Source organism: Magnolia sinica, chromosome 5 (assembly GCF_029962835.1).
Source record: "Magnolia sinica isolate HGM2019 chromosome 5, MsV1, whole genome shotgun sequence".
Classification (NCBI taxonomy): Eukaryota; Viridiplantae; Streptophyta; class Magnoliopsida; order Magnoliales; family Magnoliaceae; genus Magnolia; species Magnolia sinica.
In genome coordinates, this window is record NC_080577.1 from 25,103,669 (window position 1) to 25,170,585 (window position 66,917).

Sequence of the window (66,917 nt, forward strand, 5' to 3'; positions counted from 1 at the left end):
ATTAAAACATGACGGCATGAATGGTTCAAAGACGAGTAAACAGTAGTATTTAGAAAGGTTATGAAGTTCATCCCAAGTCAGTTAGGTGAAGGCACATGGATGGTAAACCCCATGGTCAAACACCACAACCAAAACCTCCATGTCAGGGGCCTACTTATGTCACAACTAGTCTAGTTACACCCAAGCACGGACTCTCCTTCTACAGGACCTCCTATGGAGAGATTTCAGCAATATGCGTGTCACATCATCATATCAGTAACATAGATCTTATCATAAATGGGGAGTAAGAAACAATGCATATATTTCTATCAGAACACATTAACTGAATTAACATAAGATACATGACATGAGTGGTTGAGTTGTTCACCTAGGTAGTTCAGAGTATATAATCAATAGGCTAAATAATAGTAAGCATGAGAATCATTTTGTTAAATAGATAGGTCAAGTGAAAGCAGTCCATTTCCACACACAAATTATCATTAGTCCAACTAACCATTAAAATTTACAAAACTACTATTTCTGGTCTAGTTAGGGATGGAAAGCTTAAGGGGAGGAAATCATCACTAGAAGAAGCGTAGAGTGCTCCTAGATGCGAGTTTTCTTGAGAAGATAGTGAATTTACACCACTTACGTAACTCCCTGTACAATTTCATTTATATTAGACAATGAGTCACAAAGTTTAATACATGAGGATAGGTGGAGGGTTGGAAGGCCCTAAACCAAGGTTGTTTGTGCTGTAACCAAAGGCGATCAAGCCTACCAACATGTGCCCCCCCATTTCAATGTAAGCTGGGCCCAATCAGGGCCCACTTCTGCTACGCCTAATCAGCCCAAAACTAGTTATGGTGGCTCGGTTTGGCCTGAGCATGACAGCCCCTGTTGCATACTCAGCCCGTAGGGGCTAGTGTGGGGCCTGCCGTGCATCAGCCCACTACCATGGTGTGGCCCACAAGTGTTGTGGTTCAGCCCATCAGGAAGTGAGGCCCACAACATTCATGGTGAGGCCCATAGTATTTTGAAAATGGTGCGGCCCAGCAACCGCTTACATGGTGTAGCCCACTGAGCTACAAGCTCAGGCGTGGCCCACCAACTGTTTTACATGGTGCGGCCCACCAACTGTTTTACAGGGTGCGGCCTGCTGCTTGTGCGGCAGGGCCCCCTATGCATCAAAATGTGGCCCATCGAGAGCATTCACCTGGTGCGACCCAGATGTTACACATGCGGGGCCTGAAGAAAATCGGTTTCGGACTGCAACTTAGCAACAGCTGAAGGAGACCGGTTTCAGTCCACTAACGTGAGACCCCTCTGCTGGCCGATTCCCATCTGATACAGAGCCCATTTAGGGCTGATTTTAGGCCTGTTTACATGGCCAAATAAGGCCATTTTCTGCTCCAAACAGTGTTTTCACACGGGCTGTTTTTGATGCTAATCATGGTCTGTTATTGGTCCTGGCATCACTCAGTCTGTGGTCAGCTGCAAGGCTAGGGTACGGGCTTGAACCAGGGACTACTTGAGACCTGATTTTAGTCCGGATCATGGCCCACTTGCTGGCCACTTTCAGCCTAACACAGAGCTTGCTCAGGAGCCATTTTACTGCCACAGCTTCGGCCCATAATTCAGCCATTGATTGGCCTAATCCTGGCCAGGAATCGAGCTACCATGCAACTGTTTTTAGCTCACATTGTTGCACTCTCTCGACCAGCTTTTAGACCCCACATACAGCCACTGTTTGGTCAGTCAGTTAGCAGTAAACAGGGCCTGATGCTGCCACCATTCCGACCTGGAATTCGTCCCTCAGTTGGCGCGATTCCAGCCCAAGACATGACCCTACACTAGGCCTGATTTTAACTCAAACAGCATCCGTTTTCAACTGCCTTGACAGTTCATTTTTTGTCATCATTTCGGTCTAAAGTCGGCCATTGATTGGCCTGATTCTGGCCTGAAATAGATGTCATAGATGGGTTTGATTTCAGCCCCACGGCATCGTCATCACATGGTCTGTCTTCAGGCTGGAGCAGAGCCATCGATTGGCTCAGCTTCAGTCCAAAACGGGGACCTTATCCTAACTGGTTTCTCACTCCGTGTAACAGCCATTGATTGGCTTACTCCCGGACTGAGACTGGGTTGCCCTTCCAACCTTGTTTGGGTCTGATCATAGCCATCATTTGGCTAATTTCCAACCCGAACTATGGCCTCTATTTGGGTTTGTCACAGAATAATAGTCCAACCTTGTTGTTAAACCGAGTCTCAACCATCACCTGGCCTGGCTTTGGTATAAGCAAGGGTCACTCCAACCTAGCTGAAAGCTACTGCTTTGGTACAAGGAGATGGAAATAGAACGAAAATGGTCACCTAAGCTACTGCTCCCACTCTTGCAACAGAAGGAATCTGACCACCTTCTCCCTCGACCGCGCTACTGCAACAGGGTGTTGGACCTCCCTGTTTTTCCCTTTCTCTTTTACTCTCTTTCTTCCTCTCTTCTTGGTCCGAATCCCTAGGGCTTCCGGCTCTATATATAGCCAGGGAGGAGAGGATTTCGACGGTTGGATGAGGCCCATCGGACGGTCGGCAGCCGACTTCCAAGAAGGGAAAGGTTCCCACACTCTTTTCTTGCTGCAGGCGGGTGTTCAGCCTTTTTTGGCAAAGGATAAAACATCCCTACAACGATCGGATAAATGGGATTACCTGATCGTTGTGATCTTAGGCCACCCAGGTAGTTACTGATGGGCCCACCATCTCAAATGTCAGCCGCACAGTGGATTCCGAATGGTCACACCCGATTTTTCTCATCCCTATGCATGAGCCCGAAAGCTTATACTGTTTTGGTTGGACCGGGCCCGTGGCAAGATGGACGGTTTGGATGATTCAGAAAGTAGCCATGGTGGGCCACTTTGGGGTCGAAAACTCTCCCTGTTTGAACGTAGTTTTGGTGAGAGGGAATGAGTTTTTTTTTCTCATATTTGAAAAGAGCTCGATCAAAGCTCATTTGACCGAGCCAAAAGTTCTAGTGCACGTTGTGCACAAGTGTAGGGGATGCACACGCACAATGTGTGCGGTTCATCGGGATGGTCCCAGTGAATCTGATTAGCTCAATCATTTTGTAAGCAGTCGTAGGGGGTATTTACCCAATTTCAGGGTGGACCCGAGGCCCAGGTGGGCCGTACCACACGTCCCAAGCTCTGTTTAGCCTGATAACTGCTGACCCGATGGTTGAATTGGTCTAGTATTAAATTTCGACGGTTTATTGGGGCCTTAGAGTGAAATGGGTGCTTTATTGGCTATTTACTAGCCCTTGAAGATTGTTTCACCGCCTATTGCTATAGTTAGTTGAGTTGGAGCTATTCTGATTTGAGGCGTCTAGGCAAGGTTACCTTCTAGACTGACATGGGGTGCATTCCAGCTTCTGGGGCCTCTGATAGGTGGCCCTTAGTGGTGCTTGGAAGTCTCGTCCTGCATAAGTTATGTTCAAGCCAATTGATTAATCCAATTTAATTTAGGTTGATGTGGGTTTAAAAGGTAACACCCGTGTACCAAAGGTACGGGGTGTTACAGAATTACATTCACAACGACACAATATATTTCGTACATAGTACATTGTCACCGAAAAGGTTTGTGATGTGATTATAGACAATGGTAGTAGCGAGAACATCGTCTCAAGAGTGATAGTGAACAAGTTGCAGCTACCAACAATAAAACATCCTTCCACGTACTCAATTGGCTGGATAAAAAATTAAACGAGACCAAGATAACTAAATAATGCACTGTCTCATTTTTAATTGGTAAAAATTATAAAGATCAAATACTTTGTAACGTGGTTGACATGAACGCATGCCATATGTTACTCTGTCGACCCTAGCAGTTAGACCATGATTGGACCCATCGAGGACGAGACAATGTCTACGTATTCGTTATGGATAGTCGAAAACTAATCCTTGCCCCTATGGCACTAAAAAACCACCCCAAAGCCTCTAAAGTAGAGGAGAGTTCCCTCCTGATGATTCAGGATTTCGTGGAGGAATCCAAGGAAATCGGCGAGGTTTACGCCGTAGTGGTGAAAGGCAAGGAATCAGAACCCTCAAATATTCCTCCAAGTTTAAGACTATTACTAAATGAATTGAAGGAAGTTTAGCCTGTAGATTTACCCGATGGATTGCTCCCCATGAGGGACAACTAACATCACATAGACCTCGTCCCTGGGGCTAGCCTACCCAACCGCCATCATTATTGGATGAGTCCGAAAAAGTGTGAGATACTTCAGAGGCAAGTGAAGGAATTGATCCGTAAGGGTCTCTTGAGAGAAAGTATGAGCCCATGTGTTGTACTAACATTATTAACGTCAAAAAATATGGAAGCTGACGCATATGTGTCGACAACCGGATGATCAACAAAATTACTATCAAATATCGGTTCCCAATACCACGGTCTGACAACATGCTCGATATGCTAGAATGGGCCAAAGTGTTCTCTAAACTAGACATAAGGAGTGGTTACCATCATATTCATATCTGAATCGGTGATGAGTGGAAAATGATTCAAGACCAAGGAAGGATTGTATGAGTGGCTTGTCATGCCCTTCGGTCTATTGAACGCATCAAATACTTTTATGCGTTTAATGAATCAAGTTCTAAAACCGTTCACTAGCCGATTTGTAGTAGTATCTTTTCATGACATACTAATATATATCTAGGATGAGACGGAGCATAGGAAACATCTCAAATAGGTGCTACAGGTCCTACAAATTAACAAGTTGTACCTCAACTTGAAGAAGTGTAGCTTTTTAATAGATAGCATATTGTTCCTATGATTTGTTGTAACGTCCAAGGGCATCCATGTGGATGGTGAAAAGGTGTGAGCTATTAGGGAATGACCAATCCCGACAAACGTTTATGAGGTGAGGAGTTTTCATGGTTTGGCGACCTTTTATCATCGATTCATGTGAAATTTTAACACAATAGTCGCGCCTATTATAAATTGTATAAAAAAAGGACCGTTTCAGTGGACCGATGAAGCTGACAAGAGCTTTCATGAAATCAAGCTTCATTTGTCCATAACACCAATCTTGGTGCTTCCTAATTTTGACAAGTTGTTTGAGGTCGAGCGTGACGCTTCATATGTCAGAATTAGAGGAGTATTATCACAGGAAGGTAGGCCGGTAGCTTTCTACAGTGAGAAGCTTAGCGAAGCCCAAAAGAAGTGGTCGACGTATGAGCTTGAGGTGTACGCAATTGTTCAGGCATGCGACATTAGTGGCATTATCTTATTTAAAGAGAGTTTGTTCTGTATATTGACCATCAAGCATTAAAGTTTATTAATAGTCAGACTAACATGAATCGTGTGTATGCTAGATGGGTTGTATTTTTACAGGAATTCACGTTCGTTCTAAAGCACAAGTCAGAGTAGCAAAACAAGGTGGTTGATGCACTTAGTCGTCGTGCACCACTACTTGTTATGATGAGCAATGAGGTGGTCGGCTTTGACTGTCTCAAAGAACTGTATGCCGAGGACGAGGACTTCAAAAATTCTTGGATGGAGTGCCAAGAAGGTCATCCCAATGACATTTATATATAAGAAGGTTTCCTCTTTAAAAAAAATTGATTGTGCATACCCCAAAGTTCTTTGAGGGAGCAGATTATTCAGGAGCTACATAGAGGTGGCCTTGGTAGATATCTTGGGCGAGACAAGATGCGAGCTCTTATGGAAGAGCGGTATTACTGGCCATAATTGGTATGTGATATAGGAAAAGTCGTACAACGTTGTCATAATTGTCACACCTCCAAGGGACAATCTCAGAATACGGGCCTCTACACCCCTTTACCTGTGCCTGACGGCCTTTGAGAGGATTTATCTATGGACTTCATGCTTGGTCTCCCACGAACACAACACGACATGGATTCGGTATTCGTGGTTGTAGATCATTTTTCTAAAATGATGCACTTTATCCCATACAAAAAGACCCTCGATGCAACACATGTGGCGAATCTATTCTTCAGGGAGGTCATACGGCTACACGGGGTCCCCAAGACCATTAATTCTGATTATAACACGAAGTTCATTTGCCACTTTTGGCGGACTTTGTGGACTTGATTCGATACATGACTTCAATTTAGCAGCACCTACCATCCACAGACTGATGGGCAGACCGAAGTTATGAATTACATGTTGGGGAACCTCCTTCGCTGTATCTTAGGAGAAAAATCAAAGCAGTAGGATTTGGCTCTGTCTCAAGCAGAGTTTTCATTCAACAATATGGTGAACTGCTCGATAGGAAAATCACCGTTCCAGATAATTTATGAACGAGTGCCTCGCCACACACTTGACTTGGTTCCTCTGCCCAAGCTCCTAGGCATGAGCATTGTAGCAGAACGTATGACAGATAGGATCATGGGCATCTATAAGGAGGTGCAGATTAAGCTGCATGCCTCAAACGAGAAGTACAAGAAATAAGCGGACAAGTATCGGCGACAAAAAGTGTTCGAGGTGGGCGACCATGTTATGGTCCATCTATGCAAAGAAAGATTTTCGACTGAGACGTACAACAAATTGAAGAATAAGAAGATTAGACCGGTACCAATCATCCGAAAGATCAATGACAACGCTTACATTATTGATCTTCCAGATGACATGGCAATCTCACGGACTTTCAACATCGCAGACCTAACCGAGTATCATGAACCAGAGTAGGACGAGTTCTTTTGAAGTGAAGGGGATTGATGTAGAGCAGGTCATGGACATTTTCATGGCCAAGATGAATCAGAGAAGGCCCGGTCGATGACAAAAGTGATCTAGACTGTCAAACCTTAGATCAGGCATATCTCGCAATCCAGAATGAGTTATCGAGCGTAAAATATATGATTTTGGGGTAGAACGAGCTACTTTAGGCACCAAACCCCGCTACACTAGGTTGCACAAACTGAATTTGTGAAATACCCTCCCCACCCCTACCCCCTGGATCGACGGTCGTTTCCCTATTTCAATTATGTTTTTACTATAAACAGTAAGTTTTAGTTTGATTATAATTATTCATCTGTTGGGCTTTAGGAGTTGCGCCCAATGCAAAAAGAGCTTAGAATAATTAGGAGAACAACTTGGTGAAGCCAAATAGGATACTTATTATTTTTTGCTGAAAACCTTGCGCACTAGTAGACACAAAGACTGTTTTACTATTTATAGTACGTTGTGAATTATAAGAGTTTTAGTTATAGTTTGCTTCTAATTTCTCTCTCATTGCTTGGTATCCTTATTTAAAGGGTTGTGAACTCGTTATTTTAATTTATAAATTAAATTATGAATTTATTAGAATTTATTTCTATTCTTCTTACTCTCTTTCCTCATGGATTCGAGAAGTCTCTGTAAGGAGTCTAGAGAAACTCCATGCATTCGAAGTAGTTATCCTTGAGGGAGACAGTGATCGACCTCATCATGTTCATCCATGCAAATTTCTTGGGGTTTTGGCCATATAGGGTGTGCATATGATGCCCAATCGAGATTTCGACTACGTCGAAACTCTGTCTGACTCAAGATACACCCATCATCGAAGTTGCTAAAAGACAAAGTAGGGGTTAAGATCGGGGACATCTAACATTCCCTTTTATAGAAAAGGGGTGTCTGTTTTTTCGTTTTTCCTTCCACATCTTAAGTCAACTTGCGTCCCATTCCATATAGTTTGAGGACATTCGAGAACACACACTCACTCTTTTATTTTTCTACAATCTTCCTCTACTACCTAGATTCTCTTTTTTATTTGCCTATCAAGGGTCGTAAACCCTACACAGTAAGGCTAGGTGTTATTTTTTTCATCTATCTAAGATCTTAAACCCTACGTGGTAAGGCTAGGTGTTGTTATTTTTCTTTTGTCTACCAGGGATCTTAAACCTCACATGGTAAGGCTATATGTGACATTACTGAATTTCTACTAAATTTAAAAAAATCGATAGATCCCGTAAGGCAGAGACCGCACCAGTGCCTAATCCCTTCCTTTTCTGTAACTAAAGCCCTCAATCATGTCATAAAATTCAAAACCTGAGTATCGTGACCGTGATCCCGAGTTTTAGGGTATAAACTAAATTATGCACATTCATCAAATATCCAAATAAATTAACTATTTAATCTTTCAAACTAAAATATTGAACTTAAAATTTAAATTTAAATTCAAAATCTAAATTCCACTCTATTGCTACTATCATCAACTCTCACCTAAAAGTCTCTCTCTACTTGTCTTATTATAGGTGTTTAATTAATAATATTAAAATAAAACTAAGTTATAAGCAGTACTTTAATATAAGTAATTATCTAAGTACTCGGCTTCGACTTCTCCCTCCTCTTGTAACCCTGTAACTTGTAATAGTTATTTAATTGGGTAAGCTAAAAGCCCAGTGAGATCATATCCACCATAGTTGAATTCCAAGGGGTGTATTGTCATGCCTTGAAATTCGAGTACCCGAATAGGATAATCAAAACCCGAATCTCAGGCCCATGATCTAAATTCATTAGGTTTTTTAATAAAATATTCACAATCATTCATATCTTGATACAATCACCGTAATGAAAATTTGATTACAACCAAATGTCTATGATTACTAAATACAATAATATCAGCAAAATAATTATTTGTGACACTAGATAAATCACTCTAAATTTTACAATACATTAGTACCTGAAAACGTAAACTAAGCCTAACACATCTAAGCAAAAATGGAAAGGGTATGCATGCTCGAAGGACTTCAGCCTGGTACCTAAAATGGTTAATTAAACAGGGTGAGCTCAATGTCTCGTAAGGTCACTTCCATCCCAAGTTGGAATTTACATGTTAGTAACATAACACATTTCAATATATATGTGTAAAGATCTATAATGAAAGAAACTTAATGTATCATAGAATAAATTTAATTTGAGACACGTGCCATATAAATATATAAATTTGAAAAGACAAAATATAATCATCCTTAAGTAAACTTGAAAGTAAATACCCATGATGATCTTTTAGCGGATGACCCTAAGCAAAGCACCATGTGATATCTTTTAGGGAATGACCCTGGGTAGAGCACTGTGTAATATCTTTTAGGGGGTAGATCAGGGCAAGCAGAGCACCCATATGTGTATCTTTTAGGGAATTACCTAAGGCACATACCCATGCCGATCTTTCAGGAATAACCCTGGCTAGAGCACTCATGTAAGATATCTTTTAATGAATTATCCAGGGCAAAGCACCCATGCCAATCTTTCAAGAGTAACATCGGGTAGAGTGCCCGTGTGTAATATCTTTTAAGAAATTACTCGTGGTAAAGCACCCATGTTATGAATCATATGATGAATCACATAACTCCCCAATATGAAAGAAAAGATCTATATTTCATATCTAGCAGCATGAGTACGTACGACATTCTAATATTTAGAAATCATCATCTATAAATGCAATGTAAAAAATGATACTATATACCAATTTAATTGAATTCAACGTATTCACTCCTAGCACATGGAGATAAAATATATATACTAACACACTTGAAACTTTTATAAAATATACATCACGTTAAAAGATGATAGCATATGCTAAATACAATCGAAATCTACACAATAATAATATCAATAAGAACAACAAAATAACGTAACTTGTATATGACATTAATGTGGAAATCACGTAAGATTCAAAACAGGGCATGCAACAAACTAAATAATACATTATCAACATCTTGTAACAATAACCAAAATGAAAATGTATGCAGTGTTAATGTGTAATTCATAAGAGGGAGAGTACCTAATCTGATGTGCAAAGGGTCTGATCTATTACTAGAATTTATAGGCGTACGTTCAAGGTTCGGCTTTAGTTACATACAGTTGAACGTAGTTATACGAGAGGCAACTCACTGTGATACGGTAAGTAGTTCAAAGAGAAATGAGTGAAATTTTCTATATGAAATCATATATAATGATAATACATCTATTATTCTAGACTTTTGATCTTTTTAAGTCGAATGTGACTAAAATAACATAACTCACTGAGTCAACTCAGTGGGTTGCTACAATCTATACTAAGCTAAAGATCTATTCTGAAATCAGAAAGTGAGGCTAAGGTTTACCTGCAAAACAATGTAGACGGGGGACTGCTCAATCCCAGGATTGATCCGGACTCAAGACTTAGTAGGTCGACTAACAAGTCGACTCAGTCGATGCGCCTTCTTCCTTTTTCTTCCTCTTTTCTCATTCCATTCTCTTTCTTCTTCTTTTCTTTCCTTTTCTTTTGCTTTTCTGTCTTTTATGTTGCTTTTCTTTTTCAAAAATGCACTCATCAATGGAGGCAGAAATGACTCAGATTAACTAAATGAGTCGAACTTAATTCTACACCCGAAACTCTCTCCCTTCCTCCAATGGTCTAATCTCTCTCTTCTCTTGTTTCTTCTTTTTCTTTTCTTTTCTCCAAATAGTCCAACAATGGAATGAACTCAAGGTTGATCTGATGTGACTTAATGAGTCATGACCCATCCTCTCTTTCTCTTGATTTCTAATTCATTTTTTTCTTTTTATTTTTTCTCTAATCCCCCCCCCCCCCTTCTCTCTCTCTCTCATTGATGAGAGGTTTTATACACCTTGCTTGACACCTCTCTCTGCCTTCTGGAATCGGTAGAGCATCAGGGTTTTCAAAAGCATTACGTTAGGGTTTCCACGACGGGTTTCTGGTTTGGATTACAATACTACATGTGGATGTAATCTGGGTTGATACTATGTGATTACATGCTAATAAGGTGGGCTACATAATAATCATTTTGATTCAGGAATCGAAGTCCCATATTGTTTGGATGATGGTGGGTTTTAAATTGAGAAGATGAGATGTGGTGATATCAGATTCTCACACGATGGGCCTTTCTCTATTCTATTACTTTTGGACGGTCATGATAATCCTTATGGAGCTAATGGATATTGCAAATCTAGTGTCGAGATCGATTTAATTGGTGGTTTTTAATGTGGGAGGTGTCTAGAGCTTTACACGAGTCAAACCGAGTCGAGCTTGGCACAACTCAACTTGGTTCGTCCAGTAGCTAACCCCAGCTCAAACTCGGCTAGGCTCGGCTCAGTCAGCAGCTCAGGCCAGTTCGAGCCAATGCGTGATTTTCTCAAACACATAGAGTGCACCTTCAATTTCTCATAGTATGCAAAACAGCAACAATAGTTTATAGGTATTTCATCAAACATTTGGCAAGCAGCATCAAAATCAATATACGAGGGTAGTTTTATCATGTAAAATTTTTTAAATTTTTTTTAGTGATTTGTTTTGTACATACCTTCCTCACCACCAACCGATCCCACAGAGAATGTATGCACTTGAAACAACGCTTCATTGAGTCATTTCATCAAACACTTGGTGAGCAGCGTCAATATCAAAACAACCAAGTCGATTCGAGCTCGGATAAGCTCAAACTCGACTCAAAAATTTTTCAAGCTCTAAAAATCAGCTCGAACTCAGTTTCGAACTGAGTCGAATCGAGCTTTTTCGAGTCAAGTCGAGTTGAGTAAGTTAACTAAGCTAACTCGGTTCATGTACAACTCTAGAGTTGTTAACTATTACATGCTTGAGCGGCTGAAAATGCGTAAGATAGTTGTGAAATGAGGCTTCCTGATTCGCTGGTGATAGCAGAGAGTGTTGGCAAGACAAAGATCATTGGATGAAGGAAGCAATTTAGAAATCGGATGGCTAAGATCATTTGACGGCTTTACACAGTGGAGTTACTACGAGAAAATGGAGGGGATCTAGTTGCGAACAAGCTTATGTAGTTGACTTCAAAGATGCAGGTTACATGCGCAGATTGCAAGAGATTAGTATAGTCCACTAGATTGAGTTGGTAAAATCCAATATGTCCATCTATTTCTTCAAGTCATGATGGGTTAGTAACTAACAAATGAAGCAAATCGAAAACTCAAGTGGGCTACATAACGAGAGGTTACATGGAGGCCTAATATAGATGACCGATTCGAATGGAACAGTGGATCCCTCTATGATGGGCGGTTGATGGAAGTGGGTTAATTGCGTCTATTGATGTTGCGTTGAGGGAAGAAGGTTGTAGTCTCGGTTAATCTTGGTCAACGCGCTGGCTGCTTTTTTTCTCCTTTTTTTTGAGTTGATGGGGTAATGATCCCCACATGAATTATTTATGAGAAGTCTACTCCATCTAACTGTTTTGTTCGATTAGATTAGGTCTTAGGGTCCAAAGTGAGGGAGATCTAAGACTTAGGTGGTTACGGTTTGAATGAGTGAATAAAATGATAATAGTCATTAAAACATTTGAAAAGCCCACTATGATAAATGGTTTGAATCAAAGAGTAGATAGTTGGGCTTTGATAGGTATAATAAACAATTGGGTTGGATGATTGGCTTTAGATGGATCGTTGTCATGTGTTGAATGAATGGACGATTGGTTTAAAGGATGGATTGATGTATGAGCTGGACGGCTAGAACTGGATGTTTGTGTTGAATTTAGGTCGTATAATGTATAGCTCGATGGTTATGACTATAGAAGGTTGTCCAGTTTCATTTTGTGATTGGTTAGATATGATAAGAAGTCGAGATGATTGGATAGATGAATGGTTGGTTTTGAGAGTAATCCAATGAAAGGGCTTAAATTAGATTTTTCTATCGATCATGTAATGATGGAATGATTTGGACTTAAATCAAACGATTGGATTTCTTAATAGGTCTGTGAATAACATTTTAACAGTTTAGATCAATGTTATATTAAGTGGGTTATGATGTGTAGGCTCAGGATGAAGGTAAGATATATATATATATATATATATATATATATATATGCATGTACACGTGAGCATCCATGCATACATACATTCAACAGTTAAGTAGGTTTATACATGAGTGGTAGGTGGGACTAACGAGTCAGATTTGCGAATGGATAAATATATGAATGTTTTTGATGATCTTAAGGTTGGTTTTTTATGATCGGACAATCTGAATGGTCGGATGCCTTTACCTAGTAATGAGTGACTATTTTAATAGTTGTTTTGGCATTAAATCGAGCATACGTAGATATATTAGACTTAAAAGTTAGCACAAGATGTGTGTATGGGTCTAAGAGTGCGTTCGTGAGCTTAAGTTCGAGTGTTATTTTCCTAAAAATACAATTTCTAATTGGGACACACGCTAGGATACACACTTGTATACCTATATGAGCACTAAAATTTCCAGGGTATTACATTCTACCTACTTTAATAAACATTTCATCCCTAAAATTTAATATTGTTACTACTATATTCAAATTGAGTGGCATAGTGAGTACAGGTGTCAAGAGTGTAAGTGTACCTATTAATATGTATGCATATACGCATTAAAATAATATAATTATAATCATGTATATCAAGGGTTCACACCAAACAAACAATGACACATCAATTACTACTTTCACAGAGTGATGAATGTATGTATGCATGAATGCTTTGATGAATATAATAAAACATTCATACACATGTATACATGTGCACTTAAATCTCAGGTTGTTACATGTACTATATAAAACAATTCTATAACAGATAAGAATTAAACAAAATATCAATGGAATAATGTCATTAATGAAATTCATACGAATGTGTCATGAATGAACCATGAAGCTATGATGCCATGAGTGCAATAAATAAGAAATATTTCAATTCCATCACAACTAAATTTAATTAACCAATTTTTCACAAACTCGCATGTCTTTAACATTAAGGACATGTCGCAAATCAACCATGCTCACCTAACTAGTTTAGTAAGTTATGTACTCAAATTTACATTAACTAGGATATCGTACGACTATGACATTAAGAACCTATCGTAAATCAACTGTACTCAATCAATTTGACGAGGTGGCAAATCATTCATGCACGCTAATGCGCAAATCAATCATGCTCACTTATTCGCCTGAGAAAATTAATCATACTCACTAATCCAATATAACAAATCAAGCATGCTTACCAATCTAATAGAGCAATAAGATCACACATGGCTCTAATATTAAGAACTTATTATAATTTAACCATACTCACCTAATCAATCCAGTGAGGCGGCAAATCAACTATGTGTGCCAAAAACCAAATTAATCATGCTCAAGATCCATCGTCCAACTAAAATCTAATTCTAAATATCCACAATTATCAATTCCATACCAATTACCAGATATTCCATGATGATATAATCAAATCAATTCCTAAGTGATCGTAATACAATCATTAATTCAAGTTCTAGCATACCATAATCATGATTAATGTAATATCTATGAATAAATAATTTAACAAATAATCCATACTCATAATAATTCAAAAGAGTAATTAACAACGCAACGAACTAACGCTAGAGGAGATTACAATATAGTTCAATAAATTATATAAGATTGGAATTTCAAGAGATTCACAACAAAAAGTTATAAATTCAAGATGTTCAATCAAAGAGGATAGCCCCAAAGAAAATGGACAATGCAAAAAACATACCCGAAATTTTAGAAATCAAGTAAAATAAGTTAAGGAAAGCCTATAAGTCAAATAGAAGTGAAAATTAGCTATTCCAAAAGTGAAATGACTGAGCCTAAAGTAAAAGGGATATACCTGAGGCAAAATATAAAGTCAATGTATATCAAAATCTAACTCACGAGAGAGACAAGACAAGATCCCTTACCTAAGATCTTATATCATATAACCATTATGCTATTTAATCAAATACGAAGCCACACACGTTAATGAAGAAATGTATTCAGTCAAACGTGTGCAGTTAGGATAGTACTGACATGCTAGAGTTGTACCTGACTTAAGTTCGATTAAACGCTGGTGAGCCCAGGCACTGAGGTAAACCGATTAAGACCGGATATGGGAGATCGATTGCCTTCCTAACCACTGATTATTACAAGGATCATGTGATTTGTAATGAGATGGGTTAGTACTTCTAAAAGGGTACTTTTTCCTTACGTGAAGGACTTTTCTTTTAACGATGATTGCAAATCTTATATTCCTCAATAGTGTAGTAATGGATGGAAAAAATTAAAACAAAAGGAAAATAATATCGATTTTATTATTTTGTATTTGAAGCTCAGTACAATCAGCAGATGAACAAAATAAGCAGAGAAATAAATAAATGGGTAAATACTTGCAATTGCATATATGGACAAACAATCGATGCGGATAGTTAGTAAGATATGACCGAGGTGCGATATTCCAAGTTAGGACTCGGTAGATCGGGGATCCAACGATAGAAGGTTGTAAATATTTATACTACTCCTAAGCGTATATGATGGCGCTAAATAGCAATGATCTAAGCTAACCTAAGCTCCGGATATTCTACAACATGATCGAATAGAAGTAGAGGAATCTTAAAGCTAAATTAGGATACGGAGCGTTACGTTGCGTAGAGAGATTATATCTAGTGTAGACCTTAAGTTCTTCATCATGTGCTCCTTATAAAGCTTAGGAGGTGGAAAACCCTTTTAGGTTTCCTTACTGGTTTAAGATCTTTGATGACTAAGAGATCCTTGAAGGTTATGGTACAAAATCATTTTTTGATCCTCCCAACCTGGCCATAGAGATCTTCAAAGGTTACGGGATCAAATTATGCTCATATCTCATTATCAGCATGATTACAGAGATCCGTGGTGGTTATGGGATCAATCTTGGAGGACTCAAATTCCTCACTGTGTCTTTGATTTCCTTCCATTTTGAGAAGAATCGGCTTCTCGAACATTTGTAGTTGTCACGAAAGCACTTATCGTCTCTAGGAATGACTCTCATTTTAGCAGGATCGTGTGAGATGACATTGTCGAGTATATTCAGATTGTGATAGGATCCCTATCTCGACGGGTCTTTATAAACTTATCAAGTACACTGTTTCGACCACACATGTCACTCGTGCTAGGGATATGTGTCACTCATCATAGTGTCTTATTTATAGACGTACGCATGGCCCTGTGCCATTCTTCTTTTGGCAAGTGATATGCCACCAAAGGATATCGAGCAAAAGATATCCTCTATACAAGAATAGGATTTCGTCCATAATTTGTCCGTAGTATCGACACAACAATGTCTCATTGGTCTAAATGGATGCAACTTGATAGGTGTAAATAATAACAATAAACTTGAAAACTAAAACTGAAGAAATTATTTTAAAGTTGGAGAAACGTTATCGAAGCATGATTTAATCAAAGTAAAGGATGCAAGGATTAAAGTAAAGTGAAAGGAATTCAAATTTAGAAGCCACTCATAATTTAATGTTATTAGCCTAAACTCGAATTGAATTCAACATGACTCGGCTCTAACTTGATGAGTCAACTCAATAAGTTAGCTTAGTGCATGGTTTTTCTTATTTATTTCTTTCTCTCTCTCACCACTCCCTCTCTCTTTTGTTTCTCTCTTAGGTTACTATGATTTCTCTTCTTCTATCGATGAGACTTTTTATAATCTCTCTCAAGTTTCAAAAATCACATTCGGAGGAGTTTTGCCCGATTCTTACTGTATTACATAAAGAAACTTTCACACCCAATTGTTGATTCTTTATGACTATGTGTTGTGCCTAATCTTAGTTAAGATTTGGTGATAATAAATTGATCATGTGGGCCTCTCAATGAGCGGATTGAATCTTGATTCAATAGTCATACAAGAAGTTGCGGTTGAACTGTCTTGATGAAGAAGAAGACCACAGGTTAATGGTAGATCTTCACATAACGGGTTTTTTAACATTTTGTTGCTTCTAAGCAGTGTGGATTTGTGGGATTAATCTCGAGGACAATTTTTTAAAGCTTCAGAGATGTTCAATGGGTTTTGTGATCGAACAAGTCTCTTCGTCACTGCAAGTTAGCGTGAAAACTAAAAACCGGACATAAGGAATTTCAATCATCTCGATTGGTTTAATATATTGAGCAACGACAATGGATCTCATACTTTTGATTGGTTGGATTTGAATATATTTGAAGATGTCTTCTATTGTCATTCTAATTTCGAAGCGGATGTTGGTTGACCTATCTCACTGTAGAACCAATGTTCGAAGGGGTGCTAGATGATGAAGATTAACTATTTGTACGGCTGTGAATTCTCTAGTGAACATCTATGATTTGTTGAAAATCAATTCTTCTATTCACATATTTTTCCGATTCGAAAAACTCGAGAGATCCCATTCAACTACTGGCAAGATTCTTATGGATTTCTATTTTACATGCATGCATTCTAATTCACGCATTTGATCAGTCATAGGTGAGTTAGTAGTTAATCAAAGAGTCTCAATATTCAGTGGCCCACCATCATGTGGTTTGGATTTTCCGCAAGATGATTTAAATATGTTATCATTAATCAGAAGATTTTTAAATGATTAGATTTGGGATTTAACGGCCGAATCACCTATAAAATCACAACAAATAGTCCATGAGGTTCTTTGGGGTTATTAAGGTGTATATATATAGTCAGACTTCATGATCAATGGTCAGATAATGATTTTTTGGGTATGCAGTTATTGAATCCATTTTGATTTTGAGAAGCATAAAATCTGTAGGATTCTTCTTGAATAATCTAGGAGCTTTATAATCAAATCCAAACATAGTCCGATGTGAAAAATAAATTGACATCATCATTTGGAGTCACATGTGGATCGTCTTTGTTTGCTTTTTAGGTGGGTCATCTAGAGGATATGATGAGAATCATAATGAACAGTTGATCTTATGACTTAGATGTCAAGATTGACAATATATGGTTCAATTGGTTGAATAAGTATTAGTTAAAGTTTTCATCGTGATCGAACTCTCATAATTATATTTTCTAAATAATAGTGTAGGGTATGATCATGGACACTAAAAAAAAAAAAAAAACTTTAGATGATCAATGGTGCATTTGTAGCCGTTAGAATCAAACTGTAATAATGTAAATACTCATTAGTGTATTAAGGTCAAGATGACAAGTTTAAAATATGGATGATCAGATGTTAGTGGCTTAGATGGATTCTTAGTCTATTTCATGAAGATGTGATGGTCCAAATTAAAAGTCGACAGTTGGATATCTTTATCAGTCCATAAAGAATATTCTCAATGGTTGGATTGATGATTAATCGACTGGAAAAAAAAAATTTAAGTGTGGTATGGTTAGATGGTCGTTTGTGTACCTACGTGTGTTTGGAAATTTTCAAGTTATTATACCTTTACTCGGAACGTATGGTCGCAAACCCACCACAAGAGTTACTTTATTTGAGGAGTCTTGCCACTCTCCAAACTTTAAGCGATTTTATGGTTTTTAACCAACCGTAGATCCCGAGCTTCATTTCGCTAGTGGCAACTCCAAGTCAAAGCAATTTTCTATCTGAGTTCGTACTATAGCCCGAACAACACTAATAAGAGCCAACAAAAAGGAAAAGCCAAGGAAATAAGGGCATCCGCTCACATAGGGGTGTTCACAATAGCCAAATAAGAAAAGTTTTAAATGGCCCTACACGGCCAATTCAGAAGGATAGAAGAAATCTATCATTTCTCAATAAATGCAAGAGGTGGCAGCTTTTTCTAGAAAAGTGAGCCTATAATGAAGAATAGTGCACGGCTACCCTTGTCATCCTTTCTAAGCCCTCTTGGAGTTGACGCCTCTAGGAAAGGATTTCCACTATAGCTTGTTTGAGAAAGGCGCATGCCTTTTGAGCACATTGCCCTACTCTCTCTCTCTCTCTCTCTCTCTCTCTCTCTCTCTCTCTCTCTTTCATTATTCCTGCATGGTCAAATTTTGATCATTGACAATCTGAATTTTCCAATGAAGCTCCTCAATATCGCCACCATATCTTCCCTAGTCTTCTTGCATCCTTTAAGCTTATCCCTTGAATGATTTGTTGTTCATTAATCTGTCGTCAAATCATGTCTGCTCGTAAAAGGTGTCTCTAAATTCACCAGAAGAAGTGATCACTTATTTTAACACATTTATCAACATATGAGAATCAGCGCCCAAGTCAGCAATGAGGCAATTAACCAAAGAGGGGACGTTATTAAGAAGTTTGATAGATAACATGGCAAGAAAATCGTGCCGTAAGAGGATCATCTAAAGGAATCTGGGCTCTAACCCTGAAGAGGAAATGACACCCGCCATTGATTTTACTTCAGAGGATGGAATAGACAATGAAAGAAAGTACCAAATAAAAAAATGACACAAAAAAAATAAAAAAAAATTAACCAAATGATGTAATGGGCAAGAAAGCTTCGACAAGAAATAGTAAAGAACACAAAGCTTGCAGGATAGAAAGGAACTTTGCTAATAGAGTTCGACTTATAAAGTTGTTGCCATTAATTTTTACGCTTGCAATCAATGAAAGAAATCATGACAGATGATTTTCAACGCAGAAAGCTATATATGGTTGTCAAAGACCAATACCATGCCACCATGTGTCATCTGTCAACACCAATCAAAATTCTTATGATATAACATCTCTCTGTACTCCTTGAATACGAGAGACGTGGGGGCACTACTTACACCTAACATGTCACAGCCAAAACCAATGAGCAAAATGCTTCCACATGTTGGCACGCTCATACGAAGGCATGGAAAGGTACTTGCGGAGCAAACAAATAAGATCGTGAGGAACTCAAATACCTCTCTTTAGGAGACGTGTGTCACATTAGGAATGTTAAGATGTATGTACAACCAAAACTCTAAAAATCAGTCAGTTCCTAGCAACATGTAGCAATCAAATATAGGTTGTATGTGCGTAAAACATCTTAGAGAGCATGTGTAACTCTGCAAGGTTTAAGTAGTGACATCCAATGACACATGACCAAATTTAATTAGCCACACACACCTAAAAATCGCGAAGTGGTGCACTGAGAGGAGGAAACTATATGGAAATAGAAATGTGATCATACATGGTAGTGCAATGGTTAATTGGCCCCATCTCAAAAAAGAAACATATCAAGCTAAGGCATCTAACTTATCGAACACAGATTTTGAAAGCTAATGAACTCTACGTAAGGCCACCGCCTCATCCAAGTTTATAAAAGTATCACAGAAAGAAGAGTTTGAAGCCCTCGCCATTCCAATCAAACACAACCCTATTTAGTTCAATAATACATATCAATCTTTCATCCCTTATAGATGTCCATCTTATCCCAACTTAGCTTAGCCTAATTTAGCCTCTCCAATTCTATCTAGCACCATGTTGCCACAAGTATAGATTAATTAGCGCAACTTAGTTTATTTTCCACTATTGTCCAATACATCACAGAGCAATTTACTTAAATATTCATGACCTCGTCATCGGATCCCCTCTAAATTCACAAGTCACTGCTTAATAATTCCTTGGTCACATTCTGCTTACTAAAACCATGACGGTCTCTCAACCATCCAAGTATGAAAGATCATCTAGATCATGCTCGTCTTACCCACTCAAACCGTTATCAGTAACTTTTTCTGTTTAATGTACTTTTATATGGTGATTATACTACATCTTCATTTAAATTAATAAAATCAATATTTAGCCTCCAAATTCTTGTTTTTCTTTCTTAAAGTTATTTTTGCAGAGAAATGCAATCAAGTAGTCACTGTTTTGATAAAAGTCCTCATCTTTAGGGTTTATAAAATTAAAAATTAAAATTAAAATTAAAAAAAAATCCATATGAAGGGCAAACCCTTTAATTCATAAATTACATTGACCTCGTTATGAATCGATTGATTAGTCAGGCCAATCTTCACAAGTCTAGTCTTCAATCTAGCTATTTTGGAGCCTAGGTCTCAAGGTGCTGGGTTGAATTCAAGTCAAATATGACCCTGGCACGTCCAACCCATAATACTCACACATGCATAAGTAAAATTAAGCAATTAGTTACAAGTGTGGCCTCATGTCCAAAGTGAATAGCAACATATCCAAAAATTCGGTGGCCCTACGAAAGCTCAATCCCCGCCGTTTCCTATCATATGAAACATGAATTTACCCCATTTTCGAGGGAGCATATTAGGTGTTACCCATGTAACACATTAGTGGGTGTTACTCTGGCCGTTGGGCCTATCTAAATGAATGTGTTATATATCCATGCTGTGCATTCATTTTTTTCTCATATTATTTTAGAACATGGGCCCGAAAATTAAGTAGATTCAAACCTCAGATGGACTGCACCACAGGAAACAATGGTGATTGAATGCTCACTATTAAAAACTGCCTAGGCCCCACTGTAATGTTTATTTGCCATCCAACTTATTGGTAAGGTCAAACAGGTCTGGATGAAGGGAAAATACAAAAATCAGCTCGATCCAAAAATTTTATTGACCACAATGAGTTTTTAATGGTCAATCACCATAGTTTCAAGTGAGGTGGTCTACCTGAGGTTTGGATCTGCTTAAATTTTGAGATAAAAATCTTAAAATGAGATGGAGAAAAGGGTGGACAGCGTTGATATACAATAAATTTATCAAAGTGGGACCCATACGGTTAGGGTAACACCTAATCCGCTGCCATCATGCCTAATATGAACTTGAAAAAAACAAATGGAAGGTAAATTTCTATAAACGTCACGGTGAGCCCCACCTAACTTCCGACCGCACGACGTTGTATGCAAACATTAACATACAACACTTTCATTCCCACACACGTGTGAGTGGCGGACAATGGGGCCGTAGGATACATCATAAAGATCATGCGGGACAAAATTCATGGTGGTCCAGCATCAAAATCAGTGCGTATTGGATTGTCCGACTCAACATACATGTGTGGGCCTCTTAACGAGGGGTTGTTCCGATTTTATCCAGGTGACCATCATACTCTGGCACACCATTTCACGGCTCAGATGTTAAACCAAACCAAAGCGACACATCTACAGAAAATATAAATGTTGTATGTGAGAAACAGCAACGGCTTGGGTGAGCGTCTCTCTGTTTTCAGTATGACGGTAGATAACGAGAATGACTGGTTGATTCGCGCGCGAATAGATGGAAATGGAAGAGGTGAATCGCTCTATTTATGCGGTATCAAAGCCATTCATCGTGTGGGTCCAAATGTGAACGTGCGTATTCACCACGCGAGTGAAACGGCTCACACGCTTACCCACCACACGAGTGAACCAGCTCGTCTGGGCTGCCGCATGGCAGGTGGCCCTACTTGATTAATGGACTGACACCACCAAAATAGCCTAATCTCCTCAAAATCCTACACGACCGGGCCCACCTGACATCACGGACCGTTCATCAAGTGGGTCCTAACATGGTGGAAGGCCCAGCGAAAATGAAGTGGGTTCCATCCACCTGACATCATGGACCATTAATCAAGTGGATCCCAGCGCAACCATCCGATTAGAATACTTTCATATGTTGAATGCGAACCCTTGCTCGTTACTTTTCAGCCGTCCATTGGAAGGGCAATCCACAGAGCGGCCCCACTTGAACAGTGCAGATGTCCTGAACTGGAGTAGGTACGGGTGCATCCAAAAGCCAAAATATCTTCTCATTCCAGCGGTGGGCCATTGTACAATACCAACTAGCGCAGCTCCTGATTCAAGATGCCAGCGTATAACATTCCCCCACTAGGGTAAAGTGGAATCGCATGCATTATGAAGGCAGACAATGTGCATTATCAAGTGTCCTAAGGCTTCGATTTCGTACAAGTGGGGCATATGCTTCTGCAGTCGAACATTATCTGATGGTCCCACTTGGATGCACGTAATAAATTTCCATCCAGCAGGTAAGAAGAAAAGGCCAAATATTCTATAGCCAGACCTGGGAGATCTTTGTATGATGACCCATCATATTAATGGTCTGGATCACTAAAGTGGACCCCGCATACGAAGGATATCATGATTCCCAAGCAACGGGTTGCTATATAATGACAGAACAGCATCCAGAATTACCATGTTCATATCGTTACAACATCTGTGACCCGACCTGGACCCTTCATCTCGCAAAAAATTGCAAAACGATTTTCATCACAAGTCGAGGGACTGCAGTTTGCAAGCAGCTATGGACTCTAAAAGCCAGGCATGGCCCACCGCCTGAGAGCCAGTTTCAGCAGCAATGGCTTCTGCTTCTTCCAACCTCTGCTGTACAACTGAAGATAACTGTCCTGATTTGCATTCCTGTGATGGATCTAAGCTATAAATAACTAAGGTTGATGTAGGAGTCGTTCTTGTACTGGAAGTCTGTGGGACCATATCTTTTTTCACTAGGACAGTACCACCTGCTGCTACCACCAGATCCTGAAGGTATCCCTTGTACGAGGGCATGAAGTCCCCACTGAAATAGAAGTTTAGGCCACTGAATAACTTGGGTGCCTGCACAAGTGAACAAAAAGAAAAGCTCGATCAAGTGCGTCCGTCAATTAAAGAGGAAATGGGCCGTATGGCCTGTTCAGAGCTATACTGGGCTGTACTCTGTTGAAGATCAAAGCCCACATCTGGGCCTAGGCACAAGTTTTGAGGCCTGATTGGGACAGGCTTCGGCTTTTGGACATGCATAAAAGCCTGAAAGACCCGACTCAACATTATCTGGTGGACCTTGGATAGGGCTGTCAGTGGGCCACGCTTGAGGTTGGCTTCAGCCTAGATTTTGAACTGCTCAGGTTGGGCCTTTTCGAACTCTTGATTTTGCATGGCCCAATCCAGGCCCATTACTAGCCTAACCCTGGATGGTCAACTCACAGGCTGCACCCCACCTCAACCTAGGCTCATATTTTTAGTTTATATACTAGGCTTGGATAAGGCCTGGCCCAGCCCATTTACACCCCTGTATATATGATAACACATTCTTACGTCCATGATGAATCTGATTATGGATGTAAACATATGCATTCATCTATTCTTAGTTTCCAACAAAACTAGGAATGCTTGTTCAAAGGAAATAATGTGCTTTAAGTACTTGTTTAATAGATATGTATGCATTTGAGTGCTCCCTCAGGACACCATACATTTATAGATAAGATTCAGGGGCTAATTGCTCTTTAGCACTTTATTCTCCCCAAACTTCTTCTCTTCTTCATGCTGTGAGACAATTCATGCAAGGTCCTTGTTCCCATTATCTTAAAGCAGTACACTGAATTCTCTGATATCTCAAGTTTTCTTGGAAAGAAGCTTCTATACTCTCTGACCATTGTCATCTTAATGTTAGTACCAACTGTGATGCAGACTAAGTTGGATTTTCTCATGATTGACAGTCACCTATTGCACATTTTTTGGAGGCAATCATGTTTCATGAAAGAGCAAGAAACAGCAATTGTCACTTGTTCCTCTACCTAAGAGGAATATAATTCCATGAGTGCCACATGTGAAGTTGTTTAGCTTCCATCTCTCCTTAAGTATCTTGTAATTGAAGGCTCTAATCCCATTCTGTTTTAATGTCACAATCAAGCAGCAATTCACATTGCCTCGTATCCTATTTTCCATAAAAGAAGCACATCAAAGTTGATTTTCACTTTGTTCGTGCAAAAAGAGTCTTGCCTAGGTTGCTGTCGACACCTCATGTTCATTCCAAGGTTCACTTGGCTGACTTTCTCACTAAGGCCATTCATTCTTCTCATCTTCATGATATTTTGAGCAAAGCTGGGCATGTGTGACATTTACGTTCCAGCTTAGAGGGTGTTAGAGAATTTGCTTGAATAGATTTGAATATATTTGGGTGCTTCCTCAAGACACCATATTTTTTTGCATTACGTTTTCTAAGGTCTAATAAAATAAGGTTAGATAGCTAATTGCACTCTAATACATCCAAAAAATCTCCCCTCTTCAAAATGCATATATTAAAAGAACATATACATGAGAGTGAGAGAGAGAGAGAGAGAGAGAGAGAGAGAGAGAGAGATACCTTCTCTATTACTCTGATTCTGCTATTTTTGGGGCCATCACAACTACCATGAACATCACTGCTGATTTCATAAGGCTCTTCACAGACAGGATGCTTAGCTTCCATGCAAGCTTTTATCCCTGTAGCAACAACTTAAATTGCATCAGCAACATTGGAATAAACAGGAATGAAGTAAGATTTTTCAAAACAGTCCCAAAAGGTAGAGAAAGAGGCATGCTAAAATGAGGAAAACTTTGATATCCCAGCAGAGTATGATGGTTGATGCACAGGAACTAAGAAATTGTACATGAGAGTCAAATTAACCTGTCCAAAACATAGACCACTGTTTAAGTAGATCATAAACAAAAAAGTTACACTGGTTTCGCTTTTCAACTGGCTGATTGATGATCTAATTGACAGTTGAAATGAAAAATAGTCAACAGCCCAAATTCAACCAACAAACATCCATTAATCAAAGGGTAGAATCATTCTGTCAAGCTGATGTTGGAATTATTACCCATCTGCAGCAGATACTACAATTTGTAAAATTGCACAAAGAATTGGATACTAAGGCTATGCGTGAAAGCTTGGTGTAGCTATGGAATGGATGGCTATCCTAGAGGGGGGGTAATTAAGACCAAATAATTCTTTTGTCAATTAATACATAATCACTTAAATTAATATGCCAATTTAAACTAAGGCAATTAACTCTAAGGCTTCTAAGCCAATAAAAGGTCCAATCACATAGACTTCAATAGATATGACACTCAAGCAAGATATACAATAATGTACATGTGTGTGGGATGTGCTAACTATTCAAATCATAACATTCATCTAATCATGCATACATATAATTTATTAATCAATCGCATAAGCATAATTAAACAAGTTCTTAAACAACAATCTCAAACACAAGCATATATAGTGATTCGATTTCCCTACTCCACTCCCAGAGGACGCGCTACCCCTGAGTGTACCGGATTTCACTATTAAATGTCTTAAATTAGATTCACCTCTAACCTTTACAGCCCTATACAAGAACCCCTCTAACGTATACTCTCGTCAGCTCCTGCAAGAGACTTTAGTTGGCTTCATCTTGGCTAACCAACAACCTCAGTCCTAATCTATGGACCTACGTTTACTCCCGCCGAAAGCTCTCACGGAGACTAATACATACACACTAATGTACAGTAAATTCAACCCTACACAAGAGGGTGTCCTACATAAGACCCTATCGAGTTTGGGTTAAAAACTCTTACGCTCAATCATACACAAAGAGAGTATGAACTCACTAATTGACACTTGTTGAATTAAACTATTTTGGCACGTCGTCTCGAGTTACTTGATCTCCTACAACTAATGGAATAATTGAAATCCTAAAAGATTCACCTAAAAGGGTCTTTTAAAGAATTTAGACAGATGATATGCCAAGAAGATTGAATCTAATCTCGAGAAAATGGTGAAGTTCAAGCTCATTTTCTCATAAAAGGTTGGAATCCTCATTAGAATGTTAAAGCTCATTAATGTTAAAACTCATAAAGATGACTTGAAACTCATGGGATTAGAGTTCTGGGATGTGGGATATCAATGTGAAATAACATAGCCTTCCATTGCACCAAAAACCCCTCATTTTCCTTAAGAACTGAATGCCCTTTTATAAAAAACTGATTTGCAACAACTAGTTAACGGCTCTATCGATGGGATCGAAAGATCCTCCGATATGATTGAACAATCCGTGGATCACATCGAGAAAATCCAAAACTATATCTATTGGGTTGCTAAACTCATTGTTCGATCAGATCGAGTGGTTCTTCGATTCCATCAAGTCCCATCGACAACCTATTGATGGGATTGAAGAGCACTCAACAACTGTTGTTTTAGGCATACAATTTCACAACAATTTCGCACATCTTCTTACTTTACTTAACATGTTCCGATTAGGCTCTTAAGGCTAAAGGATGATCAAACAAAGTTTATCTATTAAGCCATAATCATCTAGAAATTCAAGGATTATTTTGGATCAAAGTTAGAGTCACCAAGACACCTCATATACTTGTTATTTGCTCCTTGATGCTCCACGTCCTCTTGTGTCTTCGGTCTTCAACTTCCAATGGCTCAACGAACCATATGACACATGGACTCACAAGATTGACAGACAAGGTGCATAAGTGCACTAACAATTTGAACAATTCAATTAGTGTTAAGTAAGCTGTGTACAATTTCCAAGTGTTTGCATATCAAATATCACTCTACAAGAATATCAAATAACTTCTTGACTAAAAAAGTATCCTAGGAGATGAGAGCCACTGATGTAAACCATACTGTATCTCAACTGACTAAAATGTTCAACTAGGGTACCTAGGCCCCTTTAAATTACTATAATGTTCAGCTTGAGGATACTATTTTTTTGTAATGACGACAGGGTGTCCCCGCCCCTTTTGAGGTGAGACTATTCCATGTGGATGCACACAATCACATGCCAACCATGTGCATCGGGTAATCCACGGGGAGGGGAATCAAACTAGAGCAAACCCACAACCCAAGCCATTCGCCCAAACCGTGATGGGTAGAGGATACTATTATCTCAACTGACTGTCTACAAATAACTGATGTGCCAAGTAACTCACAAGACAAATAACAGGATAACATGAAAAAACAACAAACGTTATCATATAATGGCCATTCTCCCAGCAATTTTGTGGTTGGCTTTTACTTGGTAGACTGGCAAAAGTTTTATGATCACTGCCCATCAGGCATCAACCTTCCTGTTTTACCCGACCACCAAACAATATGCACATGTGGGAAGTACTCAAAGAAAACAGTCCATGCAAGCATGTGGTAATAATCAATACAAATGCATAAGTTTGAAATATCCATGCAACATAGCTGGGATCAAACTCAAGACCCCAGAATTGGAGACACTTGAATTGTAACAAACTAGGCTAAGTTTCCATTTTTACTCACGACAAATTGATCCCACATCTGGAACAATCAATAACGTGTTAGAGCAGTGCAAGTGAAAAGAGCTTACAATCAATTTTCAAAATCCACCTTCCGTTCAAGATGGCCATGAGAAATTTCAGAGTTCTGCTGCAAGCACCCATATCATCAGCAGCTGCAATGACATGGGTGACATTCGTATTCCAAACCTTTGTGACAGTTGCACCAGTTAAGCTTGCAAACTCAGACACTAAATCCTGCAGATTGGTCAGAATAAAGGCAGAACAAAATGTTTAGATATTTGGATCAACATATAACAAGGGAGGTGCAACTAATCAGCATAATAATAGTTTTTAGACAGTATTTGCATTTTCTAGCAATTCTTGGAAGAAACAGTGAAACTTCAGGATTCCATTTAATCAGTATAATAATAGTTTTTAGACAGTTTTGCATTTTCTAACCACAATTTTCCTTCTGTTTTTTTTCTTTTTTTTTTTTTTTTGGGGGGGCGGGGGGGGGATGTCTTTCTTTTCAACCAAACCATTTGAGTTTTACAAAGCACATAACTTTTGTAATAATCGGCCAGCAAAGTCAAGTATTAACTTCTAGCCACTGCAGATGAAATTAATATCATCCAGTCTTGCGGTCCGCATGACGTAATTCTAATCACTGATCATTCTATGTAGCCTTTTGCAGCTAAACTTTTATCTACCTAAAAAATGACCAACAAATCTTCACTAGATCAGAAAAGCTAGTGCACTATTGTTATTTACACATAACCATTGGCATTTTTATTTTGGGTGACATGCCTTCATCATTTCAACAAATTTTAAAATATTATATAATTTAAGGGATATAAATTAAGAAGATAGTACTAGGAAGCCAACAGCAAAATGAAGCTTTTACTTTTCAGTTAAGCCTTGAAAGGCCCATGAATACTTCCAGTTTCAGCATTGCAAGATTGCTAACCCAGCAAAAGAAGTATCACTCAACTCTGACTCAATAAGGATTGGTGAAGCTCTAGATGTTTGTTATTTTTGAGACTTCCTAGTAGAGAAACCACAAAAGAAATTACAGAACTGTGCACACCAAGTCTAGTAACCCAAGTAGATCTCATATATGTAGATCCAAAGCCTGACATTTCAAGCATACCTTCTCGGCAGATGAGAGTGCGGACCCACATAGAACCCATTCCCTAGTTGCATCAGGTGAAGCCGTCCAATGTTTGTTCGATTTTTGGGTTGTTGAAGAGGGAAGATCCTCTGAAGTTTGTGGGTAGGCTCTGGCACCAAAAAAATAAACTCCAATATCAGGCTAAAACTCTGAGAATCAGGATGGATAATAAAAAAAAGTTCAAATACAATTTCATTGAAAGATACTTTAGACAGCGAGGATCCAGTGATATCAACTTTATTCTAGCTATCAAGCATTCAATTACATACACGCAGTACACAAAAAATGCACACCAGTCACATGATCCCAGCCACTGATTGGAGGACTCTTCATGATTACAAATGGGCAGTTAGGAAAAAGTGCAACCAAACATCAAAGTTCAATGAGCAAACTATCCCCAAATCTATGGGTAGGATCATCTAAGTGGTGTGACTTTTGGTGTATGACCTATCCACAGTAGGGTACAATAGACGAACAGTCCAATCTTGTCAATATGTGAAATTTACAGATATATAGTGGTTGTACATTAGCATTCAGCATTGGATAGTTTCTCCTTTAGAAAAACACTTTAGTTGTCAAATAACAAAAAAATTCAATTCCATGAATACCAAAAGAGCCATTTGCTTTGGAAAAGGGCTCATCAAATTTCAAAACTTGGCATATGATAAGTGTGTGGTAGGCATCAACACCAGATTTTCAAAACATGTCAAACTCTCTTTATTCAGTGAGACGTAGCAATCTTTGGGTGAGGGTTAGGTAATATCTTAAGAGTTCACTAAAGTGCAAATAGCACCTAGCAAATATTCTAGGAAGCAAAAGTAGCAGCAATTCCCTGTTTCATGTAAATCAGTAGCATTTCAATAATTCCTTGTGTAGGAAAAAGTAGTGCAGCATTTCACAGCAATGTCCATTCTTTTTCACTATTTTAGCACTTAATTTCTATTAACCAAGCCTAGGTCTCAACCATGGCCTTGTAACTCAGGCCATGACACTACATTTAAAGTTGTTTTGCCAGTAAATATCAATAAAAAAACCTAAACAATAAAACCTTTTCTCAGGGGGGAAAAAAGCTGCTAACATTCAGTTTAGTAAAGATGGGACTCAGAAGAAACATAGAGAGTTTGTCCTCGTTTGCTGGAAAAAATGGGTCAATCTAACAAGCAGGGTTTTACCTACGCAAAATGGCAATGATTATTTTTGGCCAATTGAAAAGAACTAGAGGAAAACAAGATGCACATAAACAGAAAAGTGAAGTAGGAGAATGTACGGTTGAGCTACTGAAAATTTGTTTGCCCTAATCTTCTTCCCAGACTTGGACCTTTCATTGGGTAATTTGAGTGAAGAATGAGCTGGACATAGCATTAGGAAGTTATCCTGTGATAAGCCAATAAATTCACAAATATTATCTTTTGAATGGAACTCTCTGGAAAATCATATTTCACAGACACCAAGCTGCAACAAAAGATTTTTTTTTTCAAGTGAAGGGAAAAATTATAGAACTTACAAAATCCCACCGACATTCTAATATTTCAACTGCACAGGGAACATGAAAGCTCCTCCGGCAGGACTTGGCATAGCAACCAAGGGCAGCCCCCTTCTTCCCACAACTGCTGCATTTGATCTTCGCACCCCTTGCCACTTCCACCTCCAAATTCTTAACAGTCTCACCAACAAAGTACACTTGGGGTGCCCTGCAAGGTCAAAGATCAGGATCATCAATTGGCAAGTCCCAGATGCATGGGAAAAAGCAAGGTCACTATCATTCCAGCACAAATAGAATAGAGAGTTTCAAGCACAGGTAATGGAGATTGGGTGGGCATCCGGAGGTAACACTTTGCCAAACAATCATGAGAAACCAGTGTTGAAGAATGATTACCATGACAGGATTGGTAAAGCTAACCAAAAATAGCTAGAAAAAAGGCAATGATGATCATCATCATCATGATGTTAGATGATCATTTGTAAATTATGCCCCTATATTTGACCTCATGTTGTGATTTTGAATTTTTAAACAACTTCACACCTTTTTTTTTTCTGAAAGCATAGACTATGCACCTGGTAATAGACAAATAGATGCACTTGAACCACAGAGACACATTGCTCAGGAAACTCACCATCTAGATGGAAGTTTCCTATTTAGGCCCTACTTGGCACATCATAATGTTATTCAGATAGAAATAGCAGTATCAGGAGAGACAATTTTCCACTTGGTGCGTTAATGGACTGTCAATAGCAACACTATCGAAACAATGCTATTTTCATGCCTTCTTTTATGAGAGAATACTCCAACGTTATGCGCATAGCTGGGTTCTGAGAAAAACTCAGAGCCCAGCTATTTTGATAAAGGGATCCTCTACTGCATTTGCACAATAAGGTTATTATGACCCAACATTGTGGGCGTCTAACCCATCCAAAAGGGCCATCCAACCATTACAGTCAGATGCCTGGATAATCAGATGAATCCAGCCAACATTTGGGCCACCACTTAAATTTGGAGGTTTTTACATGGTTGTCCATTGTATTTAATGGTGTGCCCAACTAATGATTGTATAGACCTGGTTTTTTAGAGACTCCAAAATCATGGATCCCGCTTGATGAACAGGCCAGATCACATAAAAACAACATGATGAGCCACACCATAAAAAATAATGGGCAACCACTCAAAAACCTCCAATTCACATGATGGCCCACACCGTAGTTGGATTAGCATTTTTTAAGGCTGCCAATTCCACAGTGGGTGACCATTCTAGACGGGCTGGATGCCATGAAATCATCACAGTGGGCCCCACGAACAAGTGTGGTAGAATTGACTCACTCCATAGGCATTGCAAAGGATTTCTCCTCGGAGAAAACGGGAAAACCTTTACAAGCCAAGTTCATTTTGACTGTGTGATTCAAAGCATGTGTTGCAGCCCACCGGGGCCCACATTATTAAGTATTCTAATAATCAGAATCATCCATATTGTGGATTCTATGTAATACAGGCCACAATAAGATACCTATGCAGAATGGATGATCTTGACCATCGCTATCTCTATATTAACTTGGAAAAATGAAAAGAAAATTTTCAACGGCTGATTTCAACTCTAAAAATCAATAATTAGGAACATCAACCAATCGTGATTATGTAAAATAGCTTATTCATGGCAGTAATGAAAATATGGACGGTTCAAATCACAGCACCATCTTAGTAAGTATGCTCCGGTGGGTCAAGGACACAGGCTAAATCCTGCAATGCTATAGAAGTACAATAAGCTGCCTTGCTTAGGCTACCTGCCTTTTGTGTGTACAGCATCCAACCTGCCCAGCAGGGTCATCACACCATGAACATCAGAAGGCCCAAAAATCAGGCCAATCCAACCATAATGTGAGCCACCGAGTCAATTGGAGGTTTTGGAGTGGTGGTCCATCGCTTCCTTTGGTGTGGCTCACCAGATGATTGGATACATATGATTTTCAGAGAATCTCATTATATTGGTGGACATCACCCAATTCACAGGTCGGATGGCACACAAACAAAACAGTGGGCCCAACATAGGAAATAGTGTGCAGCTAGGTGAATGAGTACTTGAACACATGCAATTGTACATCTGAACAACAAATAGCACTTTCCATAGAGATTTCTTCCAATAGTTGTTATCACTGCCAAACGCTAAATTTCCATAGTCGTCATAACAATGATTATCATAAAATAACTATATCAAGATTACTAAATCCACATAATGCTATGATGCATGCCAAACGGGCCCTTAGGGTGTGATGAAATAGGAACCAATAGAAGTAAGAGTTCCACCAGAAAAGGTCTCTAATTTAGGGAGGGGTAATACATGTATAAGATAAAGTCATCAAATAAGAAACTAGGGAAAGTGGAGAGGTGGATAAGAGGAAACTAAAGATGCTCATGGGAATGCTCTAATATAATAGAGACTTCTCTTTTTTTCTTTTCTTTTTTTAAAATTCATTGTTTTCTTTACTTCTTCATTTTATTTTTTTTGAAAGATGAAAGATGATTGCATTAAACGAAAGAAAACTGGAACACAGAAAAACAAAAGAAACCAAAAAAACAGAAAGAATAGAGAGAAGAAAAACAAAGAAAAAGAAAACGGAAAAGACAAAAAAGCAGAAAAACTGAGAATGAACGATCCGCTGAGATAGCAGATCAGAACAGCATCAGCTCACGCCCCTAAAAACAGCAAATCCGCATTCTTCAGCGCGTCAACCTGCGTGGCCCACTCTATCAGGGCCTTCTTCGCCTTCGAGGACAAATACTGAGCGGAATGGGCCTCATCCCTGAAGCATCTGTTGTTGCATTCTTCCCAAACAAACCACCAGATGGCAAGCATCGCCATCCTCAAGATCTTAGTTCTCTCTTTGCCCATACGAACACCATGCCACGATTGAAGGAAAGAATCCACCCCCTCAGGAAAACAGTAGCTGATATTGAAACAGCGCAGGAAATCGGCCACTGATTCCTCCTGATGCATGCAGCACAAGCAAATGTTCGGAAGAATCATCCCTTTTTTCTGCAAATTGTCGATGGTCAGGATCTTCCTTTTCCCCGCCAGCCAACCAAAAGCCACAATTCTGGGAGGGGCAGCATACTTCCATAAAGAAGCCTCTCCTCTGGGCTGATTTTGATATCTGATAGAAGAGATGAATCTGTGGAAAGAGGATACTGAAAAACAGCCCGTCTTACAATACTTCCAAACCAGTCTGTCGGGGGTCGATTTGGAAGGAAAGAAAACAGAAATGCACTCCAGTAACTCGGCGAATCCTGACACATCCCAATCTTGCATATTACGCCTGCAAATGATGTTCCACACAATGTTACTGCCATCTATCTCATAGCAGTCCGCCACAGAAACTGATTTGGCTGGAGCGAGAACGAAAATCTGCGAAAATCTGTCTTTAAGAGGGTTGTCCCCCACCCAGTTATCTTCCCAAAACCGAATGTTCACCCCGTCACCAAGCTCGAAACTGATACCGTTGAGCACCTCCCTTTTTGATTTTAGAATATCCTTGTAGATAACGGACGCCCTATAATTGGAGGACTCTTTAGTCCACCAACCCCCATTCGCTTTCCCGTATTTATGCTTTGATAACATCATTCCAGAAACTGCCGTTTTCCGTCCCCAGTCTCCAGATCCACTTGCCAAGCAAAGCTTGATTCATGATCTTGAGATCCCTTAATCCAGCCCCTCCATCTGCCTTGCACCTACACACATCCTTCCATCTCATAAGATGAAATTTTCTCCTGATGTCGTTACCGTGCTAGAGAAAGTCGCACCTGCACTTTCGAGCGACACCAAAACTGTACTGGGACATTTGAGAAGCGACATGAAATAAATAGGGAGGTTGGAGAGGGAAGTGTTAATTAGAGTAATCCGACCGCCTAGAGATAAGTATCGACTCTTCCACCTCGCAAGAAGCTTCTCAAACCTGGAGGTTACTTTCTCCCACAATCTTTTGGGCAAGCCTGCCGATACAAAGGGGGAGCCCGACGAAAGCGCAGGGAAACAAAGTTGTGGCACACCCACAAATGCCCGCCAAAGCCGCTAACTCAACACTGTCCATATTAATGCCATGTTGGATTTAGCTAGATTGACTTTTAGCCCCGAAACTGCCTCGAAGCAACGGATAGCAGTGCGCAGATTTTCAACCTTATCAACCTCGACTTCTGAAAAAAGCAAGGATTCGTCTGCATATTGGATTATCAAAATCAGGTTCCTCAGCCCTTTAATGTTAATCCCTCTTAAGACTCCTTCCAACTGACCCTTTGTGGAGCATTCTAGAAAGGGGTTCCATGACATTTAGGAACAAGAAAGGGGAGAGCGGATCTCCTTGCCTGAGCCCCCTCAAGCTTTGAAAAAAGCCTTTAGGAGAGCCATTCAAGAGAATAGAGAAAGACACTGATCCAATGCACTCCTTAATCCAAAGTCGCCACTTCAACCCGAACCCCATCCGCTTCATAAGATAGAGCAGAAAATCCCAATCCACGTGATTGTACGCCTTTTCAATGTCAAGCTTACAGATCACGGATTTCTTCCCAGAAGATGAGGCTGAATCCAAACATTCGTTCGCAATGAGGGTTGCGTCCACTATCTGTCTGCCGGCAACGAACGCGCACTGATTACCAAAAATGATCCTCCCTATCACTCAACTCAATCGGGATGCAAGAACTTTTGCTAGGATTTTATAGGGACTACCCAACAAACTGATCGACCTAAACTCCTTCAAGGAAACAGCTTCCAGAACTTTTGGGATGAGAGCAATAAACGATGCACCAAAGCTCTTGGATATCCTGCCGTTACCATGAAACTCAGACAGAAAATTCAACATATCATCTTAGACTGCCTTCCAGAATTGTTGAAAGAAAAGGATAGGGAAACCATCTGGCCCCGGGGCCTTTTCCCTAGCCATACTGTCGAGGGCTTGCTTAACTTCTTCAATAGAGAAAGGGGCTTCGAGCATATCTGCCTCAGCTTCCGATAGGCTTTCAAAATGCAGATCATTCAGGTGCGGCCTATGCTAATTTTCGACAACGAAAAGACTAGAGAAATAACTAACAGAAGCATCGGCGATCTTGTCTCTATCATCTAGCCGAACCCTATTCACCATAAGGGAGCTGATTCTGTTGATGGACACATGCATGCTAGCCATACTATGGAAAAATCTAGTATTACGATCACCTTCTTTCAGCCAGCTCACTCAAGCTTTTTGCTTCCAGGACATCTCCTTTTCCAGCGCTCTATTCGCCAACTCCTAAATTAGCTGAATTCTACGAACCATGATGTCAGAATCCATCAGGACCTCTTTAGCTTAAATATCGATCTGATGCAGTTCTGTTAGAAGGGCTTCCGTTTCCATCTCCCTTTCTTGATATACCCTTTTATGCCAAAGCTTCAAGTCTTCCTTCAAACATTTCAATTTGGATCGCAACTTGAAATCAGCGTGGCCATCAACTGCATACTCAACCCACCAGTCTGCAACCATTTGTTTAAAACCTTTGATCTTCAGCCACGAAGCATCAAATCGGAAAAGGCTTGCGTCCCCAGTTCTGCTCCTCCACATCCAGCAAAATCGGGCAGCGATCCGACATAACCCGAGGGAGAGCAGATTGGGAAGAGGAGGGGAAAATCTCGAACCAAGACGGGGAGATCAGGAATCTGTCAAGTCTGGATAAAGTAGGAATGGCACACCCATTGGACCACGTGAATATGGAGCCTATTAGAGGGAGATCCACCAGCTCATGCTCGTCAATCCACTGGGAGAAAGACACCATAGCAGGAGTAATCAAATTCCCATGCGACTTCTCATCTATGAATCTTGTAATATTAAAGTCTCCCATGATGCAACAGGGACCATCAAAAGAGTTGATGGAAGCCGAGAGTTCTTCCCAAAATTGAAGCCTATTCACATCTTGGTTAGGACCATACACTGAGCAGAATAAGCATGTGAGACCCGACGAGATATGTTGCAGCTTGGCTGACACTGAAAACGAACCTGTCCAGCTGGCTTGGACTATCCAAAGAGATGATCACCACACAAGGATGATACCACCCGAACTACCCACAGCATCTAACGCAACCCACTTAGCATCCTTGGCCTTCCAAAGAGTGTCCATCAATTTGGAATCACAACCACTGATCTTAGTTTCCTAAAAGCAAACAATTTCAGGACGATACCTATCACAAGAATCTTTGATCAGACTCCGTTTTTGTTTGGACCCAACTCCTCTGATGTTCCATGAAATTAACTTCATTGGGCAAACTCGCTTCCCCGAACTTCCTAATCCTTCAAACTGGCTGAGATGTCGACAGCATCGCCTAATCCGTCAGCTAGCCGCCGCAATTCCCTGGTGCTAAGTGATCTGGCTCGTCGATTTCTGCCTCTAAGCGATTTCGAAACTAAAAAGGGCCTACCGCGAGACTCCACACACTGAAATGGGGCTAAAAAATCTTCGGGGCTATCCCCAAATGAGAGCCCTAACGATCTGCCCACGTGACCCACCGCGTCTCTGATCCATTTCTTCTTATGAATGGTGTTTAACACGGTGGCTCTCTCTAGATCATCAGCGATCTACTGCAAGGAATCTTCCTCAGGATTGTGGGGTTCGATTGTTCATATCTAGAGAGGTTCCGCTTCTATCACTTCGTACTCCAATGGACCTTAAAACAAAGTCAGAAGGCATTGTTCCGACCAATCACCTGAAGAAGGACAAGGGGAAGAGGGCGCATCAGATAGAGAGGAAGGATTGTCCGACCAATAGGAGCCTTGATCAAAATCGACGCTGTGAGGGGATTCCAACAGGGGACGAGTAACTTTCGGTCTCGATAATAGATCTTCCACAGTCCCAACCCGGGATGCCGGCATCCTAACATGTTACAGACGGCCCGACAAAAAAGGTTGTCGGAGCATGCCTATAGAAGATGAAGGAAAATGAGAGGGGTCAAACTTGTCAGAGAACTTAGGAACAAACCTGTCATCCGTAGACGGGAAGGGCTCCAGCGGCAAAGGGATATTGCTTGAGTCTAGAGCCGATAAGGCCCGAGCCCCGAACTCCTGACTTGCCCTAGCAGTCTGACATGATAAGTGGACCCGGGATCCGGGCCCGATTAAATCAGGAGGAGCCGAATTGGGTCTGGAGACTGGGGGCTGCAAATCTGAAGGGCCATGTATTCCAACCTCAAAGCGATCGCTTGGATTAGCCGGTTGAGAGAGGCCACATGGCATCATTCCGACCGAAAAAATGTCTCGAGAAGCCCCTGCCCGATCGGACACCCGATGGAGGAACGAAACCGTGCCACGCGTCTGGTCCGAAGGAATACGACAAGCCAAATAATAAATGTTGTCAGTCCGCTCGCCTGCCTCTCTGACGGAAGACGCCTCCTGTCGACCATGTGTAGGCAAGCAAGGAGAAGGATTAACATGTGCCACGCATGTCACAAGTGCCATAGCAACACACGTCTGCCTCGAGGGGAGAGAGTTAGACAGATTAACACTAGGAAGCGCTTGATGAGCACGTGTCAATCTCTCCTCGACATGGACGCCACGCTTCTCACCACACCCGAGAAAAGAGCGAGAAACCGACGTGAATTCACCACGTGTCGGGCTCTAGAGTAGCACGATCGACAGACGGGACTCATGAGAAGAAAAAAGATTCGATGGTCCTCTGATGGATTGGAGCCGAGCACCGTCGTCTTCCTCAGTAGTAGCTTCAGCCAGAGTGGAAGGAGGTTGCTGCTCCTTAGCACGACAAAAATCCCCTCATCTAGGCAATGGGGAATTCCTCTCTTCCTTATACAATGGTATAGCGATCTGACAACCATCTACTGAGACCATAAGGTGTTGCGGAAGAGGGTCACCCTTTTTCCTGCGAATGAGCATCCTAGCCACTCTTATCTCCTCCCCTAGCTTAGTCTTGCTGTCCAGCTCCACCAAAACACCTAAGAGCTTAGCGACCTCAATGAAAAACATGTCGTCCCAAAGTTCCAAGGGTATATCCCAGATGAGGAACCAGGCTTCCTCCCACCCGAAAATCGAATATCTGTCCCAATTCTACACGCTGACAATCGAGCCCTCGTCGTGAATCAACCCTGGCATTATCAGTACGTCTGGACGCAACCTCGGACACAGTTTTACCTATAGATCGTTGTAACCGATTGGCTTGATCGAATATTGCGTCGAACGAATTCGACAAACACTGTCAATCCAAAGTCAAACCTGAGGGATCAAGGTCCCCTCCCTGGGGCGAAGCACCACCAAATCCCGGAGCCATTCCTTTGAAAGCTCAAGCCGCTCTTGGGGAATACTCATGGAGAAAGGTTGTGGCCTGTCTTCCTGAACGAACTATTTGCTCCCACCTTCTTCTCTAACCTTGCCCTTCAGAACTTGTTGTGTACGGGTCTTCTTCGACGAAACTTCGGAATCGAGAAGAATGTCCCCGTAGGAACATCCTTCTGGTAATATGGGTATGATCTTAGCATTAGCCGATTGCGAAGATTTGAGAGGCGGTGGATGGACAGTCCGATTCTTCAGCCCGGGTCCGAATCTCGCGCGTTGGACGAGTAGAGGCACCCTGTATGGCCCATATCATAGTCCGTACCATTTTGTAGGCTTCCGCGGTCATCCCGGTCGAATTCCAGCAACCCTCGACCTATATCCGACGTTTGTGCGCGATCCTAAGCCGATTCCTGCATACCGAACTCAGCTCGACCCGAAACTTGTACCCTAGCGACCGTGCCATCGCCGCGACTCGCGCACCGATCCGATACCCAAGCTAGAAGATATGGGCCCATGTTCATTTTGAGAAAAACGCCACGCCTGCGAATTCCGAAAGAATCTCTACGACCTATCTCATCAATCAAGCAAGTAAAAGCAACCCATGCCCTACCCTCACCTCTCTCTTACACAAGCTACCCCAAAGTCAACCGTTACATCACTTCATCCATCACTCCACCCATCACCCATCACTCCACCTCTTATCATCCCATCACTTCTCTCTCTCTCTCCCTCATTTCTCAAAAAAAATCTCCCAAGCAACAAAAAAAACTCCAACGTCCAAGCTCTCTCTCTCTCCCAAAGCCAAGTGTGGCCCACTTTCCCTCTCTCATCTCCCATCTCAACCATCCATTCATCATCTACCTCCATCAAAATTGAAAGCAAGGAGATCGACGTTCCATCGGACCAAGAAGATCGAACGGTGGGTGTTCTATAGGTCTAGATTTCATGTTTTGATGACGGGCCAAGTGAGGCCTACCGATTGATGGTATGAATCTCACTTTGAACCCTAGATGTGACCGATGGCCCACCTTGATTCTCATGATCATTCCATGATGGGGCCATTCTCCATGGACCCCATCATGATGTTTATTTTCCTTGCATGAAAGAGGTCATCTAGACCTTCCATTTTAGTGAAGAAGGAATCTCCACTGTTGATTTTTAATTTGGTGGGCCCACATGTATTAGGGTCGACCCAGTTGATTTATGATTGAAATGCATGAAAGGGAGGGCCCATAGTGTCAGGGTCCCTCCATCACACGTCTCTCTCTCTCTCTCTCTCTCTCTCTCTCTCTCTCCATTTTGGAGATGATGTGGCTGTGTGGCCCACTCGAATGGACCCCACCCTTGATGTACGTCTTATCCACACCATCTAACCATTTAGTAGCCCACCTAGGCAGCACACCTGTAGGTGGGGCCCACCTTAGATGTGTTATATGCAAACCGTCCAGGGTCCAAGGACGTTGGACATGGGTTCACAGAGAAGTGTAAACGAACAGTGGTGTATTGACGCCCAACCTCCCTAGATGCACGCTGGAGGTTGGGATGAAAACAAAAATATCAGTTTGATTTGAAACTTTGGGTAGACCGCTCATGCAGGCCCCACCTTGATGTATGGATCTAATCCACACCGTCCATTCCATTCCCCAGCTCATTTTAGACGTTGAGCCAAAATATGAGGCCAATCCGATTTTTCTGGCGGGCCATAACATAGGAAACAGTGATTTCTACCATTTACATCCATTAGGGCCTAGTCTGATGTTTCTATACACCAAAACACATCGCATATTGGGCTCATTTGGTCAGTCTTGAGCCGTAGAATCCAATGGCTGGAGTGGATTCTCCTGATGCGGGCCCCACCTACGAAAAACCTCGAGAAAACCATTTTTCAAAAAAAAAAAACTAAGCAGCAGCAAGCGCTGCTGCTGTCCAGAGGATGCGCAGCGTCCTGCTGCGCTGGGATGTTAAGGACGGGCAGGGACATGGGTCCCTGCCATGGTGGGCCACCCCAAAAATATGTCGGATACTCAGCTCAGGTGGCCCATGCGGTAGGGAACAGTGGGATTGAGCGCCTGCCATTGAAACTCCTGTGGTCCAGGAGTTTTGGATCAATATGAAATTTGTTTTTCCTCTTCATTCAGGTCCTTGTGACCTTATTAACAGATTGGATGGTAGGTCAACATTATGGTGGGACCCACTGATGTATGTATTGTAATCCACACCTTCCATTAGTGTGGACCCCACCATGAGGTACATACTTTATCTATGCCGTCCATCCCTATGGGACCCACCATGATGCACGTGTTGCATCCAAACCGTCCAACCACTTTGAAAGATAATTTTAAGGCTTGAGACAAAAATAAGACAGATCTATTTATCAAGTGGACCACACTGCACAGTAAGGATTGAACGTCTACCATTGAAATCCTTTGGGAATGCAGAAGTTTTGGATTAGTAGGAAATTTGTTTTTCCTCTTAATTCAGGTCTGTGTGACCTTATGATCAGATTGGATGGGAAATAAATGTTATGGTGAGCCTTAGAAATTTTAATGGTGGAAATCATTATCACCACTTATATTTGGGTGTGGCCCATTTGATATACATGGGACCCATTGGTGTAGCCTATTTGATGTACATATGGCCCATGTGGTGTGGCCCACTTGCCATATGAGGGCCCATTGTGATGTATTCAAGGCTCATGGATTATGGCCCATTGCAATGTACAAAAGGCTCATTAGTGCAGCCCATTGATGCGGCCCATTTGATGCGGCCCATGTGATGTAGTTAAGGCCCAATGGGATGTATTTAGGTCCATTGCAATGTGTGATTTCACCGTGGTGTATATAATGATGTTTATAACGGGTCGTGCCCTGGGAGCAATGATGGTTTGATGTCCACATTGTAAGGATAATGTTGGTTAAATGTCCGCATTATGACTCTCCCTAGGGCCCATTTATAGGCCCATACTTGTAGTGTGTAGGCCGTCTAGGCCCATCTTCGTTATGAACAAAGTCCATCACCATATAACATGTTTAGTATAATTCCATGATTCATGCTCATACGCATCATATGTATGCTTGATATGAGGAGTGACTGATCATAATATATGCCTTCGGGCAGATTGTTTATAGGCTCCCTGATAGGCGGAGTTGCCCTACATGAGCACGCGGTACGCGCAGGATTGTTACATAACTAGTAGTGTGATTCGTGCACTTCGTATTTATATGACATGATTACTGCACGCCCTAGCAACATCAGGGCTGTGGCCTCCACAGGCACATTGTAGATGGCAAGATCGGACACCGGAAATACTGTTTCTAGCATCGGGGCGCCATAGATGTCCCTAGGTAAAAATCCCTAAACCCGACAGTACCAAAAGACTCCAACGTCGAGACCGAGTAGATACATGAGCGCACGAGGGCCAAATACCAGGAGGTCGCACCTCTCACTATGTCGTGGTCGGTTGGAAAGGAGTGTGGCCTTACTCGCCCGAGGGTAGGGAGTATTGCTAGGCTGAGTTTGACCAGCTCGTAAATGGATCCACTATCGACATGCTGAATAGGTATTGGCAGACTATTGGCCAGGCGGATAGTGAGGTTTCTTACGCTCACTTGAACTGCGCGCCTGAGAAAGGGGCAATGCCATTTGGAGTGTACTAAACCCCGGTGATTATCCAGAGTGAGAATCATACTGATATTTGATGCTCTAGTGAGTAGCTCTATTGATATGTGGATGATGATTGGCATGCATGAGTTGCATTTCGCATCGCATGGTCTTGATATGGCCGATAGCATTCATATTTTGCACCGCATAGCCTTGGTACGGCTGATTGCATTCATGTACTCATCAGCATGATTTCGCATTACTCTGACATTGTATTCTAAGCATGCTCATATTGCGCACACACTTACACCACCCTCTAAGCTTTTTATAAGCTTATGCACGATTGATGCGTGCAGATGACGTCAGGACGCGGCCGTATCCTCGCCGCAGTGGGAGGGTGCAGTCGAGCTTCGGGAGTTTCCATTATTATCTTGTATTTCCCTTCATACGCATTGTACTCAAAGTTTTTTATCATAGTGGATTTTGTGATGGTATTTTTGTGGTTATTGTCCGTGGGTTATGCTTATTACGAATCAAAATCATGTTAGAAATCCTCCTTGTAGAACTCAGGATCAGAACCTGGTATATGGGTGCCGGGAGCCGAGAATGGGGTACTACGGAGGCTGTCGGCGCCAGATTCAACGATCGGAAATTTTGTGAGCCCGGTTTTCGAATTTGGGGCGTGACACACCCCGCCGAAATGCTCCCCATGAAGCATTAGAACAGCTCTAGAGAGCTCTTCTTCAAAGCTCATCCGAACAAGAGCAAAACCCCTATATTGCCCTGAGTTAGCATCCCTTGGCATGATAACCTCCATCACCGCTCTCGCGCGACCGAAGACACTGGAGATGTTGACGGGCAACCAACCGAGAGGATACCCTTTTACATACAAAGTTGGGAAAAGCGAATTCCTTCTCTCTTGGTTGGACTTCCTTTAGGGACATCCTTTTCTTCTTCCGACCTCCGTCCAACCCTCCGACAAAGCAACACAATTAGCATCATCCCCTTCTCCCGAGATAGCCTTATCGTTAGTCTTGAGACTCGTCCCGTTGATGCTTGCAGCTGCCGTTCCTTTCCCTCATTGCTGTGATGAGCCATCGCGATTACCGAGATATCCTCGTCTTGCGTCAGCTCTTCCTTCTCCGTCTTCGTTGTTTTCCGGATCACCGGGGTCCAGAGGTCTTTCTCTGATCATAGTGTCAAAATGGATATGGAGGTTTGGAGTGGAATTAATTAAAATGGTTTGGAGGTCCGGAGGTCTTTCTCTAATCTAGAGACGATTAGAGAGTTTGGAGGTCCGGGGGTCTTCTTCATTAGCAGCCTTGTATCTCAACTATGTTTTAAGCCCTCTTTTCTTACAATTTCCAAGATTTCCAAATGGGAAAGAAACTCAACTGGACCAATCGTGCAATATAACGATGAATAATTAAGATGCAATCAGCCAATTGTGCATTCAAATATGCTTTACCATAATTATTGAAAACCAGTTTCAAAACAAGATATACCATTCAACACATTGCTTGTGAACATGCAGGGCATTGGAGTGGATTGCTTGATCTGCCTCAATTTCTGTCCCGTTGGAATAATGCAACATCGGTCCAGTAGCCTAGAAGACCAAACAGGGGTTGAACAGTGAGATTGAGTCAAATATCATGAGATTTTTTTCAGTCAGTAAATAAATAAAAAATGCAAGGTGAACTATGAACACATTGTACATAACAAACATGTCATTAATAATTACTTCTAAATAAGCACAGGCATAATGCCTCATGGAGAAATACATGATTATTTGTATGCATTTTAGTAAAAAGGTCAAATAATCAACTGAAGTCAGAAATGATGAATCACCTTAGAGTATTTAGAGGACTGACAAAATGCACATACAGCAGCTGGACCTGTGTTCGTAGAGCTAGAAGGATTGGACAGCTGCATCTTGCAAAAGATCCAATTTAATCCAGATTCATAATCAGAGACATGCCAATACACATTTTGTAGAATTATCATGATTTGAATCCACTAGTGTGAGGACCAATGTATATTACCAAATCAGGAAGCCCACAATCTGACTTCTTCTGTCTCTTTGAGTCTCTGGTTTGGTCCCCTTCAGATGAGGAGGGGCTTCTAACATTTAATTTCCTTGACACATCTGATTTCCTGACTGAAGGATCTGTTATTGGTGAACAGCGTAAAACAACTTCTGCTTCTAGGCTGGCCCCATCTTCTGGTCCTTTCTTGCTCGCACCCTTAGATGACAACCTCTCTGCACTCTGCAAATGTGGTTAGATCCAAAAGTAAGAAAGAATACCTACAAAAAGATATCTATTCATTAGGAATGACTATTGAACTGACTAAGAAACATGATTCAGGAAGGCAGTGAAACCTCAAAATGCCAACTGTAGAAGGTAAAGATGGAACATGGTATAAGGTATTTGAGTTAATAGAGTAAGTCAACATTTCTATAAGGTGAAAGTGCCATTGACATCAAAGCAAGAAACCAATTAGCCCTGGTATATAGTAAAAAGACACATGATTAAAATATAGCGAGAGAACACAGAAATAAGGATCAAAGTCAAGCACGCAAGTGTTAGTGTGCAAGCACCCACATACATGGAGAGAAACTAACAAAGATTGGTTGAGCCTTCTGATATTTCTTAGTCAGGCACTAGGCATTTATCAAAAGGTTACGCTTCTAAAATGTACAGCAGATTAAGAATAAAATGAACTTCTTTAAGGATTAGAATATATTAACATACACAGTTTCTAAATCCAGGTGCTTCAACTTCAAATGGCAGCCAGACGCATCAACATTTATAACATATGTGTGCGTGTGTGATCTCACATATGTGCTTACACATACACACACAAAAGAAAGGCATGCAATGCATCACACATGCACACAAGAAAGGTGTGTGATGCCATGCATTTTGTGCACCATTAAAGAAGGAAGTAGTTAAGATTGCTAACCAAGAAGTTTCCCAAAATGGCCACTTTCGATACCTTGGGTCAGTAATTCATGACAGTGGAAAGAATGAGAATATGTTACCCTTAGAATTCAAGTGGGGTGGAAGAAAATGGAGATGTGCCCCTAGAGTTTTATGTGATCATCATGTACCACTCAAACTGAAAGGAAAATTGGATAGGATAGCTGTAAGAACAGCCATGCTTTATGGGACAGAATGTTGGAATAGCACCAATAGGTAATAAGATGAGGGAAAGCAAAATTAAATAGTTTGGTCACGTGAAACAAAACTACAAAGTGCATCAGTTAGGAGGAGTTGGTACAGGCTGAAGGCTCTAAAAGAGCAAGGGGAAGGCCCAAAAGGTCACAGATGGAGGTAGTAAGAAAAGACTTGACTTATGGCCTAACTAAAGTTCTAGCCCTCAACAGAGTGGAATGGCATAACAAGAGTCATGTAGCCAACCCAATTAATTGGGATAAGGCTTAGATGATGATGATGATAATGATGATCAAAGAAGGAAAGCGCACATAAATAAGACCACAAAGTAATTTATGACAAGCTATTCTCAAAATTCAAACAAGGTTGGCAGACTCATGAGCAATGTTGTCAAATGGCATAAGCAATCATTTGCGATCATTTATGCCTGATCGCACAATCACATAAGGGATCGCACAACCTTTTTTTGAAAATTTAAAATTTTAAAAATTAAAATTATATATATATATATTAAAAAAAAAAAAAACTGAAAAATGGAAAGTATGCAATCGCATATGTGATCACTTTATGCAATATGTGATCACATACCATCCATATGGCATATGCGACCATTGCATATGCCATATGAATGGCAATATGCAATTATGCGATCGCTTTTGAAAACATTGCTCATGACTATTGTCATATGCAATCACATAAGCACATCGCACATGCCATTTTAGGATCATATATCACATATGCCATAGCTGCATATGCAGTTATATGACCATTGGGCATTATGTCATGGCATATGCAATGGCTTATGCAATTATGCCATTGCTTGTGTGATTTTATTTTTTTTTTTTAATTTTAAAGGTAACTTTTTTGAAGGGCTGTGTGATGGCATATGTGATTATGCGATTGCACATGCGTACAACCCCCTTGGGTCGCATACAATCATTTACGCTATTTGACAACAATGCTCAGGCCTCAAACTCAACTCATTTAACCTATCGATTTTGACAGTGACTCAGGCAAGTCAAGTTTTGTGGGATGGGACCACTAATGCATGTCTGGAAAACAATGTGTGAGAAAAAATACAAGTCAACACCATTTTCAAAATGGTGGTGACTATCACAAGAGTCTTCCCTTTAGTAAGTTACTAGTACTTCAGCAGTGGGCAATTAATGAGACATAGGCACCAGGACTTGTAACTTGTACAAGGCATACACTACTCAAATTAAACTATCCAAATTGTGTGGCCCACTACAAATAGTTCATCACATCAAAACCAAATTGAGTGAATGTTCATAACACTTGATTAATGAACATTTGCTTGTTGAATCAAAAGTGTCAACAAGTTTTTATTTCAGCCATTCATTAAATATGCACTAATCTATTAGCTAAAAATTTAAATATCTGAAATTCATATATAAATGATCCATCTAAATTGGAGACCATAATTTCCAGAGTTTAATTTAAGTTGCTTGCATGCCACATTGCCACTTGTAAGATTTCTTAATACCTGAGCATCAACCATCACACTCTACCAAATTTCCAAAGTCTCTTTTTTTAGAGAATAACTTTGATGCTTTGCCAAAGTATCGTGGACAATACGTACCACTTGGAAATTACTTAGAGATTGCACACATGGCATGCATTTAGTCAAATTAAACCATCCAGAAAATGGAAGGCAATGGAAATATATCATGAACAAAAAATCAAAATTATGTTATCATCTAACTGGTGGATTAGGGAGCATCCATTGCACAGTTAAAAATGAAAAACATCCAATCACCATATTTCCGCATACAAGTGTCCACCAAACAGAGGTTAGAATTGTTCAAACAATCTGATCTTGGGATTGTGACTTGGCGAGAATGGGCTGCACGATCTTTTCCTTTTGACTAGAGTTAACACATGCCACATGTACAATTTTCAAGTGCCCGCCTACCAAGCACCACACACAGCCTGAGTGTCGTAAAGCTCCTTTTTGGGGGTTGAATGGGGCTGTCACAACAGCAACAGCCACATGCCACCACATGCAACAGAATTGGAAGAAGATGAATGAGAAGGAAGAAGGAAGAAAAGGGGGAGTAGTGGAAGGAAGAAGAAGGAAAAGGGCAAAGGAGAAGAAGCATGCAACTTGGCCAGGTTTTGTAAGAATCATTGAGTCATGGGAAAACTCAGGGAAACTCGTCCAGTGATGTCCCATTTTCACCCCAACCGAATCAACATCAATTTTGATTCAATGGGGCACAAAAACCAGGTTGACTCTAGCAAGTCCCAAGTTAACTTGCCGAGTCAGCCAACCTTGGTAAAAACATGATATTTTTATCAATACAAATGACTCATTCATGAGAATCCCTGAAGAACCCAAAACCTCATGGTACAATGATGAAGGCATGTGACTGTGTGGCCTTTACAATCCACTATTTCCATATATGTGTGTGTGTGTGTGGTGTTTCACTGTTTTTTAATCAAATAAAATAAAATATAGGAAGTTGTTTCAAATAAAGGACCAATTTTAACAAAAGTGCATCGCCATTCAAAGAGGCGCTGATTTCACTTGTGATGTAAGTGATGCACCTTCCTTAGAAGGAGCACATTAAAGAGGATCACCATCTGCAATAACTTCCTACTTTGACCACTCTGAAGTGTCATTTTTTCCTTTACATTAATTGTGATTCACGATTTGCCGTGCCCATCACATGGATAGCTCTAATATCCAGTGAGGGAAAAAAAATTGCTTGATTCAGTGAGTGAATTAACTTTTTGAGATCATTGCTTATGCATGAATGAGCATTATCCAACAACAAAGGCCATCAGATATAGACTTACATGCTCACTGCCTTGATCATTGCTGTCATCGTCAGAATCCTTGATGTCGCCAAACGATGGAGGGCTGTCAGGGGATGACTGTACCAGCTGACTCACATCTCTTTCATGAGTTCCACGCTCTTCGTATTCAGGGTCTCTTAACAAGGAAAATGGTGATGAAGCGGGATCTCTCCCATTAACCAAAGCCTCTTCATTGGCGCTATATTCACCATTCTGGTTACCCAATCCCATACAGTCAGCACTTTCTCCATCATTTCTTGGCTTACTAGATTTTACAAGGCTCTGAGGAGTTTCAACCTCATTTTTGGTAGGATGAAGAGAAGCCTGAACTCGTTTATTTGCCAGGAAAGAAGGTAGATATGTTTGCACATTGCTTGAATTTTCTCTATGAAGGTTTTGTTTTTGTTCCCTTCTTGATGCATCAACAATATCTAAGTTGCTCGGGACTGGATGATGGTTTGAAGACTTCTCAACATCTAAAAACATTACAGAAACAGCTGTCTGTCAAACCAGGTACGCAGAAAGAAAGAAAGAAAAAAAAAAAAGAACTAGAAAATCAGAGTGGACAATGTACAATATAGATTGACTTGAGATGCTAGTTGAAAAAGGTTACCTCCAAAAGCAGCATCCAAACTTTTGTAGATGGATACCATAGTTTCCATGTGTGGAGCAAACCTTAAATCTGCACCAGGAGGAACTCAGTTTATGAAACATAAAATGTGTATGGACTATGGAAAGAGAAACAGAAGGATGCTCAAGTTCACCCAAGTAACTTTATGTGCACCATGGAGCTTTCAACAAGTGCACAAGTGGATAGTTCAATCATTGATATGGACCTTCAATTAGATTAGGACCATTCTCCATGGGCCACCATGAAAATCGTAGCAATCAGAAGATCCTTCTCATCTGATCAATGCCCAAAAACAGAAAATGATTGGGGTCATTTGCAACTAAAAAAGGTCTAGTCACCACTATCAACCATCCATCTGGTAGGCCCAACCTTGGTTAGCCAAATCATGTAGAGAATCAATTTGTGAAAATGATCACAATCATCAATCTGTGGCCAAGAAGACTGAGATATGCGGTGGTTAGGATCAAACAGTCAATTTGACTTTTTTTATTGTACCCATCATGAGTGAGCAGGGCCTAGAGGATGGTCGAGATTGATAACTTGGCCTTCAGCATGGCTCGAAAAGCACCAGGGTGCACTAAAGATTAAATGCACCCAGGCCTACTTATGTGAGTGATGTGAACTCCATTAGAGTTGGTGACTATACCCTGATTAACAAATGGTGATTTGCAGACAAGGCATTTCAATCCGAATTCCATAGGTCTAGAAATACAAGACCTGCGTGAATTGAAGAGTATGTGAAATATATTACAGAAAAAAAAAAAAAAAAATTTATAGTTACATCAGTCTCAATTGAAAAACATAGAGAGATTTCAGACCTGCAAAATATATGATTACAGGGCAGCAACATTGGCTGGCTCAGCAAGTTTAGGCTGCACCAGGTTAGAGATTAGACACTAAAATGCACAGATGATTATTAATTACAAATTGATACAAATAGATGAGTAATGAGCCCACAAGTTTCCATACACACAACCTCTAAAATCAATATAAAACATCAAGCTTCAGATCTGATTAATGGACTTTATCAGGTCCAACTGACCTATATTGACTACCAGAAAGGAAAAAAGAAAAGAAAAGAAATTCAAGGTTTTGCTTGTATATGTGAAACCTCTGATGACAGAAATTACAGAAAGGATTGTGCATGAACTGCCAAACAGCATAAAATGAATTGCAGGAAAAAAATAAATTAAATAACGCCCACAGGGCCATTACTCCTAATGCCCTCTGCCACCCAAGGAGTCATGCTCCATGATCAGGTGCATCCCACCGTGATATTCAAACGAACAAACCAAAATTCCTTCATTGGATGGGTGAGATCACCCAAATGAAATAACACTTGCACCATGAACCAACTAAGAAGGGCCTCACTAAACAAACGGTTGGGATCAACAAGAGGAAGGCCATGAATGATCATGGGTCCACACATATTACCAAGCAACTCCTCCCTCTGAACTCCAAATTAAAAAACCCTAATTTACATACCGACCTCATAAAGAACGAGTATTGCCCAACTCGCAGAAAATTGCCAAGATATCATGACTATAGGGCACTCAGCTCAGCCAAAAGGTTGGTCCACCATGAAATTACCTAGGGATGAAATCAAGCCAATCCACTCATCAGCTGACCACACATGCACTTCAGATTAGATCTGCGGCTGTCCATTGTTTTCTACATCGTAGCACAAATGATGAGCGGATCGACCTATTTTTTGCATCGGGTTTTCTTCATTGTGGGACCCACCTTAGAAAGATAAGAGGGAGGAAGGAAAGAGCAGATAGATACCAGATGGGGCATTTCAGCTCCAAACCCATTTTCTGTAGATGAAGCAAGCATGGATTGAGAAATCGACGGCAAATCTCAAAATCCGCCATTTTCCGTCTCTGCTAAAAGAAAAACTGGAAAACGCTTCTTCTTCTCTCGTCTGGAGCTAGATCTAAGTGTGGGGAATGCTTCGGGCTTTTGGGGATTTTGGGGTCTGAGATCATTTCTATTGAGCGGACTTGAGGGTCTTGTTAAGTGGAGTTTTGTGTTTTCGAAACTTGTGCGCGGGGCGGCGAGGGATGTTTGAAATGCCGTGGATTGCAGATCTAGCGAAATGTGAATGGCTGTGATTTGTCCGCAGTCCCACTTTTGAGAAAGCGCGAAGCCGTTTCGGCGAGCCGTTAGGTGGCGCCAGGGGATGTGCGCGCGAAGGGTTTAGCGCGCACCTTTTTCGTTTATTCCTTTTTCAGCTCGCGATCTTCGAGGCGGATTGCGTACTAACAGCATCAGTAATGAGGTGGTGTGTATCCATACCTTACCTTCATTTTTTTTCACAGTAGAAACTCATAAATTAGGCAGATTTAAATCAGAAAATGACCTCGTCGTTAAAAAGTGGTGATTGAACACTCTTCGTTAAAAGCTTCTTAGGCACCGCAAAAGTTTTGGAGCTGTGTTTTCTCGCTACCTAATCAACACATTGGTTGAAAAACAAACATTACAGTGGAAGCTTTTTGTGGCGACCATATGTCGTGTGGCTAATTGGAGATTTGAATCTCTTACAGTTTTTGGGCTTATGATCTATTATAATTTGGAAAAATAAATAAGCTGGTTGGATAAAACATATATATATATATATATATATAATGCGGGTCCCATAAAGAACAGCCAGTAGCCACCTCACTGTTGACTTGCGTTATCAGGATGCAATACGAAGTCTTGTTCTCCGTAATTTCTGGGCATGAAAATTCGTCAAGACATTTTACTTTAATGTTCTTCTTGTGATATTATCAATAATAAAAGCTTATGGAATTTATTATGAGTTAATAAATATTTCTAACATAATAAAATATAACCTTTTAAATGTTTATTAGGTAAAAAATTCAATAATACTATAGCACAAATATTAAAAATAATAATAATAATAATAATAATAATAATTCACTTAGATTTTGAAAATACTTCTTAATCTGAGGTTGCTCATTCTCCCATAAGCATTTTTCATGAACAACATAAGTATACTCTAGACATTCTCAAGGACAAAAGTAGAGTTGTACACAAGTCGAATCGAGTCGAGCTTAACACAGCTCAACTCAGCTCGGCCACTGACAGACCTAAGCTCAAACTTGGCTCAGCTCAGTCCTCAAGCCTGATAGGCCAGCTCGGCTCAATTCAGTCAGTAACTCAAGCTAGTTCGAATCAAGTTCGAGCCTATGTGGCATCTTCTCAAACACATGGAGTGCAACTTTAACTTCTCACAATATACAAAACAGCAGCAGCAATTTATAAGTATTTCATCAAATGCTCAATAGGTAGCATCAAAATCAAGATACAAGGGTAATTTTATCATATAATGTCTTTTTTTTTGTGATTTGTTTCATATCCATACCTTCCTCGTCACCAGCCAATCCCACAAATAATGTACGGATCTGAATCAACACTTCGTTAAGTCATTTCATCGAACACTTGGTGAGCAACATCAATATCAGAGTAATCAAGTCATCGAACTGGTTCAATCTGAGCTCGATTTGAGTTGAGGTTCGATCCAAGTTGATTTGAGCTCGGACAAGCTTGAACTCGGCTCGAAATTTTTTTGAGCTCCAAAAATCAACTCGACTCAACTCCAAGCCGAGTCGAATCGAGCTTTTTTTAGTTAGGTCGAGCGACTTAATCGAGCTAACGTGGTTCATGTACAACTCTAGACAATAGTCACCTTGGAGCTTAACCCATTACTTCTCTTGCAGAGAAAAAATTACATTTAACTAGTGATTAAGGTATACCTCTTGCAAACCTCGATATTGACAACTCGTTAAACACATCATATACTCGACTATTACATTCTCTGGCATTTTATATTTGGTCAACATTCTCAACTAGTTTATACACAACCTTCACCAACCTCGTCATGATGTGGCCATCAGAGTGCTTTAGTATCGTCAATCTTCTCTTGACGAGTGCACCCACTTACCCACACGTGGCTCTCTCTAATTATTATGTTATTGTCCCATGACACAACGATCTCCTATATGTTACTTTTACGATCATTGGACAAAGCCCTATTTTGGAGAGAGGAAAAAAAAAAAAACCATTGTTTCACGAGATCCAGGGTTGAGTATTGAGCAATAGGTGATACCACTTTGGAAACTCACTTGGCTTAGACATCTATTATATGATTTAAGCGTTCTACATACCAAACTGACATGCTTTTATTGTGGCAATCAAGTTACTTTTCTAAGTAACACCGATTCGTTTTTTTATAAATATAGATAAAACATATTGAGATTGATTGTCACTTTATTCAAAAGAAAAATATCATGTAAAGTTCTCTGCACTTCTCATGTGCATTCAATTCAACTTGTGAACATGATCACCAAAGCTCTTGATTACAACAAATTTCATTTTCTACTCAATAATCTGAGCGTTACAGTTCTCTACACATTAACTTGAGTAAAAGTACTATGAAATATTTTATTTCTCTCTATTGTGTGTATATTTTTCATTTTTATTTAAATTCGATTAGACTATGATTTAATTAAATTGATTGCAAGGTTTATTGATTAAGGCACTTTTTCTGATATACATATAGCATTATTTTAGTAAGTAAAATATACAGGAAAAAGTTATCAGTCAAAATTCTCCAATTCATTTCCATATTCTCTATAAAATAAAATAAAATAAAATCATTGGTTACATCAATTTTAAAAAGTTGGATACCCTAATAGGGTGCGATGGATTATTCGCACGCACTATGGAAGTAGAAAGTTATTAATATTATGTTTAAATGTGACACAAAATGCACATATATTTAAAAAATGTATTTAATTTATTACGGTCCTGGTTTATTATTATTATTATGTTATTAAGATAATATTTGTAACCACGAATGCTTGGTAAAAGATTTTTATTGATTATAGAAATAATATATTTTAGGCTATAATTTGATAAAATACAATACCTGACTAAAAAGATAGAGATTAATAAACTAAATTATCACATATCTATTACATATTATATAATGGCACGTGCAAATGATACAAAAAAATTCAACATATGACGTGCATTTTTATAACATTCACATAATTGATTAAGTTGGAGTATTGTGATGCTTTAAATTTTTTTGTTAACATTCAACATTATTAGCATCTTGAATAACTTGAGAGTACTATGAACTTATTAAAAAAGGCGCATATAATTTTGAATAACCTTATAATTGTACATCATATAATAATAGGTAGGTATATACCTCGACACATTGTTTTTCATTACAATGTTGTGGTTGAAACCAAGGGTGTCAACATTGTTATGAGCATTGTCATTGAAAATAGTATATTATAGTACATCATATGAGAAAGGGAGAACAATTCATCCATGAAAGAGCATGGCTTAATTAGGAGCGCATGAACTAGTTAGACCAAGGTCACGTGATCTTGGTACAATGGGTGCGACATGGTCTAAAGCTTGGTACAAACCATCACTACCTTGACATTTGATGGTGCAGCATGTGATTGATACTGGTAGGTTTAGGAGGTGCCATGAACCTACCTTTTTGACAACTTAGGTGATTGAGTGAGTATACCATAAATGATATGGGAATAGTACGTAACAACACTATTAATGGCTGTAAGGTTGTTGATAGTGAAATTGCGGTAGAACCGCTATTGTAGAAGTATGAAATTTGTCAAAGTGTCCTGAGGGGGTGAATATGACTTTTCAAAAAAATATTTTCTTATAACAACAAACAATGCCTAACTTCAAGCAAAATAGGTAAGGCAAAGTAACTATATGACTTACAAGCCAATAGAGGGTCCAAACATATAAGCCACACAAGATTTATATGTAAAGCAATTAGCCTATGAAGATAGTGTATGTGAGAGTGCTTGGGATCTGATTCCCATCAATGCTTAGACATTTACTTAACCATGCATTATAATAATCATTTGATAGACATAAGCATAATTATAAGAGCAATCCCAAACATAATCATATATAATGGTTCGGCTACTCGTGTACTTCACTCTCGGCTGAGACACTCCCTCTTAGAGTATACCGAATTCCATTATCCAATGGTTTTAAATCAGGTTAACTATGAACCTTTACAACCTACACAAGATTAACCAATGAGCCTACACAAGGTAATCTTAGATGCCTACACAAGGTGATAAGTCTTACACAAGGACACAACTAGGAGCCCACACAAGGCAACTTATACCCGCACAAGGCAATACGTCCTACACAAAGATAATACGTCCTACAAAAGGACAATGTATTCTCCCGTCAGAGGCGTATGAAAGGTCGTGACGAGTTTGCCAACTAAAACTCTGAATCTCAATCATATACAAGGAAAGGGCTTCAGATTCAATGGACTTTATATACTTACGAGTAAGTGAGTGAGCCACTTTCTCACACAATCTGAAGTTGATCTTCTTTATTGATGAAAAGTCTTCAACTCCCTTGAACCACAATCGTTGATTATAAACCAAGCAATGCTCCGAGGTTGTGAGGTTTAGGATTTTACCGATATTATTTATTAAATGATATGAATTAAATACTTAGAGAAGATTTCCATGAGCTAAGCATTTAAGAGTTTCAGCACAATGATTTACCATTAAAGAGTGCTACTGAAATCTTAATGAATGCTAGAGTTCATGATTCAATCCAAGCAATGAAGATAGGAGTAAGTGCTTGTGCAAAGGATTGAATGATGAACTCTAATGGAAAAGAGGGAATGAGGATGAGGGTATCAACTCTTACAACAACTCTCTCAAACTCTCTTAAATTATAACTGATTTTGCCAAGAAGCAAATCATGTGTATTTATAAAGTTGAATCATAACGGTAAAAAAAGAGGCAGAAATCTGACATTATTGATATCATCGAAGGATCTTCGATGCCATCGAAATTTGAATTTTGATGTCATCAAACTTTTTCTTATTGCATTGACTTCATACACAGAATACTTAATTGAGTGTAGGATAAATTCTGTCTGATCTTATTGAGCACCTTTCGATGTCATCGATGGATGTTTCGATGTCGTCAGATTTCTTTGAAGAAATACACATTGGTTGCTGGACAGTTTTGTCCTTTGTTCAATGTAATCGATTAGACCTTTGATGCAATCAAAATTTGAATTTCGATGTAATTGAGTGGTCTTCGATGTGATCGAATATATTGGTTTTTTCTAAAAGGCTTACTGGACAAACTGGTCCTCATTTTTTATGCCATCGATTGGTCTTCGATGCCATCAATAACTTACTCTCCATGTTATCGAAGAAGGCTTGATTACATCGAGGAACACTTAGAGTAATTTTGATTTTTGGAGGAAATGAGCCCGAGGTCGATTCAATCGATGTGGTTCGATGCCATTGAAACTTAAATAAATATTTGCAATCGTCGGGACCTTTGATTTACCTTCATACTTCCTCCAGTACTCAAAGTACTAGTAACCCAATCTTACCAGAAGTTTTTAGAAATAGTAAAGGTAAGTTACGTTCTTTTAGGGGTATACACCTGTCAAGGTTTGTTTTTGGGTAGATGAGGCTTAGTTTACCTTTTAAGCACGATCATATACCTTCATCCTGATGAGTCTTGAACTTGATATCTTCAACTTGGGGCTCACTTGACTGATAGACTCAATACTCACGTATATTGACAACCAATGGCACTCTCAAATAGTGCCTTAATGATGACATGTGAAGCATTTTTGATATGTTGAAACAGTGAGCACAATGCTCTATTGTTAGAAGGGTAAATCTTTAAACTCATACATGTTTGCATTGCCTTACTTACGTTTACTGAGGAGAATGAAGAGATGTTCTTAAACTATATTCAAAGTAAATATAGAATACTATAAATTGTATGAGCATTGGAAATGAAGACTTTTGGGGGGGGGGGGGGGGGAGTTATAACTTTCATTGTCAAATAATTCATTAGACAAACATTTCTCACTAAAATGGTGATTTTAAACACGTGTTACAAGATTGCGGTCTTATAAAAAAAATAAAGTTGTGAAATGTCATATCCCTCAAGAGTTGCTCCTGTGCTACCATTCGAAAATGGGCATTTATAACTTGTGGGAATCATGAAGTCCTTAAAAAAAAGTTATAACTTTTGTTGTCAAATAATTCATTAGACAAACATTTCTCACTAAATTGGTGATTTTAAACACGTGTTACAATATTGCGGTCTCATAAAAAAAAATAAAGTTGTGAAATGTCATATCCCTCAAGAGTTGCCCCTGCGCTACCATTCAAAAATGTGTTCAAGTAGTACCTTCGCAACTTCAGGTAAAGTGTCGTGCTATCTTAAGTAAAGTGCACAGGTTGTATTTTTTGCGAGTTAAGGTAAAATACACAACTGGTATATGACTTGCTATAGTAGTGCCTAACTAAAGTGCAAGAGGCACTTAACATTTTTTCATTAGTCAACAATAGCCCTCGTGAACAATACATGTTGTTGCATGCATTAAACCAAAATAAATTAACTAAATTGTAAAACCTACCATCATTAATAAAAATCAGTTTGGTTGAGCAATTATAACCTTTAAATAATCGACACTTGTTTTTAAAATAAAATTATGAATATTTTTATTTCTAATCACTCGAGAAGTCTTTGTCAATATTAATTTTTGGTTCACAACATATCTAAACTAGTGCATCTTCTTTGGATTATTTAGTTTGAAATATTTATTAAGAGAGCATGCAATTTCTAAATAAAATTTAACCATTAATGTGTCATGCCTCACACCCTGCCAACTTACAAGGATTATTTACAAATTCCACAACTGGTGGTGTAACACCCCGGATTTTCGCTACTTCGAATTTGCCAAAAAATCCTTAAATTTTATTTATTTTTTTGTAATAACTAGCCACGCCATCACTTACGGACCATTGATGCTCAAGGAAAGCTTATACGCGGCCGGTACCGATAACGAACCGTACAAATAAGATTGATCAACTATAGAAAACCAATGAACCCAACCGATCACTAAAACATCAAGTTTATCCCCATGATTTGTTCACATATGGCCTAAATCTAACCAATCTACCATTGATTAATCAAGACAATCGTAACTAAATTTAAAGATCTACCTGAAGCTAAGTCAGATAAGGGTCGAACCTTAATTAATAAACCAAATTAACCCAGTTACTCTTTTAGCCTAAAACCAACGGTTTAAGGTGATCATGACCGAATCACCATTTTTGCTAATTTTGAATAGGTCATACTGTGAATTTAGTTAATCCATACCTCAACAACTGCGCCCATGAAATCTCTCAACCCAATTTATTTCAGAAGTACCCTGATTACTCGAACAAACTCTAGATCGCTCGTTAGTGGGCCGCTAGTTTCGAAATTATAGAGTAATATCCATCTCACTGGGCTTGTAATCCATAGCGGGAAATGGACCCAAAAGATGCCTTGAAACAGACGATTTGCACCGTCCAGTTAGCACTTGTAAAATGCAACTCTCCCAAGTATTAGCCAAAAATCTGAATTTTAAAACAAATGGCCCCGCCACTTAGGGTAATAAATTAGGACATTTCAGTCATTAGACTCTACTCAAATTTACACCATAGGTTGAAGATATTTCTCTGCACTTGTCTACAAAATCTGACCGTTGATCGAGGATCGATGACCGTTGATTGCAAACCGGGCTATTTCGGTAAAACCCCGCATCCATTTGTCATCAAACTTTACACAGCCCTTCATTAGGCCATGGGGCACCTATTCCTTGAATTAGATGGGCCAGAGACCTATCAAGGTAAGAAATGTTGCAAATTGGTTGATTGGTTGAGTTACTTGCCTTAATATTTGATGTACGGCTGAATTGAGTGCTTCATGTTGATCTATGGAAGATAAACTTCGGTGTATTGTTATATAACTGCCCATGTGATGTATAGGCTAACTTATGATATGCATAATCTGTAAATTTGAGTGAAGCTTTGCATGTTGTTATCCATCTCGTTACAATTGTTGGAATATGTTGAGCATGATACTCGTAGTTTGGTTAAGATTGGTATATTGTTATCCATTTACTTAGAATGCTGGATTTTGTTGCCATTTGTGAAAATATTCCTAAATTTGTTGAATTTATGTTATCCATCTGTGAACTTGTCCTCTCGTGGATTGGCTGATAACCAGAAATTATTTAGGAATCCCATCGTTGGATCAGCCCACGGATAAATCTGGACCAACTAGTTAAGCTATAAATTGTCTCAAACCGTTCAGTTTATAGTTCAACTTGTGGGGGCATATTGACTCTTAGGTAGGCAATCCTTGTACGTTAATTATGTTCGATCACGCCTGTATGAACTCGAAGTACCATAAGACCTTTGCAGCCACTATTATTTGTAATTTATGGTCCACAAGACTCATGAGCCGGGGATGGTGGTATGAGACACTATGCCCATAATGTCGGCCTATGCTGGGGTTACGAGCCTCCCCGTAGTGACCAGTGAGCACCTAGACTCGTGAGTCGGAGATAGTGGTACAGGACACTGGTTGTGCTGTCAGCCTATGCTGGGGTGACGACCTCCTCATAGTGACCGTGAGTAGGACATTTAAGACCTAATTGTTTACGTTGGTGATTATACTTCTTTTCGGGATTGATGACCCCATATAGGGCTAAGAGTCGCGAGAGTCGCATGACCACGGCTCCTGAGCCGCGCGATCAGGTTAGGGCAATAACTCCACTAAGAGCTCGTTTGGTCACCTGCAATAGGTGAGATTAAACTAAATGGAATTGAAAAAGTAGCATTAAATGCATGTGTAAGGTATTGTCTCTGGATTGGGTGTATCCCATGCTTTTTAATGGCATGTTTGGAAGATATGGGAGTAACTTTTATCCCACAGGATTGAAGCAAAATCATGTTTGGGAAAGATAAGATTGCAAAAATCAGGCCGGTCAATTATTAAACAGGCCACACTAGCATGTTGAATCACCCTGTCAACAACTTTGACTTAAAAATTTCATTATTTTTCCACAATGTGGCCTACCTAAGAGGTGGTTCGCAAGGGTGATTTTTGCACCACGTGATCTTCTTGGTGGGGCCTACCTTTTGCATGGCTCTGGTGTCTCACATGCATGACATATTAGCACGTTGGACAGGTTGAATGGTAAACCAACTGATTATAGGTGATAACTATTCTTGTTGTTGGCCCTTACCTTTTAATTGTTATACCTGGAATCTGGACTGGATATGATGAAAAATGTTAACTCGGTGGCTGCATGCCTTTTTCGTGTGCTTCTATTGCTCGTTGAGTGGAGTTTCAAGTCATTTTTATATTGACAATTATTAAATAGGCCCAATTCCAAGTAACTTAGTGGCATGTTTAGATGCGCAATTGAGCTTAATTGTAATAGTTTAATTCAACATTAAAGGAATGACAATGGGGCATGTTTCGATGAAGCGTCTTGGTTTCTATTTACAATGGTGAGAAAACCCTAATTGCAATTCCATGTATGAAAATTAAAATGACCTAACAGAGAGTACTGTCGTCCAATTTAAAAGTTGCAATACATAACATTTAAGACCATGCAGATAGCGTAAGTGAAGTTCCTACAGTTTGATCACAACATACAATGCAAAAATAAGAACTATTATCGAAACGAAAAAAAACAAAAGTCGTCCCAACGGGCGGATTTAAGTCATCTGTGGATGTACCCTCCGAAACCATTGTTGGCGTCTCGAATGTCATATTCAAGTCTTTCATTAATGTACCTTGCGTAACCGTTGTTGACTTCCGATGTTGAGGTTAGGTTGAGATGTCCGAGTTTGGAGTTCGAATATTTACGTAGGAATCTATGTCGGCAAGGGCAGACGTCTCCATCGTTCATCTCTGGCCTGATCTAATTGTTGTACGGGACCTTAAAAAATTCTCTCATTCCTACGTCGCATCCTCAAAACATGTGAATGAGCAATGATTATTGATGCGAAATCCTTCAACCTGCAAGCGTGCTTCCTCCCATGAAGTATATATGCCAGGCCAACGACCAACATATACAACATAATACTTTTCCTTCGACATCTGCATTAACAATTAAAACATACAATATTGCTAATATAAGGATATAGGCATATATCATACCAATGGGCATTCAATTTGCTTAACCGAGCAGATAGTTAAAAAAACAGTAAAATGATATAGTAAATCATACGAGTCCAAAAGGTCTAAACATCATATCCACCACAACGATAATTTAAAATATTACATGTCCACCTATGCTAATACCACATCCAACTATCCAACGTACCATTTAAGCAAATCCTAAATAAGTCCATTACTCAAACACACAAATACTAAACTTGAAAATGCAAATAGTCTTGACCAACATAGAGAAAATGTAGCGTCTCAATCCCAAGACGAGTGGTGAAATATTTCCATCAGATGGGCCCCATACATTCTGGGTAACTTTTTTCAGCCAATCATAGCGATCTTTTCCTCGTAGGTTAACAAACATGGCAGCAAACCGCTCATCCTTGAAGAGTAATTCACCGACATTTAATAGGTTGGTTTGTGTCAGTCCTTCTACCTCTTCTAAGGCACTTAACACTCTAGCAATTTAATTGGCTTCCTTACTGTCACCCATGCGAATGCCAAATTCACGCATTGCATTGGCAATATTATCTATAGATGCACCGAGTACCTCACAGGGACGAACGGGTCGCGTCCTTTTATTAGAAGAGCTACCGTTACAAGTAGTCTCCGAAGATAAAGGTGGGGTTGGACTATTGTGAAATGATAGGTTAGTAGTAAAACGGTGACTATCAGTTGAATAGCTAAATCCGGTCCGGAATCACCTAAATTATCTGAAGATAGATCGACATTATCATTCATCATGTCATCAGTATCCGACCAAGCCTCGTTTAAATCCCGTTGTATTCGAGATAACGAGGCACCCAAATTCCTACTTCCTTTCACATATCTTCCAGTTACTTAATTATCCTCGACGATAATAGCTAAATCGTCTAAGTGATTTATCCTCTTGCTCCACAGTCGATCTGCACGTGGATGAGACTACGAAAAACAATGGATTAAGGATTAACAAACAAATGACTACTATATAATATCATAATATGTAGAATTCAAACAATGCAATGTATGGTGACTGAGATGGTACCTTTAACCATCATTCCCAAACATCATCTGGAGCCGTTACAACCATCTTCTCGCAGTCTCATCCAAACCCGCTTGCAGAAAGTATTTCTTTCACATCATTGTATTCACGCTTGTGATACCTCATCCGATTTGAGACGTTCGTCCATGTGACACTTACATTTGTTTGTTTTGTAATTTCAGTTGCTACCACTTCATACGCCGACTTTTTGAACCTATTATTAGACTTACGACCAAGTGCTATTTGCTCAAGTAGAGAATAACACTTTGTCCATTTCAGGTGTCTATTTCACTTTCACTGCTCTACTTAAAGGCTCAGCTAAGGACTTTTGAGTCCTATTCAACGGTGAGGAACGAGTTGGTCCAGGTGAATCTCTAGCAGAGGACGGTGAAGGTGTCTTCTGAGGAGATCTCCACGACTCAGCCATCTCACCTATGAAAATAAGATATAGTTAATATTGTCACTACTAACTATGGCAAGATAGTTAGCAATTAGAACATTACGCTGTAGAAATGTGTATACAAATGTTAAACAATTCGGAAAAACCCCAAAAAGTTCTTCATATACTAACAAAGGAGATTCTAAAGCTATACTACATATTCTTATCATGCTTTATATTATTAATAATATATTGAAAAGGTCTTATAAATTCCTACCGGTGGTTTGGGAGTCTGCCCACATCCGATCGGCAATTTTATCAACCATGGTAATCCATGCATCTTTCTGGCGCTGGGTTACTTGAATCAACCATTGTTTCTCATCAATTGTAGAAACCGCATTCGGCGTCGAGTTAGTTTCTAAATCTCCTTCAGATATCCCAACAGTAGGAAGGCTTTCAGTAGACTCGTCCTCCAAGCGTATGAAATTATGTAACACAAAGCACGCCACTACAATTTTAATTTGCGTTTTGTAGGAATACAGAACAATCGTCTTCAATATAGGAAAACGTGCTTTTACAACACCAAAACAGCGTTCAATAGCATTCTGGAGTTGTGCGTGACGATAGTTAGATAACTCCTTATTCGCGGGAGCTCTTCCAATCCGATACTCTCGTAGATGATAATGAACACCATGGTAAGGAGCCATAAAACCTAACAAATGTGCATATCCAGCGTTAACAACATAATATTTTCCTACAATTATCATTGGATGAACATGCTTAGGTACGGGCTTAGAAGTAAAATTTACACATAGATAGTTATTTGTTTTCATTGGTGAATGTTACCACGTGGGACCATTAACAGATCATCTATACGGGTGAGGGCATTATGAAGAACCCTAGCATATGAAGCCGAACCTTCCCAACCAGTTAGAACATATAAAATTTGCATCTTAAATGAGCAAGCCGTGAGTACATTTTGGATAGAAACCCATTCCTGTTTCGGAAGCTCACACTGTCAGGGGCTGGTACATGGGCAAGAATGTGGGTTCCATCGATTACACCGATGCAATCCTAAATAGAGATTAACATTGTCATTATTAAGGTGTTGAAGTTTAAGTAGGCATTATTGTTTCGAAAATTCAAAAGTACAAGTGTTACCTAAAAGTATGTTGCCCAATTGGGATTCGAAGCTATCTCATGAGGTGTCTCTGGTCCAGCCTGGTTAACATAATCGGGGTAGAGGGAGAGGATTTCATCAAGTACACAATGGAAGTGACGACTCACCGTTTCACTAGAACGTATGAATCGGTGTCCTAACACCCGATTACATACACTATGTCCAATAGTGTGCAGGAAGAATACTAGTTGCTCCTCAAGGCATACATTCCTACTATTACATAAATGTGTCTTATCTTGTAACTATTGAGCAAGGCAGAAAAAACCCATTCGAGTCATCCTAAGTTGAGTTAGACAGTCCGTGTCATTAGTACGCACAATGAAACTGATGAATCTAGACCGTTCTTCGTCGCCTTTTCTAGATGGTTGTCTAAACATGTACGTACGAGAGTATTCACCAATTGCAGAGACACATGTTCCTGCGACAAGAATAAATATGGATGCAGCCACTTCTTCTTCATCCAAGTCATCCATTACTTGTTTATCACCTACGCCTCAAGGATAATGGTCTACCCAAATTTATTGACAGTTGGCCTTCAATGTACGTGTAAAGGATTACACCATTAAATTTCATAACTTATTTATCATGTTCATGTGTGTAAGACCATCATTCAAGTGGTGAGATGGTGGAAAAAGATTATACGATTACAATCTATCATGCAAGAACATTCATAACACTATCTCCGCACGTGAGTCTCACATGGCAAATGGCACAATTAACTCTTCCAGATTTCACGCTTCTATGCTAGGGTTAGGGTTTTGATGAAAAGAGAGCTTGAAATGTGAGAGAGGGATGTTTATGAAGTCCTTTCAAACCCTAGTTTCTTTGTAAGTAGGAAAGGCGGTGGCTACTCGCGAGAGTAGAATTTCAAACCCTATCTCTAAATCTACAAGTGACAATGTGAGGAACATGCATGCAAAATTGATGCACGGGATCAAGTGGATGGCAGAGGTTTATGTGTATCGTCCAGAAGATAAGCTGGACTGATTATCGTGTGGTTCTTAGGTGAATGAGAAAGATGGATTATTAGAAAGAATTGGTCAACGTGAGGCCCAGTTCATGAGAAGATAATCGGGCCATAGGACGTTTACACTGGCATCTGGACGATGAACGGTGTTGATCGCGTACCAACATGCCAAATTAGCACCTGTGGGGATTAGGATTTAATAATGTACTCTCGCGAGTAGCATTTGCGTCTGTACTCTCTGGTAGGCGAAATTACAGAAATCTCCCTGGCTTAAATATTTAGAACCTCATTTCTTGCCAGTGGAGCCCACACTATGATGATCCAAACCGTTGGTCGGAGGGATCCCAACATGAACGGACCATCGGCATAAAGTTTTCGGGAGATCATAGCAATTGAATCTTCAGCCGGATGCGGATTGCAAACTAACCCGGTCGTCCGTAGGTAGGAATAGACGCTTTGAGGGGCCACCGTGATTTATGGGTTTATCCACACCGTCCATCCACTTCACACAACAAAACCCCAAAAATAGACAGGTCCAGGGCTCAAGTGGACTCCACCACAAAAGGCAGTGGTGATGATCACAAATATCAGCTTGATCCAAAACTTCTATGGCACCGAAATGGTTTCAACATTAAGTGATTAATCTCCACTGTGTGGTCCACCTAAGCCTTGGAACCGGTTCATTTTTGGTCTTGCACCCTGAACTGATATGACAAAATGAATGGACGATGTGGATAAAACCATACATCACAGTGGTCCCTCAAATAGGCACCCCATTTCTGCATTTTCTTCTGTTGATGTAGACTATTTTTTTTTTTGTTCTTAACCGTCCACTAGGGCCACCAAATGAAAGGTTGGATTTTCATAACAACATGTAGAGGGAATGCAAGGTGTGAAACCATCCATCGTCAATCTGGACTGTTCATATATTCCCCACTGCATTTGGATGATATTTTGAATTGAATTGCTGTAATTGCTTCAAGAAAGAAGCAATGATAAAAAAATTAGGAAAGCAACATGATGTATGTTCATATATTCCCCATTGCGTTGGACAGTGTTATGTGGGCCCAACATGATGTATGTTTTTTACCATGCCGTCCACCCATTTTGCTAGCTCATTTGAGACCAAAAATTAGGTAGATTCAAATCTCAGGTTGAACACACCACTCGAAAATGTGGTGATTGAACAACAAAACTTGAGGATCAACTTGTTATTTTTGTCTTCCCTTCATCTTGGTCTCTGTGACCTAATGAACGGCTTGGATGGAGTTTGGAGTGGTAGGTGTTCAATCACAACTGTTTTCCTGTGGTGTGGTCCACTGGAAATTTGGATTTGCCTAATATTTGTGCTCATGCCTAAATTAGTGATTGAGGATGGATGGACGGCACGGATAAAACACATACATCATGGTGGGGCCCACAAAGCACCGTTCGACTGCGATGTGCTACTGGCAATTTCTTTGCAATCCGCGTTCTCAGCAGCGTGTGTCCAGCTAAACATAGTGGAACTCACATGATGTTTACATAATCAGAACCATCCATTCTTTGCCTGCTATTCTCAACAGTGTATGGTCCAGTAATCAAACTGCAAAGATTATCCTGACCATTGGCTTGTCCAGCTAAACACAGGTCTTTGATTATTTTTTTTAAATGGTCCACAACAACCATACATACCGATGATCGAAACCATCCATTTAGTATAACTTTCTTAATGTCGCCCGCATAAGGTAACACCCTGAGCATGGATGATTCTTGTAGTCACAAACTCTTCTGCTAGTTTATCACCGATTTAAAAATGATAGTGGTTATCCTCCTTACATGTGGTGCTCAGGCATTACGTCTCCATATACACACCCATATATGAGATTTAATCTCCAATATTTTAATAAGACACTCATGTACACACACTCTATATGATAATAGAATCATAAAATATATCCATATAGAATGAAGTGATATGGAAAAAAGCAATCCGATTAGGGGTGATCACAACATACCTATAATTCTGATGACAACAAGAAAGATCTTGAAAGTTTCTTCCAAACTGAAAATATAAATAAAGATATTTTAGTACATGGTGGGAATCAGTAGAGATGGAGTATTACAAAACATATAGTGGATTTTGTTCATCCATACCATCCATTTGTTGAATAATCAAATGGATGGTTGGCCACCGTGGAATACATATGACCCTGCACGCAATTAGGATCATTAGCAAGACATTGAAAATGGAACTTGGTATATCCAGTGGCTCGATTGAGTCTTCCCCAAATGAAGTTCAAACACATCTAAACTCCCACTGTGGTTTACAGATACCATCTCGTCATTACCGTTTGGTGGGAGAGATACTATGGTGAGAGGAAGGAAAGAGATAGTTACTCCTCAACACATACAACACATACCTTACCACGTAGTGGGCCCAATATGCACATTTGCCTCCA

The 66,917-nt window shown here is 39.9% G+C and overlaps 1 protein-coding gene across 3 annotated transcripts; it reads right to left on the reverse strand.

Annotated features, from left to right (window-relative positions):
* Positions 1-22,685: 22,685 nt before the first annotated feature.
* Positions 22,686-51,084, reverse strand: LOC131245804 (BRCA1-associated RING domain protein 1-like). 3 transcript variants are annotated; one of them, XM_058245509.1, is made up of 14 exons: positions 50,641-51,084; positions 49,674-49,727; positions 49,502-49,572; positions 48,838-48,906; positions 48,225-48,700; positions 44,271-44,495; positions 44,077-44,160; positions 43,734-43,834; positions 30,350-30,536; positions 30,113-30,219; positions 28,825-28,954; positions 27,764-27,929; positions 24,754-24,872; positions 22,686-23,228 (listed from the first exon to the last, which is right to left on the reverse strand). In XM_058245509.1, the coding sequence occupies exons 1-14, from the start codon at positions 50,727-50,729 to the stop codon at positions 22,884-22,886; spliced, it is 2,223 nt and encodes a 740-aa protein (XP_058101492.1). In that variant the 5' UTR covers positions 50,730-51,084; the 3' UTR covers positions 22,686-22,883. The 3 variants fall into 3 exon arrangements, with proteins under 3 accessions (XP_058101492.1, XP_058101493.1, XP_058101494.1); XM_058245510.1 differs by having other exon boundaries at positions 44,077-44,154; positions 50,641-51,083; XM_058245511.1 differs by lacking the exons at positions 49,502-49,572; positions 50,641-51,084 and having other exon boundaries at positions 49,674-49,721.
* Positions 51,085-66,917: the final 15,833 nt, after the last annotated feature.

Bases quoted from the DNA above. Each gene is read 5' to 3' on its own strand.
- LOC131245804 (XM_058245509.1), bottom strand. From the start codon at position 50,729: ATGGCGGATTTTGAGATTTGCCGTCGATTTCTCAATCCATGCTTGCTT. The intron at 43,835-44,076 runs GTGATTCATCAT...TTGGTCTTCTAG, and splicing joins AGTCCTCTAAATACTCTAAG to GCTACTGGACCGATGTTGCA. The intron at 23,229-24,753 runs GTATCTCTCTCT...TCACTTGTGCAG, and splicing joins GAATCAGAGTAATAGAGAAG to GCACCCAAGTTATTCAGTGG.